Source organism: Hibiscus syriacus, unplaced genomic scaffold, assembly GCF_006381635.1.
Source record: "Hibiscus syriacus cultivar Baekdansim isolate YM2019G1 unplaced genomic scaffold, ASM638163v2 tig00017404_pilon, whole genome shotgun sequence".
Classification (NCBI taxonomy): Eukaryota; Viridiplantae; Streptophyta; class Magnoliopsida; order Malvales; family Malvaceae; genus Hibiscus; species Hibiscus syriacus.
This window is the reverse complement of record NW_024062406.1, coordinates 111,693-169,584: the sequence shown is the minus strand read 5'-3', so window position 1 is coordinate 169,584 and position 57,892 is coordinate 111,693. Positions and strand designations below refer to the sequence as shown.

Genomic DNA, 57,892 nt, shown 5'->3' with positions numbered 1-57,892 from the left:
ATTGGTGGCTGCCACGTGCTCCGATTGTGTTTTACTTGGAAAGGAAGCCATGAAATGCGCCAAAACCAACCAACTTATGACATTTTTTGTGATTGTGAAAGGTTGGTTTGGGGGCTGGTGGGTAAGTTGCTCTCTTTCCTTCTCTCAACTAAATTCCAACTGTACCAACCCCCTTTTGCCTTTGCACCTATACTCCAAGCAATGTAACTAACCATATCTAATTATTTAGGTACCTGTCATCAATTGGTTGAGTGCTACGCGGCACCTTCACCATGTTTTGACAGGTAGACATTACATGAGTTAATTCAAAGTTTAAACATATAAGAAAACAATGTACTTTGCTTCACACTTTCACATGCTAATGAGTAAAAAAGAACTTGCAAGCGAAGGGCGAATAGCATCATGAAGCCTAAATTTAATATTCAATGGATAACTTGAACTAGTTCATGAGCCATTTGATATGTAAAAGTTTTCTTCGTAGTCTATCATTATTAAGTGTGGTAGCTAATCAAACAGAAGCTCTATGAAGTCAAGTACTAGGGATTAGATTAATGTAATTAATTAATGTTCATGAACCAAAGGACCTCACTGTGCGAACTAGCACGGCACTCTAATTCTCTAAGCATGCGGTTCATGTGATGTGAGCATACAACAGTATGATTCATGGCTAAGCTACACAAGTAAGCGAGCCGCCGCCCAAGCTTTTAGTCCAACCTCCTTTTGCCACGTTGAACTCTCTGGTTTCAAGATGGAAAGAAACGGCGGCCGCCCATTGGCCACAAAACAAATTGTGCTGTTAAGGATTTATTTCTTTCGCATTAGAGCTGAACCTTTACCAAACTTAGCAACCAAAAATTGCGTATAAATGCTTAGTACCCACTACCCACCAAACCATCCATATTCCCCGACTCAACTTTCGTTTTTCACATTCCTTTCCAAGCTTAATGGATTGGACCCGTGCAGAACCATTGGCCGCGGCTCCACTGCCACCGTTTCTATAGCCACCGTTGACCAGTCCGGTCATTTATTTGCTGTTAAGTCTTGTGAGCTCTCGCAGTCGGAATCTCTTAGAAAGGAACAGAGCATTTTTGTGTACGTTAAGCTGCCCTCAAGTTGTTGCATATAAAGGGTGTGTCATTTCGTCCGAGAATGGTAAGCTTCTATACAATCTTTTCCTGGAATATGCTCCTAGTGGCACCGTCACCGATGCAATTCAGAAGCACGGTGGTTGCCTTGAGGAGGACATGGTTCGATCCTACACTCGTGGGATTTTACTCGGGCTTGAATTCCTGCACTCTCGACGAATAGTGCATTGTGACATCAAGGGCCAGAATATTTTGGTCACCGATGACGGGTGAAAATCGCCGACTTGGGTTGCGCCAGGAGAGCTGATGGGACGTCGGGCGCCTCTTGGTCGGTTGCTGGCACCCCTGTTTACATGGCTCCAGAGGTGGCGCGTGGCGAGCAACAAGGATTCTCAGCTGACGTGTGGGCACTTGGATGTACGGTAATCGAGATGGCTACCGGACGAGCACCGTGGCCTGATGTTGGCGACCCTGTTTCTGCACTGTACAGAATCGGGTATTCAAATGATGCCCTGGAAATACCAAACATGATTTCGAAACAGACAAGGATTTTCTAAGCAAGTGTTTGAGGAGAGACCCTGCCGAGAGATGGTCGGCAACGCAACTTCTTTCGCACGATTTCGTAAAGGAATCGAAGGAACCCGTTGGTTCTATATCGGAGACACCCAACAACGTACTGCACCCACACTTCTGGGACTCCGTTGAAGAGTTGGAGACAGTTCAGATTGCTTCCAACAAGTCTTTAATGGAAAGGATCCGACAATTGGGTGAAGACAATCTTGTTTTGTCATCAAAATTACCCAGTTGGGAATACGATGAAAATTGGGTGACAGTGAGGAACAATGTCAATTTGGAAGTGGAACTGTTACCTAACAAACTGGACCATAACTTTTTACACGTCGATGAATCTACAAGTAGGCTGAGCGAGGATTATGAAATAGTGGTTGATTACTATCTCACAAAGAATAGTGGGCAAAACAGTTTAGCCACTAACAGCGAGAGAGATGAGAGTAGGCATAAATTAACTTCATTTGCAGCATGTAAATATGTATTTTACATCTTATGTATGAATTTAAATTACTTTAATGATAAGTGTTTTTTTAATCCACCTTTTACCACGCTGCAATCTCTTTTAATGAATCTAGGTTCTATAAACTTCTTCCAAGGAAATAAAGGAAACAGACAAGGAACCTAACCAGTTTTTGAGAGCATTGTAAAATTTCATCGACATTTTTATTTCTGGTCAGATAATTCGATTTTACCCTATATTTACATATGCCCAATTGCCCATCCCATCACCTATTACACCCTCCCTTAGATGTAATCGAGTTTTACCACATGATAGCACGTGGGTGTGATAAAAAACCATTTTATTTTTGTTATCAATCTCATTTTAATTTGCATTGGCCATGTGAAAATAGAACACATGTTCACCATGTGATTATGTATTCCAAGTAAGGACAAGCATGCGAGACGCTGCAGTATAATGTCCATGGTTTCGTTGTTTAACGACATAGTTCTTAGACTAATAATTTGTAGATGTGCACTAATATTTAATTTATCATGTTAGAAAACATTGTATAAGGACATTACAATTCACAATTGTTATAGCCCAACCCGTGGAATGTGGATCATATCATGAGAGTATAGGCTGGAATTATTCTCCTTGGGACCACGAATCCGACAATATTTGCACCATTGAGGCTGCAAAGCTTTGTTTACAATGTAAAGTGAGACGCTACTTAACGTTGAACCTTAAGCTAAAATCTGGTGCAGTTCCAATTTAAGACTAAGGGGATGTTTGATAAAATAAAATGATTAAGCGCTGAATGATTCAATGGCCTGAATGATTCAAAGGCTTGTATGAATTGGCTCTGAATGTGAAATGATGTTTGATAATGGTTCTGAATGTACAATCTGAATTATGAATATTTTCATTTTTACCTCCATAATGATTTATTATATTATAAGATATGATTGTTTAATAAGACAACTTGTGAAAAAATAGGTATTATGGTAAAATACCGGGTGTTTAATGATTCAGAATGTACTTTAATGCTGAATCATTCAGCAGCGTTGTGCTGTTTCATTCAGCATAATCTTCATTCAGAGGTGAGAATCAAACATGCTGAATACTGAACGGTTCAACATTAAGCACTGAATGGTTCCATTCAGTAGTAAACAAACGACCCTAAGACTTACAAATATTCCGAGTTCTCACTTTTGTGGCTGGCTATCATGTTTTAATGCATGGATGTCCTAACTTTGTACACAGGGATGCCTTGAATGTAATGGATACCAGTTTCCTAGCAAGTGAAATAATATTAGGCCGAGTAGAAAAAACAGATTCTGAAGTTTTATTGCTTAGCTAAGTAGCGAACTTAAGATCAAGGATATGAAAATTCATGGTTGAACAGAACAAGGTTCAAGCTACATAAAGATTAAATGAGATTATGATATGGAATGTGAACGTGATAGTATTTAATCAATCCAAGCACGTGGAAGGTTTCAAATCGTTCAGTTACTCTTGGGCAGTGCAGCCTTGGGCAGTGTCATAGATCTTGCTCGAAGGTTCAGAAATATTCCCCTGAAAATGAAGTTCGCAGGAATAAAAATCACCTTAACACTGAATTTATATATTTTGAAGGGTGAAAGTAAAGAGGGAAAGAAGCAAAGTATTACCAGCAAAATGCAACGAGGCTACTGAAAATGACACGGAACTGCAAAGGCACATATTGGTGATTTATCCACCCCACAACTGGCCAGAACTGCAAATTCATTCAGGTAGGTTCTATGGGATATATGTACGTGCAGAGGGCTCCTCTGTTTCACATTAATATATAAACTATTACACTATAGAACTCGGAATGGGAAACAAAGTAATACCGTCCATGCAGTCATCTTTACGAGCTTCTAATTTTCTACTCTCTTCTTCTTCAAATCAGATCAGTGCCGCTCTATCCGTGCCAAAGCTTCCATCCATTAGGTTGTCGGTTCCAAAAGTAGCAACCAAAGGGTTCAGTGACGGATCTAAAAATTTATAAATGGGTCCAAAGTTTTAATTTTCTTTTCTTGAAAATAACAGGGGTGCAAATTTTTTTTTTCATTTTTCTTTAACATATTATATTAAATTTCACTTTTTTTATTAAATAATGGGATGAATTTGGCCGCTAGGGGCTTAGTGCATCCGCCCCTGAAAGGGTTGTCTGTGGATTTGAATACCAGGATGGGCTTTTCAACACAATCCCATTTGAAAAGAATGTTATTGAGACACCTTTGGTTGAAGAAAGCTCATCGGTTTAAATGGCTACCATACAACTTTATGCTATCTTAGAGTCCATTGCCGATACAGTGGAGATGCACAACAACATCGGGCAACACCGGGAAACACCCTTCTTCTTAACTCCATCAACACGATCACTCTCACCGCCGCTACCATGGCTGGTGTTATGGCAACCGGCGGCGCTGGAGTTTCTGTTTTCAGTTTGAAGGTTGCATCCACTCTCTTGTTCTCTGCAGCCACGGGAATGTTGGTGTTGATGAACAAAATCCAACCCTCGCAGCTTGTGGAAGAGCAACGTAATGCGACAAGATTGTTTAAGCAGCTTAGAGACAAATAGAAACCCTACTTTCTATTGGCTCTCCAAGCAAAGAAGACGTAAAAATGCTATGGAGAAGGTCTTGGCCCTTGATAAAGCCTACCCTCTTCCTTACTAGGTGTAATGCTTGAAAAAATCCCAGAAAGTTTAGAGCCTGCTGTTTGGTGGCCTAAGGTCCAATCCCAGAAAACAAACAACAAGTCGTTGAAAGCAAAGGATGGAGCGAAAAGAGATAAGTGGTTGAGGTGATTAAGAGAAAAGACAGTGAAGATTACGAGAGACTAGGCAACAAGGCTTTGAAGATGAACAAAGTTTTAGCTGCCTCAGGGCCAATTCTGACTGGAATTGCAGCTTTAGGATCTGCCTTTATGGATTCGTCCAATGGTCCTTGGGCAGCAATAATGGCAGCTGTTGCAGGAGCTTTAGCTTCAGCTGTTAACGCTTTGGAGAACGGTGGTCAAGTCTGTATGGTGTTTGAGATGTATAGGAACAACGCTGGCTTCTTCAAACATGTGCAAGAATCTATTGAGTGAAGGTGACTTGGGTAAAAGAGAAAACGGGGAGTTGTTTGAAATGAAGGTGGCGTTGCAATTGGGAAGAAGTTTAACGCAGCTGAGAGACGTAGCCAAAAATCCAGTTGCTCTGGTATAGAAGGAATCCCCATTGATGAATTCGCAAGCAAGCTGTTTTAATCCATGTATTCATGATCACAACATGTGCATATGTACAAGCATTATTCTTTGATTCATTTAGTTAATCACTGGTTCACTGATAATTTTTTGTACAATTTTGTCTAGATATGGAAACTTGAAAATATACTTCATAGAAATCAATGTGTATTTTTTCCCCTTAAAGTTGATATTTGTTTGTTATTTTGCATTCTACTCTTCTTCAACAAAACCAAAGAGAAAGAATTGTATAATAAAGTGAGAAAAATGAAATTTCAAAGTAGTAGAACTGAATATTTCAATCAGGTAACAATATATAACAATTGGATGTTGACATTTCGACTGTTTTTAAAGGATTAAGAGAGGTGTTCAACCTTGTATGCTTGGACTGGGTTCGGGTCCAAAATTTAAACCCAATTTGTTATTTTAAGATGGGTTAACTAGTCTCTGGGTTCAAAGTTGTCTGGTCTGGGCTTTTTTGACCCAATAAGGCTTTTAAATTTAAAATTTAGGGTTTACCCATCCCCAGATTTTAATTAGGGATCTACGACATTTGCTACAGTATCACCTCGAGATGACCAGTTACTTAAATATTATTTTTAAATGGATCCGGATGAGTGATTCCCGCGTAGACCATTAATTTGTTATTTTTAAACGGACTCGTCAAGTTGAGGTAACGAGTTCAATAAAAAAATATTTTTTTCTTATTGGAAAAAATTAAAATTAGAAATAAAAAAGAGGGGAATTCATCACCTCGACGTGATGAGTTCCTTCGAATTTAAAAAACTAATTGTTTTGTAGCTGTTGGTCAACGGGTAGTTGTACAACGATCATAATGGAACTCGTCACGTTGATGTGTCGAGTTCGCCCGGATTAAATTTTAAAAATAAAATAATTAAAAAATAATAATTTTTATTAAAATAACATTGTTTACAAACTAATAAAATTTATTTATATTTTCTAAGTTCTTGACGATGTCGAGAAGTAGTCGAATGATAATGGTGCGAGGCTCGTAGAGTATGCCGGGGTCGTCGGCCTTGATCGTCATCGTCGTCTTCTTCATCTTGCTGAGGAGATGTACTTAACACACTCTAAGATCCACATTCGAAATATGGTGATGGGCTTATCGTCATCGTCGCCGTCTTCATCTTACCGAGGAGGTGTTCTTAGCAATCGCAATATGTAAAAACGACGTCACGACACACCATAAATCAAACCCCTTAAAAAATTGTGGTGACAATAACGGGTAAATCTTGTCGTCAGTATACGAAAGTCAAGAAAACTGTAAATATTAAATATCAAAATTAATAAAGTTTAAAATTTTAAAAAAAATTATAAAAAAAATGTATACCGCATAACGACCTGTGATATTGATCTTCATCTGTATATCTTTTGTAATGGCATCCGACAACTTCGTCTCAATTACTTTATGGTGCCATCTAAAATATTTAAAAATAGAAAAGATTAAAAGAGATAAAAATTATTTAAGTTAATCAAATTTAAAAACAAAGTTAAAAAAAGTACATGATTGTAGAAATATTATACAACCTGCTACATCGACTTTTCGACCCCGCTCAACAATTGTAGTTTTGTAAAGCTCCCAGTACAGAAAGTTAAAATCGACAAGCCCCAATTGGTATTGCGACACTCGATGAAGTCATTTAATATTCGAAGATACTAAGTGTGTGCCAAATTACCAGATTTATCCAGCAACAATATCCCTTCGATCAATTGGAGAAGATATGCTTGCGGCGTAAAAATAACATTTTCCTCGGTAGAGTCGTTGATCACTTGGAATTCAGACTCCAATCACGTCATCCGTACTTGATAGCCATCTATGAACTCGGATGGTGACATCTTTCCCAAAACTCTGTAGACCAACGTCCTAATGTCGTAATTGTTACGACTCACCACGGGGCTCCATTCACAATAACATTGAGTTGGTAAGCAACGTCTTCCAAAGTAATCGTCGTTTCACCACTCAGAAAATGAAAAGTGTACGTCTCAGGCCACCAACGTTTGATCAGAGACTCAATCAACGCCGGGTACACCTTGAAGCCACATACAAATATAACTGGAAAAAGAACGGATTGCTGAAGATATATCATCTTTCGTAAATACAAATCTTTTGCAGTCTTCTCGCACTAACTAATACTACGTTCTTCTTTCGATCGATGAAATATGGACGTTGTCGAGGCACAACGTGTTTGATTGGGAAACCATTTTTTGAGATTTTCACAGAAAGTTGAAATTTTCATTATTTTTTGAATTTAGGGTTTGATGAAAATCAAAACTCCAACCCCATATTTATAACCCAAATTCCAGCGACTATAATGCAAAAATTAAGAAGAACTCGTCACCTCAGTGACGAGTTTCAAGTGACCGTTGCACAACTACCCATTGATCAACAATTAGATTTTTGAATCCGAAGGAACTTGTCACCTCGAAGTGACAAGTTATCCTCTTTTTTATTTCTAATTTTTTTTAAAATTATTAATGGTCGTTTAAAAATAATAAATTAATAGTCCACGTTAGACTCACTCATCCGGGTCTATTAAAAAATAATATTCTAAAATATTCATCATCTTAAGGTGACGAGTTCACCCGACACTGTAATAAATATCGTAAACCCCTCATTAAATTCTGGGATGGGTAAGACCCTAAATTTTAAATCTAAAATCCCCTGGGCCAAAAAAAAGGCTCTGTTATGAGTATGCCATGAGCATCGACCGACTGATCGTATAGCTCCAAAGTCCTTTCAGCACCACTCGCTGACGATGAGGTTTTTTGTTGGTTATTTGTTTTTTGTGGATTTCGCAGACATACCCTCCTCCACCCACTATACTACCTACGAAGCCATCTCATCATTTAAAAATAATAATAATATTTGTTTTTTTATGTATAGTAATATAGTTCACCCAGATATAAAATGGCTATCCTTTTTTTTAGGTTTTAGCAGAGCAATTGTCTCTTGCGCTCTTTGGGAGTTTTGAAGAAGAAAAACGCAGGGAAGGGTTCTGTGTAAGCCTTTTCCATAGTCCTGTTTTGTCTTACTGCATTGATAGTTTTATGTCTTCAAAATCCTGGTACCATTATTCTCTGTCCTTGTGATGTTTGCGGTGAATTTGATTTTGATCTTTTGATAACGTGACAGCGTTGGTTTCTTTTGTTAAACACCCTTTTCTGTTTCGATGGTTTGCATCTCAAAAACTTTGGTACAATGGCGAGTATTAATTGGAGATGGTCTGGTTGTTTGTTGCATGTCTTGAACAGCTCAATGCTGATTTCTAGATCGTTTTGGGTCATAATCTGTGAAGAAATTCGAATGATATTTGATTGGTATATGATGGTGGGTTGCAAACATTGAAATGGAATGATTCATGAGATTGCATTTGCCTGTGTGATTTTGAATACATGAAGCATTTCCATTGAATTACAGCACGTTTCCACTCTGTTTGCCTTGTATATTAATGACGTTCTCTTTTTACACTCGGCATTTCTGACAACTTTTTTAGATGAGCATTGCACAATGATGTAAATGTCAGTTTAGAATGTTCTAAAATGAATTTCATTTTACACTGTTTTTGCCTGTTGATAGTTCTTCGATCGTGTGTAACATCTGTTGAACTTGCTTTTCCTTACACATGACTGGGCATTACAAGGTTTTGTTATTGCTTATTTCTGGAAGATTACTCTTCATCAGATATTTCAACTTTAGAAGATGAGGGGAAGTCCTTGGCATCTTGGGCAATCGGTTACATGTCGTCTTACTCAAGCTGACAAGAAGGCTGTAGCTGTCGGTTCTTTGCTTCAGAGGCTGATCTGAAAAAGACTGTACTTTATGACTTCCATGTTGCTAATGGTGGGAAGATGGTCCCATTTGCTGGATGGAGCATGCCGATTCAGTACAAGGACTCCATCATGGACTCTACGGTAAATTGCAGGGAGAATGGAGGCCTCTTTGATGTATCACATATGTGTGGGCTGAGCCTTAAGGGAAAGGACTGTGTTCGAAAAGCTCGTCATTGCTGATGTTGCTGGACTTGCCCCTGGAACTGGAACGCTAACTGTCTTTACAAATGAGAAGGGAGGGGCAGTTGATGATTCTGTGATCACCAAAGTGAAGGATGATCACATATACCTGGTTGTGAATGCAGGCTGCAGGGATAAAGATTTGGCACACATTGAAGAGCATATGAAGGCATTCAAGTCCAAAAAGGTGGAGATGTCTCGTGGCACATCCATGATGAGAGATCTCTTCTAGCTCTCCAGGTTAGTCTATAAACTCTTCTAACTGTATGTCTCCACGCCTGATTCTCTGTATAGATTCATTATTTTGCATTCTTGCAATTTGCTGGTGAATTTTGTGTCAAACATGCATGCATACTTTTGCTTCTATATTTACTTTACTCTATGCAACTGTTCCTCCCCAATCAAATGTTCTCCTCTTATTCTTGAATAATTCAGTCTGCTTGCATTTGCAGGTTATTAAGAATTTAAGAGAATGAATTGCCTGAGGCAAGTGAACTATGTTTACTTTGGCTCGTACATGTCTATCTGTGTTTTGTCCTCTCACTAGACGTAGAAAATGTAGTCTTCTGTTATCAATGACAGTTGAAACATTCGTCTTCTCTCTTGCAGGGTCCTTTAGCTGCCCCAGTTCTTCAACATCTGACAAAGGATGATCTTGGTAAGCTATATTTTGGGGAGTTCCGTATATTGGATATCAATGGTGCAACATGCTTTCTCACTCGGACCGGGTAATCTTCCATTTTTCTATTAAAAGAGTAGTAATTTGGTTGGCATGATGATGTTATCATTTGTTAGGATGGCTATGGAGGGTAGTTGTCTCTTTAATCTATGGATCAGGTACACCCTTGAGGATGGATTTGAGATCTCAGTTCCCTCGGAAAATGCTGTGGATCTTGCTAAAGCAATCCTAGAGAGATCTGAAGGGAAGGTTAGGTTGACTGGTCTTGGAGCTTGAGACAGTCTCCGACTCGAAGCTGGCCTGTGTTTATATGGAAATGACATGGAACAACATATAACACCAGTGGAGGCTGGACTGAACTGGGCCATTGGGAAGAGGAGAGCAGAAGGTGGATTCCTAGGAGCTCAGGTCATCCGTAAACAACTGGAAGAGGGTCCCTCTATCAGGCGTGCTGGCTTCACCTCCCCAGGCCCACCTCCTCGATCCCACACTGAGATTCAGGACGAGAAAGGGAACAACATTGGTGAAATCACTAGCGGAGGATTTAGCCCCTGCCTCAAGAAGAACATTGCAATGGGATACGTTAAATCCGGATTACACAAGGCAGGAACTAAAGCTAAGATTTTGGTAAGAGGAAAGGCCTATGATGGAGTTGTCACCAAAACGCCTTTTGTACCAACAAAATATTACAAGCCATCCTGAGGCTCACCTCCAACATATTTCGCTTTGCTTCTTGTTATTGTGCTTGTTCTTTTTTATGTAATTTAACCGTTGCAATTGATACTAATCACTAGATTATCTGTTAACTGAAAAGGCAATGACATAGTTTGATGCTTTATTCGGGTATCATGTGTTAAATTCCAATTTTCTCAAAACAATAATTAACATAAAAAATTAACAGAAATCCTAGTCATATTATTTTTATTATCATACTACATTTTCCACATTCATGTCATAAAACCATATGCAATATGACTCTCCCTACTGCAGATCTGATTCAAATTTACTCAATTTCCTATTGGAACTTATGCTTACAGCAGGGTTTCCTCTGTTTTCTCTTTTAAACATCAAAACTTTAAAATAAATAGAGATATCGGACATCAAAACTGAAGAAATTGTAGCTGATCAGGGGAATTAAAAAACTACAGCAGACTCTTTTAATGATTTACGAGCGCGCCAATAAATAGCAGCAGCAGTTTCTGATGTCCCCAACTGTAAAGGGGGTTGGAAGATGGTGAGTGAGAGCACAGGATTCTAATCAAAATCAGAGAAACCGGTATGAAAGAAATAATACAAAAAGCTCACCTTAGTTTCAAGGGAATGGTAATCCTTCCATAAGCTAGTGTCTTGGTCATAAGTTTTGAGTGCAGCTTCATACAACTTTCGGGCATTTTCTAGAGAATCCTCATTGCCAAGAGAGGCGAGATTTGACTCTAATTCAATGCAATTTTTGTATAATGCAAGACCTGGATGAGGTAGAGCCAGGAATCTACAATTGACAGAGGACATAAAGTAAGCAATTTATTGCATGAAATGAATTACTATCAATATACTTATACTATTTAACATATAAATGCAAAAGCACAGCAGCAACCCTTAACTTCAAATCCTGGGAGATACAATTGAGGCAAAATAAAGTAACCAAAAACATCATCTCAAGACATAATAACATACCTCTTATACACCTCTCTTGCATGTTTAAGTCCATCTTTTTGAAGGATGAAATTAACTACAGCTGAAGATAGAGAAAATCCATTCTCACTGCCACCATATTTAGCAACCGCTCTGAGAGAAAGCTCAATCAGCTTCTCAAAATATTTCTTTTGAATTCCAAAGAACTTGAGAGCCTGTAGAATGAGATAGAATTACACCAGCACTTTCATACTTGTCGACTTAATTGCCTTACTGTTTCCAATGTAGTAGAGGAAGAGATAAAAGTACAAAATACTAATAAGTTTTCATATATATATACAATGCAGATGAGAAAACATAATTCAACATGTTTAGGCAAATCATAAGGGGATCCAAGTTCATTCAGCAAGGGTGATGATCAACAAATAAACATCAACTAGGGCGTTGAAGGGAGAAGAAAAAGACAAAGAAGATAATTAATGTCGAAACATACCATTATCCACAAGCTCTCAGCTTCTGACATTGACATTTTTGTTAGAACAGTTCTAAAAAGCTCAAAGATGTACAATGCATCAGCCTTGCAAGGAGAGAGAGAATTCCTTGTGATACATCTAATTTCTATGGAAACCCTCAAACCCATAATTGTAATGAATCTGAAAGTTTTCCACAGCAGAGCTTCTCTGCTAATTTCTTGGCTTCTTCCAGTCTCCCAAGTTGTGTGTAAATGAAATATTGGCAGGCAAGTTCTTCCGTAAGACATCCCATTTTTTCAGCCTTCTCATAAACCTTCATGATGTCTGTAATATAACTTGAGGTATGATTGGTTAAGGAAATCACTTCTGCTTCCCCACTCTTAGGAGCAATGACATCGGACAAAAATTTTATATAAAATTTGAACATCGTAGCTGAAGGAACGGATTTTATTGCCTCTTCATACACCTGTACATGGCATAGAAATAATATATCATATGGTAAACATGCTTGCTAGAATTGTACTTGGCAATATATAGTTACAAGTTTCACACCTGAGCTGCCTTTTGCAACTTAGAGAGCATGGCATCATCATTCTTCTCACCAGTACTTGAGGCATCAGACATTTCGAGTCTTGCAAGCCAATCCCAATATTCAGGGTCAGCTGAAAAGTCTCTTTTCATATCACTCAGAATCTCACCACGAAGCTCCTCCGAATCTGCCACTTCTATTGCTTCCAATATCTCAAGAAGTTGCTTCCTGAGGCTAAAACTAGAAGGGACTGCTTGAATTGCCCCACTATATATCGTTTTAAGAATACCCGAAGCATGTTCCAAAAACAAATTTGATTCCTTCCCAGACTCTTCATCTGACCCATGATCAATATTTTCTTTTTCTTCATCATCAAGGGACATAAACAAATCTTTATTTTCCTCTTTCCATTGCTTCTCATCAGCATCCTTCTTATCACGGACCAAGGTTCCTTTATCCTCCCCAAGAGCAGCCTTTCGAGCTTTTAGCTTGTTAAGGTATGTAAGCTCCATCCTAAGATACTCTACCCAAAGGTCCTCTGAATTTGGACACAATCTCAAGCCGCTTTGCATTAAAGCACGAGCTGCTGCAACATTCAAATTATGATCAAATTCCCAAGCTGCTGCATATATCCAAACTCCTGGCAGCTTAGGATGAAACCGAATCACTTGAGCCAAAACCTACAATATTCAACAAATTAAAAAACCAATCACGACTAAAGCTCAAATAAACACGGCAACAATTTCTTCTTTTTCATACCTATACAGAAATATATATGCATAAATTTTAAAAAATGTACCTTTTTCATTCTTCCATTATTTCTCTGCCTACAAAACTCAAGGTACCGAAACCAAAGCTCCACGTCTCCTTTATATCTCATCACAGCAAGTCTATATATCTCCATGATTCTCGCGACGGGGGCGAAATCGGAGACCGATTTCCTAGACTTGATCTTCTTTCCTTGACGCACGAGTTCACGAGTCGCAGCTTTCTTACGGAGCCGGCGAAGGGAATCTAGCTGAGTCTCGTAGTCGATATAGGCAATGAAATCTTGCTTGAGAGGAGAAGGGCGCTTGAGTCGGTATTCGAACTTGCGACGTTGCTTGACTATCTCGGCGATCTCACGACAAGTGAATATACCGCGACGCTCGAGGTCATCGAGCTCGTCTACCATGCGCTCGAGACGGTATTGAACAACGTCCGCCATTGTGGCTTGGTGTTTGAGAGGAGCAGAGTAGGCGCGTGTCTAGGGTTTAAGGATGGGAGATTATAGTTTTAGGGGGATGAGTTTCGTTTGGGGTTTATTGTTCGACCGAATCTGAACAGAGAGTTAGCGTTTATTCAAATGGACTGGACATAACTTTGATGCAGATCAAAACTAAACTTGGGCTTTCTTTTTATTAAGCCCACATCCATTCGTCAACTTTGAGGCCTTTTAATTAAAACCAAAAGTTGGCGAAATTGACTCAGGCGGGTAAAAATGTTAACCCATTAGACCATCTTCATAATTTATTTGAGATTTATCGTAAATGTTACATTGCAAGATAAACATGTCACGATCACATGTTGAGTTTATCTAAATAATTTTTTATTCAAGATCATCACGTCGAGGTGACAATTTTAAAAAATATATAATTTTTTATTAAAATTTTATCCTACCAGAATGACAAGTTATAATAAAAAATATATTTTATTAAAATTCATCATGCTCACGTGATGAATTCTAAATCGTTATAATAAATGTAGTAATTCTAAAAATAGAATATATAATTTATTATTAGATTAAATAATTAGGCGAATTTTATCCTAAAAATTTTATATTGAGTGGCAAGTTTGCCATAGAATCTGTCGTATAGTTTTCTGTCCAATAGATCATATGCTCCTCTCGAACCATCTAATATTTAATAAACTAATGTGAACATCTAAATTCGATTCACCATTACAATCCAATTTCGATTCAACCTACATTGCACCACTGTTTCACGTCTAAGCTAGCCCCACAGTTCCACTTTCGGACGGAACATATTCCGATGAATAATAACTTTAAGGGTAAACTATATCACTGACCACCTAATTATAGTTTTTTTTATTTTGACCATCATTTTTTAATTTTATGAATCAGGTCACCCAACTATTTAAATATATTCAATCAAATCACTCCCTCTTAAATTTAATTTAATAATATATATAATTTTGTAAATTTTAATTGAATATAAGGCTTGATTTAATGGCTAAGATGTTTGCCCTCCCTTTTAAATTTCCAAGTTTGAATCCCTCTACAAGCATGTTAATTTCGTTTTAGCCTAGTGGTTTGGGCATTCTTGGTAGAGTAGTGGGTCGCCAAGTTAATTTCTTTGGAATGTTTTGTATCTAATAAGGTGGTGACACCACCTTATTGTATACAAAATAAAATAAATTAAACAATTAGAATTAATAAAATATCTTTTAATCTGGTAGTGACATGTGTCACCACCTAACTGGAGATCAAATTTATTAAATTAAATCAAAATTATGATCAAATTAAAAAAAATATATGACTATTGAGGATCAAATATGTAATTATATCAATTTTATTAACTGCACGTCAGTACTTCTGTTAAATGTTAACGACAAGTGACCTGATTGACTACGTTTAAATAGTTGGGTGACTTGATTGACTATAATTCAAAAATGATGGTCAAAATGAAAAGAGGCTATTGTTAGGTGGTCAATGGTATAGTTTACCCTAATTTTAAATGTGGATTAACACTCAATCTCATCATGGCCAAAGATCAAGGTTTAAAAGCGTTATTCATGTCCATGACCATCTAATAATAATTGAATGCAAAAAGAAAAAAAAAGTATTGATAAAATAATTTTAAAAAATATAGATCTATTTAATATTTTAGCGTAAGTTTTCTTCTTCTTCACAACGCGGGAATCGTAATCTAAAAGTTGTTATTATATTTTAGGTATATGAATGTATGATGGTAACTGTGTTGTACACAGGGCCGTGTTGTAAATTTTGGTGACCTTCCTTACATAAATTGGGCCCTGTGCGACTGGATAGCCCGCACATGCCCAAAACCGGCCCTGGTTGTACAAGAGAAGAGTGTTGGGAATTCAATAAACACTAAGATGTCACTGATATAAGTTAATGAACTGTTTATTACATGCAACTTTCCCACAGTTCACGTTTAGGCTTACAGATTACAATTACATTTGTGAAAGGGATGCACACCTAAATTAATAATACCACATAACATGTACCATGAAGTTACTTCAATCCCAAGCAACATAGTCCGTACAACTCATGGTATTCCGCTTCCTCCTCCAAATCCTGCACCATATCCTCCGCCAAACCCACCACCATGAGATCCTCCGCCTCCAAGCCCTCCGTTTCCAGACCCGACCCCACCACCAGCACCACTCCCGAAACCATATCCATCACCCCATTGCCACCCCCTCCTTCACCACCATCGTCGCCACCACCTCCTCCTCCGCCTAAGTGCCCATCGGCACCAGGCCAACCGAACCCATCGCCATACACCGGGATATAAGGGAAGAATGATTTATTGTCACCAACTGCATGCACTTCCTTTTCGCTCACACCTAGCTTCCTAGAGTCAGTACGACAGGGAAGAAGAAAAAAACCGAGAATCAGGAAAGTGAAAACCCTGAAGGCACTCATCGTTTACATGCAAATAGAATGGTGCCCCATAACTATAGACCACAGAACATATATATAGATGGCTGAGAAGTAAGATCGAGTAATTAAATTGCCGGCAGTGTCACGATACTTAAAAAGTGGACCAGTAATTTACATCCAATCATCAATAATCCGTGCCCAGACATGAAGTTAATAAAGCGACCCAGCCAATAGTAATGATCCAAGATTTTGGTCATTGGATCATCAATCAAACTAACAGTACTGGTGAATAAAAATAATTAGCTTTTGCATTTTTCAATTGAAAATATTTAATGTTGTAGACCTTCATCTAACTTCATTATTAGCAATCTTAAAATCTCCTCTGTGCAAATCTTTTTTTTAATTTTCTTTGTACCCATTTCACATATGCCCTTAATGCAAAATAACTCCTGACAATTTCATCTCGTTCGTAAGTAACTTACTAATCATTGTTGAATCATGGAGTAGCTTTGATGGTTGAGGATTTTTCTTATGATTTGATTCTCAATCAAACATGAGATTAATTTGTAAATAAATGTTTTTCTTAATAGTCAAATATTTTAGTTCAGGATTTAAATTATAGCCTCAGTGTTGGAAGCTGAGGTGAGAGAGCTTGTTGCTTTAAACACTGGAATGAACTAATTAATAATGATCAAGTGAGTATCATAGTGATCTAGTTTTACTTTGCATACAAAGTATTTTAATAATAAAAGTTAATGGCTTCAATTCTGTTCCACCACTTCATAATAATCTCGTTTGTGTTCATGTTGTGGTAATACTCCTACATTTGGTGGCGGTGATCGTAGTGCTTCATCGGTCGTCGAGACCACAAAAGAGAAGGTTGAAGAGAAGAATCTTATGATGATATGGGTTTCAACCTCTTTGATTAAACTAGTAATGCAAATATCAAAGCCTCTCTTGTGCAGTTGTTACCTTTATTTTAAGTGGTATATGGTTTGTTGTGTTTGTTACTCTCTAGTTGGACATTGTTCTCGTCTTTTAAGTTCGAGTTTTCGTAGAAAAATATAGCCGAAGAAAATTAACAATTCAGCTGCAATCTTGAATTTTTGGATTAAAACAAGTTATGATCTGAGTTTGATCTTTACTCTGTTTCGTTGCTCCATGTATTGGTTAGTTTTGTTCATTTTGTTTGATTGTTCGGTGTTTTATTCTGCAAAATCATTCTGTACTGTTTGACACTGTTAAAAAACTATACTGATATTTCATATGATTCCCCTACCTTTGCTTTGTTATTAAAAAGTTTTGTTAAAACAGGAACCGATCCCTGCAAAACACGTCAAAATATTGTCCTCAGTCGGCAAGCCAAGGAAGCCATTAAAGCGGTCGAAAGTCACATAAGAGACGTGCCTGACTTTAGTTTCGTCAGTTAATCTCCATGGAAAACCTTGGAACCAGAAGGGAAAATGAGCCGAAGAAAGAAGGCGAGATAATAAGCTTTTATTTGCTCAAAGAAAAGGAATCGTTAAAGCCTAAAAGTTGTAGAAAAGGTGAAATGATTGAAAGAATATTCAGAAAAAATTAGGATTTGTATAAGAGAGATTTTAAGTTTTTTTTTTTTGAATTAATCAATGATATATGATCTATTGACCGACTAATCCAGATCGGATATTACAGAGACGATGGCGACCTTCACAACCCATTTTGCTCCATCCGCAAACATCAATATTCAAACCCCTGACCTTGCTTAAGGGATCTAATGCCTCATCCCACTAGATCAACTAGTTATTAGTAAAGATTTTAAGATTTTGATAAGGGTTTAAAGAAGGGGTTTTTATTTTTTTTTGACATTAATAGTGAATTAACGGTAAGTTTATTAACGTAGTTCTGCGGTGCGGCGTCTAAAAAACGGTTAATATACGGCGTGACCGGTTAAACAAGTGACCGGTTAAAATTTAGACCGGTTATGTTATATTATTTAACCGGAAATATTATAAAGTACAATAACATACTGGGTAGCGCTTATATAATGTAATAGGTAGCGCTTATATTGACCTATTTTATAAGTAAATCGGTATATTTATACCGATAGCATTACAAATTTACCTATTACATTATAATATGTTGAAAGTGTCTATACTTTTTTATAAAAAAGATCGATACTTTTTTTAAAGTTATGTAATTTATGTTTCAATTTTTTTTTAATAGTGTTTCATGTTTTCCACCTGCAATATTAATTTAATAATATCATTTGCACAAAAAATTATTTGATTGTTTTGATATTTTATAAAATAATATTTAGAATTTAAATTTAACAATATTAACCAAAGATAATAATAAATATGTAATATATATGTTTATTATTTTTAATTTAATAATAATATATCGTAACGTAAAAAATAAATCATTAGACGCCTATAATTACTAAATTAATATCTTAAAACTCACTCAAAAGATAACCTTAAATTAATGTTTTCCACAGTAAAAAAAGTATGGACACTTTTATAAAAAGAATAGATATTTTACATTATAAGCACTACCTATTACATTATATAAACGCTACCTATTACATTATATAAGCGTTACCTATTACATCATATTTTTACCTATTATATTGAAAGTGTCTATACTTTTTATAAAAAGGATCGATACATTTTTTAAAGTTATGTAATTTATGTTTCAATTTTTTTAATAGTGTTTCATGTTTTCCACCTACAATATTAATTTAACAATTTCATTTGCACAAAAAATTATTTGATTGTTTTGATATTTTATAAAATAATATTTAGAATTTAAATTTAATAATACTAACCAAAGATAATAATAAATATGTAATATATGTTTATTGTTTTAATTTAATAATATATTTTAATGTAAAAATAAATCATTAGACACCTATAATTACTAAATTAATATCTTAAAACTCACTCAAAGATAACCTTAAATTAATGTTTTCCACAGTGAAAAAAGTATGGACACTTTTATAAAAAGGATAAATACTTTACAATATAAGCACTACCTATTACATTATATAAACGCTAACTATTACATTATATAAGCGCTACCTATTACATCATATTTTTACCTATTATATTGAAAGTGTCTATACTTTTTATAAAAAGGATCGATACTTTTTTTAAAGTTATGTAATTTATGTTTCAATATTTTTTAATAGTGTTTCATGTTTTCCACCTACAATATTAATTTAATAATTTCATTTGCACAAAAATTATTTGATTGTTTTGATATTTTATAAAATAATATTTAGAATTTAAATTTAATAATATTAACCAAAGATAATAATAAATATGTAATATATATGTTTATTGTTTTTAATTTAATAATAATATATATCGTAACGTAAAAAATAAATCATTAGACGCCTATAATTACTAAATTAATATCTTAAAATTCACTCAAAAGATAACCTTAAATTAATGTTTTCCACAGTGAAAAAAATATGGACACTTTTATAAAAAGGATAGATACTTTACAATATAAGCACTACCTATTACATTATATAAACGCTACCTATTACATTATATAAGCGCTACCTATTACATCATATTTTTACCTATTATATTGAAAGTGTCTATACTTTTTATAAAAAGGATCGATACTTTTTTTAAAGTTATGTAATTTATGTTTCAATTTTTTTAATAGTGTTTCATGTTTTCCACCTACAATATTAATTTAATAATTTCATTTGCACAAAAAATTATTTGATTGTTTTGATATTTTATAAAATATTATTTAGTATTTAAATTTAACAATATTAACCAAAGATAATACTAAATATGTAATATATGTTTATTGTTTTAATTAATAATAATATATACCGTAACGTAAAAAATAAATCATTAGACGCCTATAATTACTAAATTAATATCTAAAACTCACTCAAAAGATGTACATACATAAATATGTAGTTATTGTACATACCTAAATTTAATGATAATATATACTTGTAGTTATTGTACATACCTAAATTTAATGATAATATATACTTGTAGTTATTGTACATACCTAAATATGTACTGCGAATTTAATGTTGTACCCACCCTTTAACTACCACTACCAATACCACATCCTATTGAAAGCAGCACAACTTAAACATGTTCAAAATGAACCTTTGCTTACATCTCCATCAACTCCTGGACCACTGAACTTGCACAACAAAATTTTTGCCATGGATAATACTGATGTAGACAATGTTAAGCCAACCGAGGAATGCCATGAAGTACATAATGTTGATGAATCTGACAGATTGGTTGGTCAGCTCTTCTGTTCACGTGATCAAGCTTGGTACTTTTACAAGGGATTCGCACGGGAACATGGGTTTAGTGCACGTAAGGGAACAACACGGCTTGACATGGAAGGGAATGTGAAGACATAAGATTTTGTTGTTCCAAAGAAGGGTTTCGAGTATCAAAAGTCAATATTGTTGATTGTCAACGTGCTCATACGCCAGTCACAAGAACAGGATATAAGGCTAGAGTCGTAGTTACAGCAACAAATACAAACGATCAGTGGGTTATAAGTAAGTCTGATCAGAAACATAATCATGTATTGTGCACACTTGCTATGACACCATTTATGCGTTCTAATATAGCTGTAAGTAAGGCTGATATCGATGAGGCAACAACATTGAAAGAGGTCGGTGTTGGCACGTCACAAGTAATGAACTATTTAACGCAACAGGCAGGGGGCTATCATAATGTTGGATTTACACATAAAGACCTCTACAATGCACTTCAAAGAGGTAAAGCAAAGGAAATCGTCGATGGGGATGTGAATGCGCTTATTGCCTACTTTGATTATAAGAAACATGATGATCTCGGGTTTTTTATGACATACTCGGTAGACGAATCGGGGGCATTGTATAATCTTATTTGGTCGGATTCTACATCGAGATCGGATTACACATGCTTCGGTGATGTAATTGCGTTCGACACAACGTACAAGATAATTTGTATGGTCGACCAATTATGCCTATTATTGGTGTCAATCATCACCATAACACAATTGTGTTTGCCACTGCCATAATCGCTGACGAGACGTCTCAATCTTTCGAGTGTGTGCTACAGAATTTTTTAGAAGCCATGATGAATAAATCACCTATTTCAGTTGTCACCGATGGAGATAGGGCAATGCAGAGGGCTATCAAATCTGTTATCCCTTATGCTAAGCACAGATTATGTTCTTGGCATCTTTCTCGCAATGCACAAGCTAACATTGGTGACCCAAAGTTTACAGCAACATTCTCAAAATGCATGGCTTCCTGGTGGACAACCAAGGAATTTGATATTCAATGGCGTTCGGTTGTTTCAGAATTCAATGTCCAAAAGCATCCATGGGTGATTGAGAAGGGAAATACACGACACTTATGGGCACAAGCATATCTAACCGGTCATTTCTTTGCCAATATTCGCTCAACACAAAGGTGCGAGTCTATGAATGCTTCACTAGCTATTGCACTGAAACACAAGAAGACATATTTAGATGTTGTTCGTGCAATTGAAGATGGAATTAGTAGAATGCGTATGAACGAGTTGAAAGCGGATTACTTAAGTTCCCATACGAAGCCCTTCCAGATCACAAAACTGGTCGACCTTGAAAGCCATGCCGCTGCGATTTTTACCCGCGAATCTTTTCGTGTGTTCCAAGATGAACTTATATGGGAGACATTGTACCGGATTGAGGCAGAGATTAAGTCCTTATCAGATGAATGGAGGCTAAGCTAAGCTAATAGTTTCTCCTTTAGGGAGTCTCTCAATTCTCAACTATAAGCATTTGAGTTGTTTTTGTTCTGACTTCGAAGTTTGTGTTTGAAGTTTATCAGCTATTGTGTAACACACAAACTTGAGAGAAGAGGTACTACCAAGTGTTCGATGTATTGCTTGAAAAAACCTAAGGTTTTGCAATAAAACCAGTGTTTGCATGCTTCGGCTCTGGAGTTTCGAAAACTCAGTCTGAGAAGCATATCATCCACTCATTTTGTAAGCCTCTTTCAGAATCTCTTTAGGCTTCCCAAGAGAGCTCGAGTTCCGGCTCCGTCCTTTGCTTGAAGCCACTCATAGAGTCCAATAACTGACGGTTTGCTTTCGATGAGATGGTCAACAATATCTGTTAAAATGTAGTTGGTGTTTTGGAGGAGATGGTCAATAATATATGTCAAAATCGGATCAGATCCGGATATTTGGATATTCGATCCGAAATTTCGGATATCCGATTTTTTCGGATCAGATACGGATCATTACTTTAAGTAACTGAAATTTTCGGATATCCAAAAATTCTAATCGGATAATATCGATATCTGATAGTGCACACCCCCAGGATAAACAGTGGCTTTTATGTATATGTGGATATCACTACCGAAAGGATAAACGTGAAGTTTCATAATGTTGACCACATATTATGTGTGTTTCTAAATCACTGAATGGAGGCTAAAGCAGTGGGAATTTTTGTTCAGAATCTTTAATTTTATGGTTCTCGCAAATGTTTAATGGAAAATGAAATGAGACATTTTCCTCACCATTTAAATTTGTCAGAAATTATTAATGAAAAAGAAAGGATAACCAGAAAAAAATAGAAAAGGAAGGATCTAAGAAATTAACAGGACCATTTTCCAGCCTCCAAATACAAACTTTAACTGTCTTTACATTGACCACGTGACGGAAGCGATGATCAACTATATTAAGACCCAACCAACCACGGTCAGCCATGTCAGCGATTTCATTTTATCCGAAATTGCGTCCGGGTTCAATGAACCTGGTTCCCCGTCTTTCATCAGCCTATTTAATCGTTTAGCTCCCTCACCCTCTCCTTCAAACGCAAAACACAGGAAACAAAATCCAGAATCTCAGGGGAGCCAAACTGTTGTTTTTCCTTTTTTCTTATAAACAAAAGTATAAATTTTCGAAGATGGCGTTTGCTGTTACTTCTTCTTCGGCTGCGATTTCTGTTTCCAGCTTTTCTCGTTCAAGTTCCTCAGACCTCAAAGGTACTTTAATTTCATTTTTTTTAACAAAATTTTTTTTTGGGGGATCAATCAGGCTTATTGATGTTTTTGTTTGGGTTTTCCAGTCCCGCAAATTTGTTCATTCCGACTGGCGGATCGCCATGCAACGGTGAATCTATCTCAAAAACGTTGCGCAGTGAAGCCCGTGAACGCAGAGCCAAAAAGGAATGATTCCCTGCTCCCTCAGGCTGCAAGCATCTCTGCTCCTGGTAAAAATGCAGAAAATTTTATTCATTTTTTTAGTTGTTAATTAATATTGATTATAGATGTTTGATCGGGTTTTACTATTTATGGATTAACAGAAGTGTCGGAAAAAGTTGAGGTGGAGGATTTTGAGAAACTGGCCAAAGAACTTGACAGCGCTTCTCCACTTGAAATCATGGATAAGGCTTTAGAGAAATTTGGAAACGACGTCGCTATTGCTTTCAGGTACCTCAAAATTTATTAGCTTCATTAACCTATATTGCCTAAGCAATTTCATCTAATGTTTTCACCGTGGGATCTAAAGTGTAAATTAAATACGATTTTTTAATGTGTTGGTGCCACTGTTACTTTTCAAATTGCTAGATTCGTTTGATGTTATGGTGAATTTGAGTGTGATGGAATATTTTAATTAATTAAATTTTGTTTTGGCAGTGGGGCGGAGGATGTTGCTTTGATCGAGTATGCAAAATTGACTGGTAGACCATTTAGGGTTTTTAGCCTTGATACTGGTAGGCTGAACCCTGAAACTTACCGATTCTTTGATGAGGTTGAGAAGCATTACGGGATTCGTATCGAGTACATGTTTCCGGATGCTGTTGAAGTTCAGGCCTTGGTTAGGAGCAAAGGGTTGTTCTCATTTTACGTGGACGGGCACCAAGAATGCTGCCGAGTTAGGAAAGTGAGGCCTTTGAGGAGAGCACTCAAGGGGTTACGTGCTTGGATTACTGGTCAAAGGAAAGATCAGTCTCCAGGAACGCGATCGGAGGTTCCTGTTGTTCAAGTTGACCCTGTTTTTGAAGGTTTGGATGGTGGGGTTGGTAGCTTGGTGAAGTGGAACCCGGTTGCCAATGTTGATGGTATAGACATTTGGAACTTCCTCCTGGCGATGAATGTACCGATCAATTCTTTGCATTCCCAAGGATTTGTATCCATCGGTTGCGAGCCTTGCACTAGACCAGTATTACCAGGACAACATGAGAGGGAAGGAAGGTGGTGGTGGGAGGATGCCAAGGCCAAGGAGTGTGGTCTCCATAAAGGGAACTTGAAACAACACAGTGCTGCTCAACTTAATGGAAATGGAAATGGGGCTGCCGCTCATACTGACATTTTCAATAGCCAGAATTTGGTCACATTGAGTAGGGCAGGAATTGAGAATTTGACCAGGTTGCAGAACCGGAAAGAGCCTTGGATTGTTGTACTCTATGCCCCATGGTGTCCTTATTGCCAGGTAACCCTGCTTCATAGTGTGCAGAATTAGGTTGAAAAATGTTGTTTGTTTTTGGGTTTTAATCTGACGGATCAATGTATAAATTTTGAACAGGCTATGGAAGAATCATATGTTGCGTTGGCTGAGAAGTTGGCAGGCTCTGGCGTGAAGGTTGCGAAATTCAGAGCTGATGGTGAACAGAAGGAGTACGCACAGAAAGAGTTGCAGTTGGGAAGCTTCCCCACCATACTCTTCTTCCCCAAACACTCAGCTAAGCCAATAAAGTATGCCTCTGAGAGGAGGGATGTTGATTCATTGATGGCCTTCGTTAATGCACTCCGATGATGGGATTGTCGAATTGACAAGAATCAAATGTTGAGGAGTGGTACATGCTGGTTTTCAATATATATTCGAGTGTTGGGTTCTATCGAAACATGTCTCAGCAAGAAACAAACTCATTAACCCAGATTTTGTCATATACTTCCAGCACCCAGAGCATCAAAATGAGCTTTGTGTGTTTTTGTAAAATCTACATATGAGATTGATGAGTTGTCTATTAAAATCTGTATTTTCCTCCGAAACTTCAGTACCTGAGCTTATATAGTATCATTAATACTCGAGAATTAGAGAACTGTTTTCATTGTTTTTCCACAAGCACGGAAGAACAAAATCCAGTTATCTGCAGTTCCCAAAGAAAGTAGAAGGAAATGCAATGGATTTTTGTTGAAATTAATTAAAAAATTTCCGTGTACGGTTAAAAATCCTTCCTAATTTTCAAAATTGATCAACATTTGAGTACTTAATGTTCAACCCTAAAATGCTAATATCTAAAGCATCAAAGCAAGGAGACAGGAAAGAATAAATAATTCACTATTGGTAGACATTTGCAACCCCAACATGTGAATTATGCTCGTGACTCGGTAGTCGCTTGTTATGGTGTATTGGTGTACCTGAGCTGATGAGATGCTGTGTTGTTTTTGTTTGATGCTTGGCGGTATCCTCCATGTTCATCACGTTATTGTCTTAGCTCTTCTGGAATTTTGTTCCCACCCAATTGTGCAAATAACATTTTTATGGAGTTGGGGGTTGGAATCATTAAAGCAAATTTATGCATCCTAAGATGTATTAATCTAATGAGTCATAGCCTAGGGTTCTCGTAGTCGGTATTTTTTGGGCCAAATACACTTTGAAGAAGCATTATCCAACGGGGCCTAAGGAAAGAAAGCAGCTAAAAACGCCGCGAGCAGCTTGCCGACGTCTCTCTGGAGTCGCCAGCCTGTATTGTTTAATCAACCTTCAAGAAACATCTCAAACTCACCAGACCTCATTTACGATGGTGCCCCTCCTCACTCCTCACCCGCCACTGCTTCTAACCAATAACTATTGCCTTAGCACTTTCCCCAAAGTAACGCTCACCAAACACAAGAATTATAATGTGCTATTGTTGATCCTGTGGGCAGAACTCTCACAACATGTTAAAAGAACAAACACAGAGAAACAAATTTAGTTTGTCGGCTCAAAGGGTATTCTGGTAAATGCATGGCTAGAAATTGGAAAAAAAAATACCTCCTTGGGGAAGCAAAGAAAACCAGTTAAGCCCCTAAAAGAGTCTTTGAATTTGCTAATCTTTTGATAAATGTCAGTACCTTTCTTCCTTCTTACTGTAGTGTCGACCTCTTATGTAGATCCCAATCAGAACCAATATAAATGCCACGGGATAATCTAGTGACCACCCATAGAAATCTTGCAAAGATAATGTTAGGATTTCCAGCAGAGGATGCAGAAATAAAGCTGAAGCTCCTCTTCAATGGCGAACTCTAAGTTCATCACTTATTTTATTATCATCGTTTTGTTCTGCTTTACAGTTCCTTCTACAGGTAATTTCTCTAAAAATCCCAGTTGAAATTAGCTTACTAGAAATCACAGAAACCGATAAAGGTTCAATTTGTAAAGAATATATTTTTCAATTTTACAATTTTTTTTTGCAGCAAAGTCATCTGCTTTAGTCCAAGAAATTAAGCAGCAAAGTCAAGAACAAGATAAAGAACCGTTTGTGGGTGTTAACATAGGCACGGATGTCTCAGATCTGCTGTCACCAACGGAGTTGGTTTCATTCTTGCAAGTGCAAAGAATTTCGCACATTCGACTTTATGATGCAAACCAAGATATACTCAAAGCCTTGGCGAAGACAAAGATCCGGGTCATTATCAGTGTACCAAATAACCAGCTTTTGGCAATAGGTTCATCCAACACCACGGCGGCTTCTTGGGTTGGTCGAAACGTCGTTGCTTACTACCCGGAAACACTCATCACCGGTATTGCTGTTGGAGATGAGGTTTTAACGACCGTACCGTCCTCGGCTCCTTTGCTGCTTCCTGCAATTCAGTCTCTTTACAGTGCTTTAGTGGCTGCGAATTTGCATACTCAAATCAAGGTTTCAACCCCCCATGCAGCTTCCATTATTCTTGATACCTTTCCTCCTTCTCAGGCTTACTTTAACCAAAGCTTGACTTCAGTTATGGTACCTTTGCTTCAGTTTTTGTCAACAACTGGGTCTTTTTTAATGATGAACCTTTATCCTTATTATGTGTTTATGGAGAATAAAGGTGTGGTTCCCTTGGATAATTCCTTGTTTAAGCCATTGACACCGTCTAAAGAAATGGTTGATCCAAATACTTTGTTGCATTACACTAATGTGCTTGATGCTATGATTGATGCCGCATATGTTTCTATGAAGAATTTAAACGTTACTGATGTTGTGGTGCTTGTTAGTGAGAGTGGGTGGCCTTCGAAGGGGGACTCAAAAGAGCCTTATGCTAGTAAAGATAATGCAGATACCTATAATTCGAATCTTATCAAGCTTGTCTTAGATCGTAGTGGAACCCCATTGCATCCAGAAATCACTTCCAGTGTGTATATATATGAGTTGTTCAACGAGGACTTGAGGTCACCCCCAACATCAGAGGCGAATTGGGGATTGTTTTATTCGAATTCAACCCCAGTTTATTTGCTTCACGTGTCAGGAAGTGGAACCTTTTTGGCAAATGATACAACTAACCAAACCTTTTGTATTGCAATGGATGGAGTTGATTCAAAGACATTGCAGACAGCTCTGGACTGGGCTTGTGGTCCTGGGAGGTCAAATTGCAGTGAGATTCAACCTGGGGAGAGCTGCTACCAGCCTAATAATGTGAAGAATCATGCTTCTTATGCATTTGATAGCTACTATCAGAAGGAAGGGGAAACTTCCGGTTCCTGTGACTTTAAGGGAGTGGCCATGATAACTACCACTGACCCAAGTAAGTGTCGCCACATCCATTCCTCAAATCAACATTTGTTTTTAGTTATACATTGCCCCTCAATGGATTTGAATTTGTTCTCATGGCCGTTTTAAGTGGTTTCTAGTAATACAAGTGCTCAGCCCTATGTCGTGATCGAACTATTTTAGATGAAAAATCAGAAATGGGGATATTTGACATTCAGCATTAGTCTTGTTTGTGTGCTTCCCTTTTATACAGTTCCTTAGCTGCAAGAATATGATATTTTAGTCCCCAACTATTGTCCATTTACCATAGTCTACAACAATGTATTCTTTACAGCTAACTTATTGCTTAAGCATAAGTAGATATGTTTTAAAATATAAATCCCAGTTATCAGAAAGTAAAGTTGTGGGAATATTGCACTTCCAAGTTAGAAATCAAGCAAGTAGGAATACTCAATGGGGGGAAAAAGGTTACTTCCATGAAAGAACGGGTGCACAGTTTCTACCTGTCAGAATCACATGGGTTCTTTTTGTGATTGGAAGGTGGAAAAAGGATGTGGAATGATATTTTCTTCTTCAAGTAGGGAACTATAATTCTTCTTGGACCCTTGGTTCCTAGTGAGCCCCACTGCAAAGCATTACCTTGCTAAGCCTCTGGCCCATCTTCATGTTTACGTTGCCTAAGAAAATGACACTTTGTGTTTGCAGTCATCTATCGTCTTGTATCTTATGAAAGGTTTTACTAGTCCAAATGGAATCTATATATGCCTTTGGTTCTCAGTTCTTTTTTTTCCTTCCATTTTCTTAGCACTGATTTCATCGTACTATATTAGAAATCTGAGATGTTTTCTCTTTTCTAAATTTGTGCTGTATATTTACAGGTCACGGGAGCTGTGCATTCCCAGGAAGGTGAGACATTTTATTATTTACATCCATTCCTTCTACATTATAAGTGCCGTTAAATCATCATGTAGTTAGAGCAAATTGCATAAAGTTCCTACTTCCTAACAAAGAACTCTTGATTTCTGTTTGCAGTAAGAAGGTAAGCAGTAAAAAGACGGGAACGATTTTAAACTCGACGGAAGCAAATGGTGCAGGTGAAAGGCTAAAATTAAACACTTTCCACAGCAGCCAAATAAGTGCGAGTACTGTAGCATTCTGTATTTTGCTATTCATTTCGTTTGTGACCACTAGATGAGGAAGAAAATAGAAATATATATATTGTTTGAAAAGGTATCATTGTTTTTGCATTTGATTCATAATAGATCATTTTGTGCGAAGTCAAAAAGAAATCTCTGACGATGATGACTAGCAGAAAGTGTGATTAGTCTGCACCATGCAATCAAGCAGGAGAAATGGGATCAGTTTTGGCACTTTTATGGCCAAGTTCAAGAGAATCTTTTCTGGTTAAAACAAAAAGTTTCTTAGCATTTCTGAACAGTTTGTGTGAGTGGAAGGAGTTTAATTCTTGTGCCGAGATGAATTCAACCTGATGTTTCCCAGTTTTAGAGGAATGGTAGAGGGTGATTTAATGGCACCCTTTTCCTAAGAATGGTCTGATGTAATTCTGTCTTCTTTTCGTTACCGACAGAGGACAACAATATTAAGAGGGGAAGTACATTTTTTTGCCAAGGAAAACATTTTATAAACCTCTTTTAGGCAGTGATTTCGTGGAAAATTTTGACCAACAATTCAAACGGATTAATTATTGGCCCAATAGATTAACACCAACATTAATTTGCAATTTACAACATTTGTTACAGTATAGGGTAAATTCGTCACGTCTACATAAGGAGTTTGTTAGGATATTATTTTTTAATTAATATGGGTGTGTAAGTCCCACGGGATCAAATTTTTTAATAGATTTACTAGAATTCGCCATGCTCACATGACGAGAAAGTTTAAATATATTATTTTTTGTAATTAAAATAATATTTAATAATTATAAATCTATTTTTTAAATCATGGATTTCGTCATGTGATTAGTTCTGTTTGAACGAGTAGATTCTAACGGCCATAACAGGTAGTCCATTGGAACTCATCGTGTGGGTGTGATGAGTTCCACAAACTAGTCGTTTATGGTCATTGGATTTGGAACTATAAATAGGGATTTGAGGGTTAAAGGTTTGTATTGTGATTTGTTGAGAAGAAAAATAGTTGATTGAGAGAAAAAATTATTTTTTTAAGATTTTGCAATAAAATGTCTATCTGAGAATAAATACTATGTATTGACAATGTTCATATTTCATCTCTTGAATTGACTCCGTAAGATTTATTTCTTATATTTTTAAAAGTTTAAGTTATAATAATAATATTGTTGTTTTGAAAATTTTATTACTTGTTTGAATTTTAAATTGTAGGAAGAATATCGGGCTTTCGTCATCGAGAATGAAAAATGATGAGTCACATAAGCAAACTGTTATTTATCTACAACAATATGGATTGTATATTGTCACATTTCTTCATGGTTTTAGGGTAATGTCTGCACTGATTTTGGCGTTGTTAAACGTTGGAGACCCAAACTCATATATTTCATTTTCCTAGACTCCTAGTAAAACAACAATTACTTTGGAAGATGTAGTTTACTAACTCAATGTTTCGATAAATGGTGCGATATTGGTGAAGCATAACAATTACTGCCATTCTTCACTATAGCAATTCTAAAATGGGAGTTTATGGCCCAATTCCTGGGGCTCCCACAATTCAAATTGCTCCATCGGTCATGCAGGCGAGATCCATACGGTACTTTATTAATTACATCCTTTTTTTGGAAGCTATAATATAATCTAAAAACATTTCGCTTATGAGTTTTTTTCCTTATCAGACGGAACCTGACAGCGAGTGAACCCCGACCTAATCCCCAAGGCTCCTACCACAATGGAATGATCACCCCAAGCCGCACCATCATGGTTGCAAACTCTGCTTCTTATATTAATGGAAAGCAGAGGTATGCTGTCAATGGTGTCTCATATGTTCCACCAGATACCCCATTAAAACTAGCAGATTACTTCAAGATTTCGGGAGTCTTCAACCTCGGAAGCATTCCTACCTGTCCTCCTTCAGGAAATAATGCCTACTTTCAGACTTCTGTCATGGCAGCCAACTTCCGAGAATATGTCGAAATCGTATTTCAAAACTGGGAGGACACCGTGCAGTCATGGCATATCGACGGTTATTCCTTCTTTGTTGTAGGGTAAACTTCTTTTTAATATTTGTTCTCTAGGTTCAAGTTTCTATGTAGGACCAAACGCGTTAAAAAATGTTGGATTAATCAGGATGGAAGGAGGCCAATGGACGCCCTCCAGTAGAAAAGTCTACAACTTGAGAGACACGGTATCCCGCTGCACTACTCAGGTATGCAAATGCAGTATAAAGATAGTTGTGTTTCCATGGTTGCATCAGCTGGAAGAAGCCTGTTTTGTTGATATGTTCGAGTGCAGGTGTATCCGAGGTCATGGACCGCCATCTATGTGGCTCTGGACAACGTGGGGATGTGGAATATAAGGTCCGAGAACTGGGCCAGACAATATTTAGGGCAGCAGTTTTACCTCAGGGTTTATTCGTCTGCAAATTCATGGAGAGATGAACTGCCGATCCCACGGAACGCTCTTCTGTGTGGCCGGGCCAGAGGGAGCCACACGAGGCCTTTTTAGGTTAGCAAAACAAGGAATCACAATGTCATGAAGGGGTGACATGCGATATGATGAACAAAAATTATGTTATTAACAGCGGGAGCTCAGCTTGAGCTTTTGAGTCAATTCTTTGTTTGCTTCGAGCATTTCCATGTTTCTGTGAGATCATTATCTAATTGTAGCACTCTCATATCAACTTTCAACTTTCAGATTCCCCAGTTCATTATTTTCCCGGAAAACATTAGAATTGTTGAATATTCTTCAATGATGCATTTATCCATTTCAACTCCATTGTTTCTTTCCCGCCCTTTTTTTCTGTAATATGAAATAAGAGAAAGCGAAGACTTTTACGACTACATGTAAATTTTTGGTGACGGTAAAAGCACATGCTTGGTCCCTATACTAATAAAAAAGCAGGCTAAATTATTAATTTGTCACTCTATATTATACTTTAAGGTTGAAAATTTCACTATATTTTATTTTGATTGTTGCTTTGCTACTGTGCTTTGAAAATATGAGTAGATTTAGGCAATTTTATCAAAATAATACCCATTTCATATTTTCTCTATCTAATGGCACCCAAACTATATTAATTCTTAAAATGTCAACCTTTTAAGTCAAAAAACGAAAGTGTGTCCAGAGGACGATTTTTGAAATGTGCAATGAAACATATTGGTTAAATGGTTTGCGCCAAGTTAATTTGGGTGTGTTGCAACTTGCAATAGTGGTGTTTTAAAAGGGAAAGGCCTCCTAAAGATGATTACACGAATAAAAAAAGACAGATTTGACATCAAATATTATAATCATCAACATGATGCGTTATTTGTAATAATTTAAAAAGAGAAACACGGACGAAGATGGTACAAAGGAGTTTGCTTTAGATGATGGGAACGAGTTGTTGAAATTATTGTTAAAATGGTTTTTAAGTTTGGCAATCAATTTTGAAAAAATGATTTTTAAAATTTGATAAATATTTTTTTGAAAATGGTTTTCAAAGTTTGGTAAATGTTTCCTTGAAAAATAGTTTTTCAAAGTTTGGTAGATGTTTGTTGAAAAATGATAATTGGATAATCACAATTAATCCCTAGGCTTTAGGATATTTACAAAATTAAGTCCTTAAGTTTTAACTATAAATACCCTAGCTCATTTAGCTTCAAAACCATCCCAAAAATCATTTCTTTCTCCCAATACTATAGAGCTTTCTTGTGAGTAGTGAGTGTTTTGTAAACACCTGTAAATTTTTTTTCTTAGTAAAAGATCTGCAGCAGTCCGGAGACGTAAGTAAATTGGCTGAACTTCGTTATCAATTTCGGGTATTATTTTTTCCGCTTTTATTTCGCATTCTCACTAATCTGGTTATAGGGAAATTACTCGTACTCGGTTTATTTCTCAATAACTGATATCAGAGCTTTTGGTTGTGAATTTTGTCAATTTTTTGTGAGGTTACTATTTATTACTATTCACGTGAATAGTGAATTCCGTGAATAGTAAAAATTTTGTCGGCGATATGAGTTTGTCGACGAAGGTGTTCTAATACACGGTGGTTCACAAGAATTGTCAGAAACGATCCAAACGAAACCAGATTCGAGTGGGAGCGATGGCTGTAGACGAAGGAAATGTGAAAATTTAAAAGTTCGATGGTGCGGACTTTGGCTTTTGGAAGATGCAAATCGAAGATTTTTTGTACCAGAAAAATCTATATCAACCTCTCTCAGGAAAGCAACCAGAGGGCATGAAGAATGAAGACTGAGCTCTTCTCGACATACAAACCCTCGGAGTTATCCGACTGACTTTATCTCGTAATGTTGCTTTCAACATAGCAAAGGAAAAGACCACGGCGGGTCTTATGGCGGCTCTCTCCAGTATGTAAGAGAAGCCATCAGCCTCAAACAAAGTGCACTTGATAAGGCGATTATTCAATTTGCGGATGACGGAATGGGCATCGATGACACAACACCTAAATGAACTCAACACAATCACAACCCAATTGAGTTCAGTGGAAATTGAATTCGATGATGAAGTTCGAGCTTTAATTCTCTTATCATCTCTATTAGACAGTTGGAATGCTACTGTTACAGTAGTTAGCAGCTCGTCGGGAAATAGTAAATTGAAATTCGTCGATGTTCGGGATCTGGTACTGAGCGAAGAAATTCGACGGCGAGAATCGGGTGAAGCATCAACCTCCTCAGCCTTGCACACGGAGTCCATAGGGAGAACTTCAGAAAGAAATTCAAATCGTGGCAGATCGAAATCCAGAAGTGGCAAATCAAGAACAGGAAAGAAAGATTTTACCTGTTATAATTGTGGCAAGAAGGGTCATTTTAAAAGAGATTGTCGAGCATTGAAGAAAGATATCGGTGCACAGGAATCTGTCAACATGACAGAAGAGACAGGTGATGCCATGATTCTAAGCGTCAACACTCTGATTGAATCATGGATCTTGGATTCAGGGGCATCTTTCCACTCCACCCTATGCCGAGAAATCATGGAGAAATATGTCAATGGTGATTTTGGGAATGTTCATCTAGCTGATGATGAAACCTTGAAGATCGTCGAAAAAGGAGACATCCGATTAAAGTTGCCAAACCAGACCACCTGGACGTTGAAAGGAGTGAGACATATTCCTGGCCTCAAAAGAAATTTGATTTATGTAGGACAACTTGATGAAGAAGGATATAGCATAACCTTTTCAGACTGTGAATGAAAGATTACCAAAGGAGCACTCGTCATTGCTCGTGGTAAGAAGACCGGTACTCTCTATGCAACCTCAAATGTAGAGAATATCATTACAGTAGCAGATGCTGATGGAAAATCAAACCTATGGCACCAAAGGCTTGGCCATATGAGCGAGAAAGGGATAAAGACACTTTTGTCAAAGGGGAAGTTACCGGATCTAAAGAATGTAGATGTCGGACTATGCGAGGATTGTATCTTTGGCAAACAAAAAGAAAGTCAGCTTTGCAAAGATTGGTAAGACACCCAAGGTTGAAAAGTTAGAGTTGGTTCATACTGATGTATGGGGACCATCTCCAGTTCCATCTCTTGCAGGCTCATTATATTATGTCACCTTCATCGATGATTCTACAAGGAAGGTGTGGGTTTATTTTCTGAAGAAGAAATCAGAAGTCTTTGATACCTTCAGAAAATGGAAGGCCATGGTGGAAAATGAGACTGGTTTGAAAGTCAAGCGGTTGAGGTCTAACAATGGATGAGAGTACAAAAATAGAAGATTCAGAGATTTCTGCGCAAACAATTGGATCAAGATGGAGACAACAGTTCCCATGACACCGCATCATAATTGTAACACCCTTAACTCATATCCGACCCGAATACAAGTCTGAGGTGTCACATTGACTTTTCAAAACCTTGACTCTTATAGAAAATCCTGGGAATTTTTAAAACTTTCATTAAAACGAAATACTTTAATTTACATAAGACCATAAAATACAAAATCGATCAGAGTATTCGTAATTAGCACTTATTACATGCCAACACTCTATACATAACCAAGTACATACTTTGTCAATTACTTCTGATCTGATCTCTCTTAGTAGTATTGTTGTCCGTGCTACTTCTATTTCCACTTTTCCTGATTCTTGGTACCTACGTGTAAATCACTTACACGCTAAGTCATAGACTTAGTCAGGTAATAAATGAATATGCAACAATAAACTTATGAATGTTCATACTTACAATTGGATCATGACATTTCAATATGCATGTATCTATCGCACGATAACATATAATGCACATACGAAACTTACCTTCTTGTATCACTTTCACTGTAAATCGGTATTTAAATTGCATAGCCCATGTATATTATTGAGATTAGAGGTATGTGAGTGCATTGAGGTTGTGCACTAATACTGTCACCACAGCTCGTATCTATTCCCTCATGGGGCACCGAACCTTAGTTCAGTATTCGTCTCGTAGGACTCCTACATCCTGAAGGACTACGTCCCGAAGGACTATTATACCCTCGACTCTTGGCATGCCAATTACACCTATAATTCTCATATCGTATACTATGGGCATTATTCTTATATTTCATATGTTCATGTACTCATATCATTTCTCTTGTGATCATGTATCTCATATCACTTCATATCATGTTCTCATATCACAGGTCATATCACATATCATATCACATGAACATATATATATATATCTTATGCATGTATCACAATAATTATCATGTATGCATGTTCACAACTACTGTATTATAAAAATCAACATAGGGATTAGACTTATCACAAGTCTTATTCCATTATAATATACATATAGTATGCACTTACCTTAGCTTTACTTTGATTCGATTCTAATCCTTTGATCGTTCCGGAATAAGCTTACTTTTAGTATCTACATAATCGCACATTGATCTATATCAGTATTATAACTAATATACTCTAATGATTCACTCTTTAGACTAAGAGAAAAGTCAATTTCATCTTTTAATGAAGGTATGCATCGATGCACTACTGATACATCGGTTCATAAAAGGTATTCGATGTAGTATTATTGCTGGGATGCATCGATGCACTCCTTATGCATCGATGCACCGATTGCATTCGATGTTTCACTATAAGGGATGCATCGATGGACGAATTACATTCGATGTCTTTATTTTAAAAGAGTGTATCGATGCACTACCAATGCATCGGTGCACATTCAAACAATTTCTAGGTTTTAATCTTGATGCATCGATGCACTATGAATGTGCATCGGTGCACTCTGCCCAGAATCCTCTTTTTGAACCCGAAAGTTCATTCATTTGGATTAAATCCTTCATGTTTAATCCCCTTTTTCATTCTTAACTCTAGTACACATCCTTAAACCAATTTATACTCATTTATTTCATCTTAAACCTTCAAATCCTATCATTCATATGTAATTCAAGAATTACATTAATAAATCAACATGTTTGAATTCCGTTTTTAACACTTCGTATATCTTAACTAGATTGATGACAAGTCAAATATAACTTTCAATTCTAGTTATGAACTCTATTCCAAGATTTCATTTAAGAACTTCAAATCTTAAATCTCTCCTAACTCAATCATCATTTGATGTTAAGATAACTTAAGCTTTCCTTAAGCTTAGTTATCATCTAATAATCAAAACCCAATATTAAATTTAACAAGAAACTCAATAATCAGAAATCTTACCTTTGCTTTGGTTCACACGTACAAGGAAGAAAGAAGAAGAAGATAACTCTGGAAGGCTTTGGTGTTTTCTTCTTTTCATCTCACTTGTACTCATATATATCCTTATCCATTCTTTAATTAATTTTCCTTGCAAATGACTCTTTTGCCCTTCCATTCATTCTTCCTTTCAATTCAATCCTACACAATCATTTACATATAAATCTTTATACTATTCATTCATTCTATTTTAATCACCAAAATCTAAAACTTTCCAATTTAGTCACTAACCCGGTATTGAGGATGTTACAACTCTCCCCCCTTAAGAAAATTCATCCTCGAATTTTCATTATGCAAAGAGGTAGGGGTACTTAATCCTCATGTCCTCTTCACGTTCCCATGTTGCTTCCTCTACTTTGTGATTCCTCCACAAGACCTTAACCAATGGAATAGTCTTGTTCCTTAGTTGTTTAACTTCGTGAGCTAATATTTGAACAGGTTCTTCCTCATAAGTTAAATCTGGTCGGACTTCAATTTCTTCAGGAGTCACAATGTGATATGGATCAGATCTATATTTCCTAAGCATTGAGACATGAAAGACATTGTGTATCTTTTCCATTTCAGGTGGTAAAACTAGCTGATATGCTACTAATCCTACCCTCTTAGTAATCTCATAAGGTCCAATGAACCGAGGACTCAACTTTCCTTTACGTCCAAACCTCAATACTTTCTTCCACGGAGACACTTTCAAGAACACTTTATCTTCGACTTGAAATTCAATTTCTTTCCTTTTTAAATCAGCATACGATTTCTGTCTATCAGCTGCAGCTTTCAGATTATTTTGAATTACTTGAACTTTCTCTTCTGTATTCTGAATCAACTCAGGACCAATAACTTCTCAATCCTTAAGTTCATACCAGTTCAAGGGCGTACGACATCTTCTTCCGTATAGAGCTTAATAGGGAGCCATTTTGATGCTTGACTGATAACTATTGTTGTACGCAAATTCAGCAAGTGGTAAATACCTTTCCCACGATCCTTTGAATTCAATGACACAAGCTCTTAGCATATCCTCCAGAATTTGAATAGTTCACTCGGATTGACCATCAATTTGAGGATGAAACGTTGTACTGAAGTTTAACCGAGTTCCCAATGCTCTATGTAATGACTTCCAAAACCGTGATGTGAATCTAGGATCCCGATCAGAAACTATGGAAATAGGTATACCATGCAACTGTATAAACTCTCTAATATAAAATTCAGCATACCTATCCATGGAGAAATCAGTTCGTACTGGAATAAAATGGGCTGACTTAGTCAATCTATCCATGATTACCCAGATTGAATCCTTTTTGTTCAGAGTTAAAGGCAAACCCGTCACAAAATCCATCGTTATGTTTTCCCATTTCCATTGAGGAATTGAAATTGGTTGTAACAATCCTGACGGAACTTGATGTTCAGCTTTGACTTGTTGACAAGTCAAACACTTTAATACAAATTCCGAAATGTCTTTCTTTATTCCCGGCCACCAATATCGACTCTTAGGATCTATATACATTTTGTTCCCTCCCGGATGCAATGTCAATGGACTACAATGAGCTTCCGTTAACAAATCATTCTTTAATTCATCATCATCCGGAATTACTAATCTTTCTTGATAATACAAGTTCTCATCAGACTTAATCTCATAATTCGTACCCTCTCCATTCTTTATCTGTTGTATCCTCTTTAAACACTTTTCATCTTTAACTTGCATTTCTTTAATTCGATTTAGCCAAACGGGCTGGACTGTCAATTCTGCACAAATTGCACCATATTCTCTTAACGATAATCTAGCATCAAGAGTTCGCAAAGCTGCAAACGTCTTTCGACTCAAGGCATCAGCTACCACATTTTTCTTTCCAGGATGGAAATCAATCACCACATCATAATCCTTGAGAAATTCCACCCATCTTCTTTGTCTTAAATTCAACTCTTTCTAAGTCATCAAGTATTTTAAGCTCTTATGATCCGTATACAAGTAGCACTTTTCACCATACAAGTAGTGACGCCAGATCTTTAAAGCAAACACTACTGCCGCCATCTCTAGGTCGTGTGTTGGATAATTTTTCTCGTGCGGTTTTAGTTGTCTCGAAGCATAGGCTACCACTTTGCCTTCTTGCATTAATACGCATCCCAAACCACTATGAGACGCATCACTATACACTATAAAGTTCTTTCCAGACTCGGGTTGAACTAACACTGGAGCTTCTGTAAGAATCTTCTTTAACTTTTCAAAACTCTCTTGACATTCTTGAGTCCAAACAAATTTTACTTCCTTTTTCAACAGTTTAGTCAGGTGTAATGCTATAATCGAAAAGTTTTTAACAAACCTTCGATAATAACCAGCTAACCCCAGAAAACTTCTAACTTCCGATACATTCTTTGGAATTTTTCACTCCAGAATAGCTTTAATCTTTTGGGGATCCACTCGAACTCCTTATGAAGAAATTACATGTCCAAGGAATGCCACTTCATTCAACCAGAATTCACATTTAGAGAATTTAGCATAAAGCTTCTTGTCTCGTAAAATCTGTAAAACAATCTGTAAGTATGAACTATGCTCTTTTTCTGACTTTGAATATATTAAAATATCATCAATAAACACCACAGCAAACTGATCCAAATACGGTTGGAAAATTCTGTTCATTAAATCCATAAAAGCAGCTGGTGCATTTGTAACTCCAAACGGCATCACGATAAATTCATAATGACCATATCTTGTTCTAAACACCGTTTTCGAAATGTCTTTTTCTTGAATCTTTAATTGATGATAACCGAACGTAGATCAATTTTTGAGAACACTGAAGCTTCCTTTAATTGATCAAATAAATCGTCGATTCGGGGAAGTGGATACTTGTTCTTGATGGTCACTTTATTGAGTTGTCTGTAATCGATACAAAGACGCATTGATCCATCTTTCTTCTTAACAAATAGAACTGGAGCTCCCCAAGGTGATACACTTGGTCTAATAAACCCTTTGTCCAATAACTCCTTTAATTGAATCTTTAATTCTTGTAATTCCTTTGGAGCCATTCTGTATGGTGCCATTGCAATTGGCGTTGTTCCTGGTATTATCTCAATCTGGAATTCTACCTCTCTGTCAGGAGGTAAACCTGGCAACTCTGCAGGAAATACATCGAGAAACTCTCTGACTATAAGAATCTCTTCAATCCCTTTCTCCTTGGTTCTAACATCCAGTACATTAGCAATAAACCCTTGACATCCCTGTAGCAGTAACTTCTTTGCAGTCATCACTGAAATCACACTTGCTAATGGATTTCATATTTCACTAAATACAATAACTTCTATTCCTTCAGAACTTCTCAATGTCACTCTTTTCAATCTACAATCGACATCAGCGTAATAACGATATAACCAATCCATCCCCAGTATCACTTCGAATTCGTCAAAAGGTAATTCCATCAGATTAGCAGGAAATTCAATTCCCTGAATCCGTATGGGACACCCTCGACTCACCATATTTACCTGAGCACTGTGCCCTAGTGGATTCGTCACTATTACTTCATTACTAGTAGTTTCTAAAGGAATGTTCAATTCTCTCACTAACGTACTAGTAATATATGAATATCTAGATCCCGGATCAATCAATACAATAACACCTTTGTCAAACAATAGAAAGGTACATGTTATAATATCTGGGTCATCACAATCCTCATTGGTCTTGAGGTTGTACACTCGAGTAGTGGAGTGTATCTCCTGTTGAGCAGAGGACTCTGACTGACTTCTTCCTCTGCCTCTACCTCTTCCCCTCTGGGCTACAGAAACAGACCTCTCTGGCTGTACAGATTCACTGGTTGACATTGGACAATCTTGAACGAAATGTCCGACGTCTCCACATCTAAAGCAGACTCCAGAAATCATTCGACATACCCCTAAATGATTCTTTCCAAAATGCGGGCATTGTCTGGCTTGACTCTGATTAGTTCTCCCAGCTCCAGATTCCACTGACTGAGTTTGTCTACCTCTCATTTGATTTGATCCTCTAGCGGAGGATGCCACTTATTCTGATCTAACCTGGGGTCGAAAACCAGCATCTTTGCCCCTTTTTGATGGTGCGGAACTCGAAGAAACACCCGTTCTTTTGACTGTCTGAGCTCTTGAATTTTCAAACCTCTCGTTCTGAGCTCTTTCCAGAGCCTTGGCACGGTTAACTACTTCTTGAAATGATGATAAATTCAAGACAATCAACATTTCCTTTAACCGAGGATGTAAACCCTCTACGAACCACTCACAAGCATCCTTTTCAGTAGGAACTAGCTCGGAAGCAAAGCGGCTCAACTTATTGAATTCACATCCATACTCATATACAGTGTGATTACATTGCTTCAGATTCATGAACTCTTACTTCATTTGACGAACAAATTGATCTCCGATGTACTTATGCTTGAATTCTTCTAAAAATAAAGACCAAGCTACTTGGGCGTTAGACATTCTCAATGTAACATTGGTCCACCAGATCCTTGCTTGTCCTCTCAATAATGAAATTATCCCATCCAACTTCTCAGCATCGGAACAATGAAGTCCCGTAAGCATGACTTTCATGTCATTAAGCCAAAGGTCCGCAATAACAGGACCTTCATTGGCTTCCCCTTTAAACTCTGGAGCTCCTAATCCCTTCAATTCTTTCGCAACATTCATTTTTGGAGTTGAAGTAACAGGAGGTTGGAAACGCGTCAATACCGTGTCTAACGTTCTAAAGAATATATCTTGATCATTGACAGGCATTCCAGAGGATGTCTGTTCTTCACTATGCCTGGCCAGGGTATGTGAATTACTGCTTTCAGCGGGTCTATCGTCTCCCGCTTCATTTCTAGATCTATTTTGTCCGGACATCTATAAAAATACAACCATATAGTTCTATTAGCAAAACAACATACTTACTATTCCATCAGATCAGAAGTTTCCACTATTTTGTTGGCATGTATACCTTATAAGATACTCTAGACTTCGGTTTATACCGAGAATCGACTAAACCATAGCTCTGATACCATTAAATGTAACACCCTTAACTCATATCCGACCCGAATACAAGTTTGAGGTGTCACATTGACTTTTCAAAACCTTGACTCTTATAGAAAATCCCGGGAATTTTTAAAACTTTCATTAAAACGAAATACTTTAATTTACATAAGACCATAAAATACAAAATTGATCAGAGTATTCGTAATTAACACTTATTACATGCCAACACTCTATACATAACCAAGTACATACTTTGTCAATTACTTCTGATCTGATCTCTTAGTAGTATTGTTGTCCGTGCTACTTCTATTTCCACTTTTCCTGATTCTTGGTACCTACGTGTAAATCACTTACACGCTAAGTTATAGACTTAGTGAGGCAATAAATGAATATGCAACAATAAACTTATGAATGTTCATACTTACAATTGGATCATGACATTTCAATATACATGTATCTATCGCACGATAACATATAATGCACATACGAAACTTACCTTCTTGTATCACTTTCACTGTAAATCGGTATTTCAATTGCATAGCCCATGTATATTATTGAGATTAGAGGTATGTGAGTGCATTGAGGTTGTGCACTAATGCTGTCACCACAGCTCGTAGCTATTCCCTCATGGGGCACCGAACCTTAGTTCAGTATTCGTCCCGTAGGACTCCTACATCCCGAAGGACTACGTCCCGAAGGACTATTATACCCTCGACTCTTGGTATGCCAATTACACCTATAATTCTCATATCGTATACTATGGCCATTATTCTTATATTTCATATGTTCATGTACTCATATCATTTCTCTTGTGATCATGTATCTCATATCACTTCATATCATGTTCTCATATCACAAGTCATATCACATATCATATCACATGAACATATATATATCTTATGCATGTATCACAATAATTATCATGTATGCATGTTCACAACTACTGTATTATAAAAATCAACATAGGGATTAGACTTATCACAAGTCTTATTCCATTATAATATACATATAGTATGCACTTACCTTAGCTTTGCTTTGATCGTTCCGGAATAAGCTTACTTTTAGTATCTACATAATCGCACATGGATCTATATCAGTATTATAACTAATATACTCTAATGATTCACTCTTTAGACTAAGAGAAAAGTCAATTTCATCTTTTAATGAAGGTATGCATCGATGCACTACTGATGCATCGGTGCATAAAAGGTATTCGATGTAGTATTATTGCTGGGATGCATCGATGCACTCCTTATGCATTGATGCACCGATTACATTCGATGTTTCACTATTAATGGGATGCATCGATGCACTACTTATGCATCGTATTTTAAAAGAGTGCATCGATGCACTACCAATGCATCTATGCACATTCAAACAATTTCTGGGTTTTAACCTTGATGCATCGATGCACTATGAATGTGCATCGGTGCACTCTGCCCAGAATCCTCTTTTTGAACCTGAAAGTTCATTCATTTGGATTAAATCCTTCATGTTTAATCCCCTTTTTCATTCTTAACTCTAGTACACATCCTTAAACCAATTTATACTCATTTATTTCATCTTAAACCTTCAAATCCTATCATTCATATGTAATTCAAGAATTACATTAATAAATCAACATGTTTGAATTCCGTTTTTAACACTTCGTATATCTTAACTAGATTGATGACAAGTCAAATATAACTTTCAATTCTAGTTATAAACTCTATTCCAAGATTTCATTTAAGAACTTCAAATCTTAAATCTCTCCTAACTCAATCATCCTTTGATGTTAAGATAACTTAAGCTTAGTTATCATCTAATAATCAAAACCCAATATTAAATTTAACAAGAAACTCAATAATCAGAAATCTTACCTTTGCTTTGGTTCACACGTACAAGGAAGAAAGAAGAAGAAGATAACTCTGGAAGGCTTTGGTGTTCTCTTCTTTTCATCCCACTTGTACTCATATATATCCTTATCCATTCTTTAATTAATTTTCCTTGCAAATGACTCTTTTGCCCTTCCATTCATTCTTCCTTTCAATTCAATCCTACACAATCATTTACATATAAATCTTTATACTATTCATTCATTCTATTTTAATCACCAAAATATAAAACTTTCCAATTTAGTCACTAACCCGGTATTGAGGATGTTACAATAATGGCGTAGCAGAGCGCATTAACAGAACTCTGAATGAACGTGCCAGAAGCATGAGGATACATGCCGGTTTGCCCAAATTTCTATGAGCTAAAGCTATCAACACTGCAACTTACTTGATCAACCGTGGGCCCTTAGTTCCTTTGGATGGCAGAATACCAGAGGAAGTTTGGAGCAAGAAAGAAATAAACCTCACACTTAAAAGTGTTTGGTTGTATTTCTTATGTACACATAGACTCTGCTGAAAGAAGTAAACTTGATGCTAAGTCCAAGAAATGTGCCTTTGTTGGTTATGGCGGTGATGAGTTCGGTTACCGGTTTTGGGACTACAAAAATCGGAAGATCATCAGAAGAAGAGATGTCATTTTTAATGAGAATGTGATGTAAAAAGACATGTCAACCATAGAATGAAGTAGCTCCAATACTGAAGCTGAAACAAAGGAATTTGTTGAGTTCGAGGAGATTTCTAGAAATGATGTTCAGATTAGTCCTGAAGCAGTTCAAGAAGAACCAGTCACACCAGAACTGAGATGCTCATCCAGAATTTCTAAACCAACCCAACGGTATTCTCATTCTTTGCACTACTTGTTGCTGACTGACAATGGTGAACCAGAGTGCTATGATGAAGCAATGCAAGTGGAGGATTCAGTCAAGTGGGAGTCTTCCATGAAAGATGAGATGGACTCGCTTATGTCAAATCAGACATGAGAATTAACTAAATTACCACCAGGCAAGAAAGCGCTCCACAACAAGTGGATTTACAGGATCAAAGAAGAACACGATGGGAGCAAACGCTACAAAGCAAGACTGGTTGTCAAAGGTTTTCAGCAAAAGGAAGGTATTGACTACAATGAAATTTTCTCTCCAGTTGTAAAACTGTCTACAATCAGACTGGTGTTGAAAATTGTAGCTGCAGAAATTTTACATCTTGAGCAGTTAGATGTAAAAACAGCTTTCCTTCATGGTGATTTGGAGGAAGAAATCTATATGAGGCAGCCAGAAGGCTTCATAGAGGCAGGAAACAAAAAAACGTGGTATGCAAGTTAAAGAAGAGCTTGTATGGTTTAAAACAAGCTCTTAGACAATGGTACAAGAAGTTCGATAGCTTCATGGGTAGCAATGGTTTTACCAGATGCCAAACAGATCATTATTGCTACATCAAGAGGTTCAACAATAGTTTCATTATTTTATTGTTGTACGTTGATGACATGCTCATTGCATGCTCAGACATGCAAGAGATTATAAAATTGTCGAAGCAGTTTGCTATGAAGGATCTGGGCGCTGCAAAGTAGATTCTTGGGATGAGGATCAAGAGAGACACAAAGTCGGGGACTTTGATATTATCACAGGCTGAGTACATCAACAAAGTACTCTCTATGTTCAACATGCAAGATGCTAAACCAGTAAGTACACCTTTAGGTGTTTATTTCAGACTCTCTAAAGAACAGTCACCAAAGACGGAGGAAGAACGTGCACACATGGTGAAGGTGCCGTATGCCTCAGCAATTGGAAGTCTGATGTATGTCATGGTTTGTACCAGACCAGATATTGCTCAAGCAGTGGGAGTTGTTAGCAGGTACATGAATAATCCGGGCAAGGTACACTGGGAAGCAGTCAAATGGATCCTTAGATATCTACGGGGTACCACAAACAAAGTACTTTGTTTCAAAGGTGGAGATATGATACTGGCATGCTATGTAGATTCTGACTTAGCCGGAAATGTTGACATCAGAATGAGCACTACAGGGTATGTCTATAATCTAGGAGGAACCGCAGTGAGTTGGGTTTCTCAACTACAGAAGATAGTTTCTTTCTCCACAACTGAAGCAGAATATGTCGCTGTTACGGAAGCCAGCAAGGAGATGGTTTGGCTCCAAAGTTTCTTGGAAGAGTTAGGCAAGAAACAAGAAAACAATATCTTGTATTGCGACAGTCAAAGTGCTATACATCTAGTAAAGAATCAGTCTTTTCATTCCAGGACAAAGCACATACAATTGCGATATCATTTTATCCGGTCTCTTCTGGAAGATGGGATTTTGAAACTTGAAAAGATCAGCGGAGCTCAAAATCCGGAAGACATGTTGACAAAGACGGTGACTACAGACAAACTGAAGTTGTGTTCAATTTCAGTTGGCATGCTAGAGTAACAAAACTAGAAAAGCTGTTGTATTGATCGATGTGTGAAGATAAATTAAAATCAGTCTTCAAGTGGGAGATTGTTGAAAGTATTGTTAAAATGGTTTTCAAGTTTGGCAACCAACTTTGAAAAAAAAAAGTTTTCAAAGTTTGGCAACCAACTTTGAAAAAAAAAGTTTTCAAAGTTTGGTAAATGTTTCTTTGAAAATGGTTTTCAAAGTTTGGTAAATGTTTGTTGAAAAATGATAATAGGATAATCACAATTAATCCCTAGGCTTTAGGGTATTTACAAGATTAAGTCCTTAAGTTTAACTATAAATACCCTAGCTCATTTAGCTTCAAAACCATCCCAAAAAGCATTTCTTTCTCCCAATACTAGAGAGTTTTCTTATGAGTAGTGAGTGTTTTGTAAACACCTGTAAATTTTCTCTTTTAATAAAAGATCTGCAACAGTCCGAAGACGTAAACAAATTAGCTGAACTTTGTTATCAATTTTTGGTATTATTTTTTCCGTTTTTATTTCGCATTCTCACTAATCTGATTATAAGAAAATTACTCGTACTCGATTTATTTCCCATCATGAGTGAGTTGGCAAGTCATTTAAAAGCAAATAAAGGGGACAAAGCCATCTCCTACTCCTAGTAAGTCTTGAGCAGAGAGAAATCTCATTATTGTTCATCTGCTGCTTTTATCAATTTGTTCTCCAAGCAAGGCAGCCGTTGTTAATCAACACCAGCATCAAGTAAGTACTCTCTCTTTCATCAAACCCTTGTTTTTGCCTTGATATCATCACTTCTGTTCATCAACATCAAACCCTTCATATAGTCTCTTAACCTACTTCTGCAAATACTTGTTGTAGTCGTAGATTCTGTTTACATAATGTTTTTAAGCTCTTATTATCTTCCCGTATTTAAGTTTGATAAAATACACGAAAAAAGATAAGCTCTCGGAAATCCAAGGATCTACGCTTCAAGCATAAGATTTGCCTCCATGATTTTCGCATTTTCCTTCCTCTGCTTTGTCACATTGAAAACAAGGTTGCATTGATTTCACAAACTTGTTTTTATTAAGACTTCAAGGATAACAAGGATCCATGGCTAGTGAGGCACCCAGCTGGGCTGATCAATGGCGTGCTGGAGGAATTGTAGTCATGGAAGATGAGGACACTACAGCCAAGAAAGAGGACACGAAGAAACCCAGAGTAAATGGAAGCTTTAAGGCAGCAGCTTTGAAGGGAGCCAAGCAAGTCAAGCATGGGGTATCCAAGGGATTAACATGGGTCAAGAGTAAATTCCAGAAAAAGGAATTCCAGTAGAACAGAATTTAGTTAAAATTTGTAATTGCCAAGCCTTCGAAATTTGATGAATTCCTTTATGAGGGACTTGTGTTCTCCAATTTAATGGAAACTTTAAAAGCATAAAAATAGTATCATTGAGCGCCATTTCAATGGCTACACCAAACCAGTCCCTGGTATTGAAAATGACTGAATACCATTCATGGGGGATGGAAGAATCATATAAAACAAATGACTTGTCTCCTAAAATTTCATAATTGAGAATAAAAAATTAGGAAGTTGAGACAGTTATAAAACTGTCATTGTCAAGAACAAAGCATTGGCCTACTGAGAATTTACACCAAATGTGTGCTCTCCACTGTAAGTCAAATAAAGAAAACCATCTTCATCCTTGTTTTCCTCATAAATTGCAGACATCAAGGCAGCTGTAACCAAATTAAAAAAAAAAACATATAAGCCTCACAACTGTGATAGTTTATAACACTTGAAGCAAATATATCATCGCTCACCAGTAGAAGGGAGAGTGTTATTCACAAAGACAAATATAGCTTTCTCAGCACTGAGCTTGATCCTTTTACGGACAACATGAACAAATTGGCCCACGGTCAAATCAGCAGGAACAAGATACCTGAAGCCACAATCAAAGGTTATCCGGGGGCATGTTTGGCAAATAGCAGACTGAATAAACTCGAAGGGAAAATGCAACTAACTTCTTTTGATCAAGATCAGGAACGTCGCTCTTTACAGCCTTCTCAACAATAATCTGCATGGTTTCCCATAAGCAAAGATGAATATTAAAAGAACAATGCAGGATAAAAAATGTTAAAAAGAAACGAAGATAGTAGCAAAAACATTCTTACGGTAAATCTGTCGGTGAGGATTCATGAGAGAAGATAGAAGCACGGGGACCAAAGATGGATCACGAAAATCCTATAAGTACTACGGTAAGGATTCTAGGAAAATGGGGAGAAATGAAAAGATAGTAACAGAGTATAGGACCTAGGGTTTTTCTAGTGGGGAGGACAAAGTAAGGAGAGATAGATGGCTTTTTTACCCCACTGACACCGTTTATTTTTATTTTTATTTTTCTAACACCGTTCGACCAATATTTCCAAAACTAGCACCCTTTCTGCTGAGTTGGCAAAGGCGCGTCTCCGGGGACGCGCTTTACCCGTGTTTTCGCTGAGTTGGATGCCACGTATGAAAGGCGCGTCCCCGGGGACGCGCCTTTGCCATATCAGCAGACACGTGTGGAAGGCGCATCCCCGGGGACGTGCCTTCCATTAAATGTCATAAATGCCCCCATCCGTTTTTCCTAACTACCCCTCCTCCTCCCCTATATAAACCCCCTCAACCCTCACTCATTCTTCACACCAAAATCATCTTCTTCTCTCTTATATAACTCAAATTCTCCAACTATTTGAGTTTTAAATTTGTTATTAGTGGTAAGAAATTTATTTTATGTTAGTATTTTTTAAATAGTTATTATTTTTTATATTAATATATTTATGTAAATATTATTTTTTTATTAAAATAATATTTATATAATTATTATTTATTTAGAATTATTAATTTTTTGCTAATTATATTGTTTTGTCTACAGTTATAATGGAAAACGAAATGCTGTTGCGATTGGATATTGATCATATCTCCAGACATTTTAGCGATATGGTAATATTTTTTATAATTAATGTTAATATTTAAATTTATTTTTATTTTAAAGTTATTATGAATTTATATTAATTTTTACTTTTTATATATATATTATTTAGGATGCTGATCGTATTTTAGAAACTTTTATTAAAAATCCACGTATACCGACACCGGAACGTATTTTGCCATATTTGGCTTCTGCTGGGTTCGGGTATATTGCAACAATTATAGGCGGTTGCAAACTCGAACCTGTCCTAATTTCTGCACTGATTGAGAGGTGGAGGCCCGAGACACACACTTTTCACCTTCCATGTGGAGAGGCAACAATTACATTGGAGGATGTCTCTATGCATCTGGGGCTTCCCGTCGACGGAAATATGATGTGTGGTATGGCGGATGGTGATTGGCAATCAATGTGCATTGATTATCTTGGAGCTGCTCCGCCAGAGTTTAATGGAGGTAGAATAGCTTTATCTTGGTTGAAAGCTAATTTTGAGGTTTTAAATGAAAATGCTTCAGAGGATCAAGCAAAGGCATGTGCTCGGGCATATATTCTACGAATAATTGGAGGAATATTGATGCCCGACAAATCTCGCAACCAGGTGCATTGTATGTGGTTGCGGCATCTGATCGATTTTGATGAAGCTGGAAGATATAGTTGGGGTGCTGCAGTTTTGGCATTTCTCTTTAGAGAAATGTGTCGGGCGACGAATTATAAGAAAACTGCTATCGGTGGATGTCTTCTGCTTCTATAATCATGGGCGTGGTTCCGCATGCCTTTCTTATGCCCGATCGTGAATGAACCATACGTATTCCCCTTATTGTTGAGGTAATTTTCGAACTAAATTTTGATTTAAATATTTTCAATTAAATAGGGTGATATTTAGTTTATATTATATTTCATAGGTGGTCGATGAAAAGAAAGGACCATAAAAGTATACCTACTGTTTTAGAGGAAATTCGTTTACTTATTGATACGAAAGCTGGGTCTGAGGTATGTTTTTAAATTTGTTTAATTATTAATATTTTAATTTAAAATGTTAGATATAATTAGAATATTTTATTTATTTGAATTGTATATTTATATTTCAATTTCAGTGGATACCTTATGCGAGCGATGAAGTGAAAGCTTGCATCCCACCCCACCTTAGAGGGTCATTAGAGGTATGGATATCGGTTATACCTCTTATATGTTATGCTATTATTGAGTGGCATCCAGTTGATCGCGTGCTCCGTCAGTATGGTTGTACGCAATATATTCCTGGAGCTCCTAGAAATTTAGACGACGTGCATAACATAGATAGACGGGGAAAGAAAGATGTTAACTGGGTGGTGAGACACAGAGATTGGATTGCGCTTTGGGAGAACCGATATACACTGTTGGCCCCTCGACAATATTACGCTGAAACTGGTCATATGGTTACGGATAACTATATGGACTGGTTTAATGAAAATGGGAAGCCGTTTCTACTTTCGGCGGAAGCACGAGGGGTTAACATTCCTAATGACTTAGGTTACGGAAAATACAAGAAGAACGATGAACGTCAGTTAGTCGTGCGGATGGGTATGTTACTTTTTCCCAATTTTTCTATCAATTTCTTATTACTTATTTATACTTCATATTAACTATTACATATTCCTAATGACTTAGGTTACGAACTCTTACCTCAAAGGTTTGAGTCGATGCTACAAGAGCTGTTTGGCAAAAATAAGAAGGGGTGCGAGTACATTATGGACATCAGCAAAGAAATGTGGACAAATGCATATGACGGGGGGTATCGCTATGGTCATATGACAACAAACTTGGCTGAAGCAATAAATTCAACCTTAAAGGGGGCGCGTCATTTACCAGTCACGGCGTTGGTCAAAACGACTTATTTTCGTTTGGGTCAACTCTTTGCAAAACTCGGTGGACAAGCTCTTACTTGGATGCAAAACGGACATATTTACCACCCAAGACTAATAGTCGATTTACAGAAAAAAATGGCTACATCAAATGGGATGTTAGTTACAAATTTTTCTCGCACCCGTGAATTGTTTCGTGTAACCGAAATGCCACGTCCGCTGCAAGGGATTGAAGCTAACTCTTTCAGAGTTAATCTGCAAGAGAGGTGGTGCGATTGTGGTTTCTTTCAAGCACTCAAATATCCATGCTCTCATGTCATTGCTGCTTGCTCACATTCGCATTTGGACTACAAAAATTATGTTGATCCTGTATACCAACTTTCACAAGTTTTCAAGGTATATGAATTTGAGTTTCCGCCCATAGGAAACGAAAGAGACCCAAATGAGATTCAAACTTGGCTTACAATTGTCCCAGATCCATTGCTATTGAGGGACTCAGGTCGTCCAAAATCTACTAGAATACATTGTGATATGGATATTCGGGAGAAGTCAACAGAACAAAAACGATGTGGGCATTGTAGAAACATCGGGCACAATAGAAAAAAATGTCCAGCTCTGTTATCATCATATAACCGTTAACTCTTATGTAATTAAAGTTTTTAAATGAATGTTTTTATTTCTAATAATTTAATGTTATTGCATTTATATAATTTGTCAATGTATGTACACCTAAATAATTTTTTTTAACTTTTAAATACATAAATATATTTAATATATTTATTTAATATAATATTTAATATTATTAGTTATAATTTTTTTTAAAATATAATAATAATTCCACCTTCTAAGTAGAGAAAAATATTAAATTAAACAAATTAAAAGTTATTAAAAAATTTATGTATACGATGACACATTTCATGTTCTGATTGGAGGATTAAATTTATTAAATTAAATTTTCAATAAGACTAATTTATAAAATATGTAAGTCTTGAAGATTAAATATGTAATTATACTAATTTATTAACTTATGCATCAATATTTTCGTTAAATATTGATATGAGATGACTAGATTGATAACATTTAAATAATTAACTGATAAAATTAATAGATCGATAATCAAAATCAAAAATACTCGAAACTTGATAATTCTTACATTATAATCGAAACATTTTACATAATATATTATTAATTTATAATAATAATAAAAATAAACTATTTATTATAAAACAAAATACGTGTCTGCTGAGTTGGCAAAGGCGCGTCCCCGGGGACGCGCCTTTCACACGTGGCATCCAACTCAACGAAAAAATCGGGTAAAGCGCGCTCCCGGGGACGCGCCTTTGCCAACTCAGCAGAAAGGGTGCTAGTTTTGGAAATATTGGTGGAACGGTGTTAGAAAAGTAAAAATAAAAACAAACGGTGTGGGTAAAAAAGCCGAGATAGATACGACTATGTTGCAGTGATAGATAGATAGATAGATAGCACATTTGCGGAGTTTGCACGTGAAAATAGTTAGCAAAAGTGGGGCTGTATTCTTTTCTTTTTGCTGTAAAAGGTGAGGGAGAGATGCAGACATCAATTCACATGAGAGAGACAGATCATTGAGGGGATTGTAGATGGATACAGGTTTCCTTTTGGTAGGACTTGTTGGGGATGCATAACAAGTCTACTATTTGGCTTATTATCTTGTACTATTGCAGTTTGCCTCTCCTTTCGATAGGTTAGGATTCCCCCCAACTTGTTTTAGCTAATTTCCCAGCTATTTCTCAATTTTTGGTAAAAACAGAAATGCAACAACTCCACTAATTCCATTGTTTCATAATTCAACAAGTAATTATTTATTAGCAAAATAATTACTGCATTTTTGCATGGGATACTGTAAGTGGTGGTAGCCAACTCAATGCATCAGATGGAATTGGAAAACAGAAGCTTAGTTATATCTTAGATATGGTATTAGTGCTTTATATATTCATAATCGTCCCTCAGTTCTTTGATACATTTATTTATTGATGTAAGTTATTGTACAACTTCTTAAACCATTATTGACTATGGTGAAGATATTAGAGTTATCCATACATTTTACATTAAGAGATAACTAGAACGACATAGTACTGCCATTTCTCATCTTTTTCATCAACCGACATGGACTTGGGAAGAATACAAGGGAGATGTCCGATGATATAAACGTGTAATTAAATTGATTTTATTGAGTAGGAAGCAGCAATACGCTGTTCACAAAGATTAGTTATATAGATCTCATCACCATGGTAGAAAACTTGTTAATCCAGCCCAACGCCATTCAAAGAATGAGGTTGAGGCAGCTGTGTTGAGGTAGGTATCCTAAGAGGTAGAGGGGTACCCCAGAAGCAAAAAGCAAGGGGTATCTGTTATGTTTTTCTATGGTATCCTATACTGCTACACATTCTTTACACCTATGGATGCAAACATAAATGTGGGGAAAGGGGAGAAAATTATAGAAAGGTGACAAAAGCATCTCTGTGCTAGTTCTCTTCAAGTATATTGTTCCTCAGGAAGAAGTTTTTGTCGCTTGCATGAAGTTCGTGCTCCATAAAGCATTCTTGTCCTCACCACAACGTTCATGAACCTCCGTAATCCTCTCCACGGACTTACAAATACCACTGCACCTCCAGTCGAATGAAGCAACACAGATATTACCAGCTTGAGCTTTCCATTCACAATCTGTTTTTAAAATGTTTAAAGTTAATTCTTCAATGCTACTTGAGCTATATGCCTCCGATTGAATGTGACACAAACACAATAATACAATATGCCAATATCTGGCCTCGGATAGGTTCATGCCAATATTAACCAGAGGTTGGAATATCGACATCACAGATCACATTTATTAGCTCAGAGTTCACTCATCATACTTCTCATTTATGGTATATTTGGCCAAAACTTCATTTTTTATACTAAAACAGGTATCCAAGATGGCAAAAAAAAAACTATCCAGAAAGAAAAGCAAAGCTCCCATACCTGGGGGAGTACCACAGCAGAGTCTCCTATCATCCACATGCTCTACATCTAAACCAATAAACCAAGCTCCCAACGAAACATCTTCATTAGCATATTTATGCAGTACATTCCTGAGATGTAGCATAGCTATTATCGCAGGAGGCAATAACAAAGGTTTGAAACTTACTGAAGTATCTGAAATTAGAGCTTTGAATTTAACATGTGCAAGCTTATAATATACACGATGGCCTGTAACATGCAACTCGAACTAAAGCCTCTTTGTTCTAGTTGCTAGTTCAATAACTGGATAGACCAGCTTCCAGTTAGATGAACCACAGCATTAACTCATCGATGATAACAGGCTTGAAACCAAAACAATGAGAAAAGACGTGTAGGAACTCACTGATTTATCAATATGTAAGTGGCCAAATCTTTCGATATAGCATACAGTTGTCCCGTAGCATGTCGGAAATATTTGTTTCCAACCTCGCCAAATTTCCAGTACTCGGGTTCATGGTATTTCACTCCCCTATTAAATAAAGATCATACATAAGACAACCAGATAATTCGGATATTTTCAACATCTTAAATATAAACTAATCCGGAAAGCACAGAAACTCGGCTTACTTTCGAGCAAGAACAGGACCAGACTTCATGCAGCCAATATAAATTCGGGGTTTCTTTCTATGTCCAGCTAAAGTCATACCAAGTGTTGCTGCAACCAAACAAACTCATTTATGATGGAGTGGAATAAATTTATTAAAAAATGTAGCAATGCAATTAATCATAGATCTATAACTTTGATGCGAAAAATCGTCGTAACTTATTTTGAAGTACGAGGAAAAGGTTTCATTTCCTTTAGATATTTCTTGGTATGGTGTACAACCTTTTCCCCTTCATTAATAATAACTATGATCATCATATTTCCTCAAAAAAAGTCTCTAGGCACTCAAAATAAAACTTGGATTATAACCTTGTTGAGTTGTTTCATTCTAGTTAAAAAATTAAGACATTTATAAAAGGAATTATACTGTATGTGCAAAGATTTGTAAACATGCAAAATGGAAGAACAAACTTTTATTTTACCTAGATTCACATGAACATCATCATCGACTTTGATGTAAAATTCTGCATCCCACAGGGAAACAGCAGTGGCAAAATAAGTTTTTGTCTTGGCCGACAACTCCAGGTAGCCTTCAACATGTTGCTATTTTTTTATGAACAAACAGAAATAAAGGCTGTTTAAATATTTTTCTATGGTCTATTGACACTTACAAAAACATTAGACTACTCGATCTAAGTCAACACTAATGACAACAGAAAGACGGGCAGACGAGAAGCATTACCAATCTCAAAAGGTCTCCATGCACCTTTTCCTCAGCTTCAATGGCTTTGTCAAGAATGCCACCTGATGTTGAACTGCAGAAAAGGCCAGCCCATTAATTCAGATTTCTACCCCCTCATATAGGTCATATAGTTTATCAAGACATGCGACTTCTTTGCAAATTTTCTACAGATAAAACAAATACACTCAGAAGCTAAAAGCTTTTACATGCAGTTACTGGAGAAATTACAGTCAATGGTCAAAAAGTATTTCATAAGGAACTGATAGGTACAGGCAGAATGGTTGAAAATTACCTGTGGCCTATAACAAACCGTATGATGATGCCTTTTTCTTCCTCTAATTTTTTGCGCTTCTCAGCTGGGAAATTTATACAATAAGAATTGATTTATAATACATCAACAGTAAGATCATAAAAAAACAAAAAATAGCCATATGAAAACAGTTATGCACCTTGAGGCATCCAAGTAGCACGTACTGAATCTCTTCGCTTACGACTACTAAAAGCTGTATTGATTCCTATAACCATAAAATATTTTCCTTTTAAAGTCGATTCAATATTCTTCACGCCATCAGATATCATAGGGTCTTTTATAATTGTCTCACGTTCTGCCCTAGCAGCCATCAATTTGATCTCCAAATCTGAAATGGCTTTATCCACGGTCCTGCATTTCGTATACAGCAAATAAGATATGAATATGAGGCCAGAATAGGGTACAATACCTCAAATCCAGATATAACAAACATCATCTTGGCTTACTCAATAGAATGTTGGGACTCTGAAATGCCTCTAGAGCTATTGGCTTCATTCTTCAAAACCTTTTAAATTCGGGAAAAGGACAAGCATTTCAACAACCAGTCAGCATGATGAATAATCAAGAAACGATGTATGTTTGGCTAAACAGACGAGACAGGTTAAAGGCTAACACAAGACATTAGACTAAATATAACTACTCCACTAAAACATACGTGCTGAATGCTTGTTTCTTTCATAACAACTAGGCTCTTCAATGCTCAATCATATAGATAACTAGGACTGAACATATGCGGGACAAAAGAACTCACAATGTTCTGATTACAATCCACAAATTGTTTACCGTCGGCTCTGGAAGTCCACGTGACGGCATTCGCATCAGGTACAATCCACATCCTAATTCAGTGTATCATAATTAAAATGATTTGAATATACTATAAGCAAGACATGACAAAATCAAAATAGGGAAAAAATTATATCTTAAGACGTCTGAGTTTCCTTAAGCATTAACAAAAGAAGCTTAGCGGACAACAAAAAACCATACATCATGGTAAGCAATTCCTCCAAGTAGAGATATAGATATTAACCAACACCCTAACAAGAAATCAAGTAGTTTATTCACTGCAATAATATCCAATAAATAATTAATTAGAAAGTAAAAAAAAAATGATGCCAACACTACTCTTTTGATCTTTACGCCTTCCCTGTAGCATTATTCAAAGCTTTCTATGCAATTTAAAGGATAAGTCATAGCTACCAAGTACCAACTTCAGCACTTCACTAAACTTTCTCCTTGCAAGAGGGTAGTTGAGAAAATATTGTGCATTGAAATTAACCCAAATGTGTTCTACCCTAACCAGATCAAGAGCAATAGATAGGAAAATATGTATAGTTATAACCCACCAAAACCACGGTTCCTGGAAATGGTACGATCCAGATAATTTGCCGACAATAGTTAGCTCCACAATGATCTATAGTAAACAGTTTAACAAAGTCCAGACCAAAACTAAACTTGATCATTTGGATATTTCATCATTCACATTCAATCAATTTATCGCAGTTTCAAGTATGCTCGAGAAAGTACTTCCAAAAACTTCTTTCACGAGATCTATCAAAAACTCAAAATTTCATTGGTAGCAAATTCACCAAAATGCATCTTTTATTCAGCAAACCACAGAAAAGTAAATGCAAATTGGGAGCTAAAACCAGAACTCAAGAATGCCAAAAAAATACCTATTGGTGAAGAACATTCCTGCACAGAAGCTAGCAAGACAAAGCACGAGAGCCAAGTTCTTCGACAAGACCTGCTTTGAAGCAAACTCTCCTCTACTCTTCACATACATTTTAGTCCTAAAAGTCAATATCTTTCTCCCACGAAAAAATGCTAATTTATATACAACAATGGAAATTTGAAAGCAAAAAGAAAACCCAGAATCAGATTTAGAAAGGACAAGAGATCAACAGTTTAAAGGCCTAGTTTTTAATGACACACTCCGTTTCTCTCTCTCCCCCGACCTCAAAGAGTCAAGAGAGAGAGAACCGTGGGAAAAAGTAGACACACTAACTGCCCTCTTAATACTACTAAATTACAAAACCGTCCAGTTTAAGTGTTTAAAAGAACGGCCATTCCTTTTAATAACATCTGTTACATTAGAGGTCACAGTGAAAATAAACTGTAACACCAGCTGTTTTTTTAAATCACAGTAAGTTCTAATGTAACAGTTTACTTCTGTTAGGATTTTTTTTTATAAAAAATCAATATTTATTTTAATTAAAACATTTGCATACATGAACCCAACAGATGAATTTGGACTAAAGTGTATGGCTTTCCATTAAGGACCCTCAGGTAATCAGTGTGAAAACAAAAAGAACTAATCTCCAATTATAAACACTATATTGTCAAATCAACCCAAAGGCCAAAGAAGTTAATCA

General features: G+C 36.7%; 5 protein-coding genes, 1 long non-coding RNA gene and 4 pseudogenes across 7 annotated transcripts; 6 read left to right on the top strand and 4 right to left on the bottom strand.

Annotated features, from left to right (window-relative positions):
* The first annotated feature begins 865 nt into the window (after nt 1-865).
* LOC120208739 lies at nt 866-2,872 on the top strand (annotated as a pseudogene).
* A 640-nt stretch (nt 2,873-3,512) lies between these two features.
* LOC120208726 lies at nt 3,513-3,992 on the bottom strand. Its single transcript, XR_005524337.1, has 3 exons — nt 3,972-3,992; nt 3,768-3,853; nt 3,513-3,672 (listed from the first exon to the last, which is right to left on the bottom strand). It is a non-coding gene; the product is annotated as an uncharacterized LOC120208726 (long non-coding RNA).
* On the top strand, nt 3,953-5,376 carry LOC120208738 (annotated as a pseudogene).
* Nucleotides 5,377-9,049: 3,673 nt separating this feature from the next.
* On the top strand, nt 9,050-10,765 carry LOC120208755 (annotated as a pseudogene).
* A 303-nt stretch (nt 10,766-11,068) lies between these two features.
* LOC120208751 lies at nt 11,069-13,975 on the bottom strand (annotated as a pseudogene).
* A 9,166-nt stretch (nt 13,976-23,141) lies between these two features.
* On the top strand, nt 23,142-25,275 carry LOC120208754 (5'-adenylylsulfate reductase 2, chloroplastic-like). 2 transcript variants are annotated; one of them, XM_039207943.1, is made up of 6 exons: nt 23,142-23,325; nt 23,409-23,552; nt 23,646-23,772; nt 23,980-24,775; nt 24,869-25,106; nt 25,205-25,275. In XM_039207943.1, the coding sequence occupies exons 1-5, from the start codon at nt 23,247-23,249 to the stop codon at nt 25,097-25,099; spliced, it is 1,377 nt and encodes a 458-aa protein (XP_039063874.1). In that variant the 5' UTR covers nt 23,142-23,246; the 3' UTR covers nt 25,100-25,106; nt 25,205-25,275. The 2 variants fall into 2 exon arrangements, with proteins under 2 accessions (XP_039063874.1, XP_039063875.1); XM_039207944.1 differs by lacking the exon at nt 25,205-25,275 and having other exon boundaries at nt 24,869-25,109.
* Nucleotides 25,276-26,312: 1,037 nt separating this feature from the next.
* Nucleotides 26,313-29,268, top strand: LOC120208752 (glucan endo-1,3-beta-glucosidase 1-like). Its single transcript, XM_039207942.1, has 4 exons — nt 26,313-26,631; nt 26,743-28,053; nt 28,898-28,925; nt 29,052-29,268. The coding sequence occupies exons 1-4, from the start codon at nt 26,562-26,564 to the stop codon at nt 29,212-29,214; spliced, it is 1,572 nt and encodes a 523-aa protein (XP_039063873.1). The 5' UTR covers nt 26,313-26,561; the 3' UTR covers nt 29,215-29,268.
* A 1,413-nt stretch (nt 29,269-30,681) lies between these two features.
* LOC120208737 (L-ascorbate oxidase homolog) lies at nt 30,682-31,706 on the top strand. Its single transcript, XM_039207930.1, has 4 exons — nt 30,682-30,758; nt 30,841-31,209; nt 31,292-31,370; nt 31,457-31,706. The coding sequence occupies exons 1-4, from the start codon at nt 30,682-30,684 to the stop codon at nt 31,667-31,669; spliced, it is 738 nt and encodes a 245-aa protein (XP_039063861.1). The 3' UTR covers nt 31,670-31,706.
* Nucleotides 31,707-47,714: 16,008 nt separating this feature from the next.
* LOC120208736 (autophagy-related protein 8C-like) lies at nt 47,715-48,243 on the bottom strand. Its single transcript, XM_039207929.1, has 3 exons — nt 48,101-48,243; nt 47,900-48,018; nt 47,715-47,815 (listed from the first exon to the last, which is right to left on the bottom strand). Exons 1-3 carry the CDS (start codon nt 48,157-48,159, stop codon nt 47,715-47,717), a joined length of 279 nt encoding a protein of 92 aa, XP_039063860.1. The 5' UTR covers nt 48,160-48,243.
* A 4,978-nt stretch (nt 48,244-53,221) lies between these two features.
* LOC120208750 (probable beta-1,3-galactosyltransferase 1) lies at nt 53,222-57,460 on the bottom strand. The gene is made up of 11 exons (XM_039207941.1): nt 57,194-57,460; nt 56,260-56,356; nt 55,967-56,016; nt 55,660-55,871; nt 55,503-55,566; nt 55,211-55,283; nt 54,951-55,071; nt 54,492-54,579; nt 54,268-54,393; nt 53,886-53,995; nt 53,222-53,588 (listed from the first exon to the last, which is right to left on the bottom strand). The coding sequence occupies exons 1-11, from the start codon at nt 57,301-57,303 to the stop codon at nt 53,416-53,418; spliced, it is 1,224 nt and encodes a 407-aa protein (XP_039063872.1). The 5' UTR covers nt 57,304-57,460; the 3' UTR covers nt 53,222-53,415.
* Between the last annotated feature and the right edge of the window lie 432 nt (nt 57,461-57,892).

Excerpts from the sequence above, each read along its gene's own strand:
- LOC120208737 (XM_039207930.1), top strand. The coding sequence starts at position 30,682 with ATGGGAGTTTATGGCCCAATTCCTGGGGCTCCCACAATTCAAATTGCT. Across the intron at positions 30,759-30,840 it reads ATGCAGGCGAGATCCATACG|ACGGAACCTGACAGCGAGTG; the intron begins GTACTTTATTAA and ends TTTCCTTATCAG. Across the intron at positions 31,371-31,456 it reads TATCCCGCTGCACTACTCAG|GTGTATCCGAGGTCATGGAC; the intron begins GTATGCAAATGC and ends GTTCGAGTGCAG.
- LOC120208752 (XM_039207942.1), top strand. The coding sequence starts at position 26,562 with ATGGCGAACTCTAAGTTCATCACTTATTTTATTATCATCGTTTTGTTC. Across the intron at positions 26,632-26,742 it reads CTTTACAGTTCCTTCTACAG|CAAAGTCATCTGCTTTAGTC; the intron begins GTAATTTCTCTA and ends TTTTTTTTGCAG. Across the intron at positions 28,054-28,897 it reads GATAACTACCACTGACCCAA|GTCACGGGAGCTGTGCATTC; the intron begins GTAAGTGTCGCC and ends GTATATTTACAG.
- LOC120208736 (XM_039207929.1), bottom strand. The coding sequence starts at position 48,159 with ATGCAGATTATTGTTGAGAAGGCTGTAAAGAGCGACGTTCCTGATCTT. Across the intron at positions 48,019-48,100 it reads CCTGATCTTGATCAAAAGAA|GTATCTTGTTCCTGCTGATT; the intron begins GTTAGTTGCATT and ends TTGTGGCTTCAG. Across the intron at positions 47,816-47,899 it reads TAACACTCTCCCTTCTACTG|CTGCCTTGATGTCTGCAATT; the intron begins GTGAGCGATGAT and ends ATTTGGTTACAG.
- LOC120208754 (XM_039207943.1), top strand. The coding sequence starts at position 23,247 with ATGGCGTTTGCTGTTACTTCTTCTTCGGCTGCGATTTCTGTTTCCAGC. Across the intron at positions 23,326-23,408 it reads AAGTTCCTCAGACCTCAAAG|TCCCGCAAATTTGTTCATTC; the intron begins GTACTTTAATTT and ends TGGGTTTTCCAG. Across the intron at positions 23,553-23,645 it reads TGCAAGCATCTCTGCTCCTG|AAGTGTCGGAAAAAGTTGAG; the intron begins GTAAAAATGCAG and ends ATGGATTAACAG.
- LOC120208750 (XM_039207941.1), bottom strand. The coding sequence starts at position 57,303 with ATGTATGTGAAGAGTAGAGGAGAGTTTGCTTCAAAGCAGGTCTTGTCG. Across the intron at positions 56,017-56,259 it reads AGAACATTGTGAGTTCTTTT|AATGAAGCCAATAGCTCTAG; the intron begins GTCCCGCATATG and ends AAGGTTTTGAAG. Across the intron at positions 55,284-55,502 it reads CGGTTTGTTATAGGCCACAG|TTCAACATCAGGTGGCATTC; the intron begins GTAATTTTCAAC and ends CCTTTTCTGCAG.